Source organism: Melozone crissalis, unplaced genomic scaffold (genome assembly GCF_028551555.1).
Source record: "Melozone crissalis strain CALT ecotype California unplaced genomic scaffold, PUWL_Pcris_2 ptg000026l_1, whole genome shotgun sequence".
Taxonomy (NCBI): domain Eukaryota; kingdom Metazoa; phylum Chordata; class Aves; order Passeriformes; family Passerellidae; genus Melozone; species Melozone crissalis.
In genome coordinates this window covers 7,207,799-7,276,851 of record NW_026535804.1, presented here as the reverse complement: position 1 = coordinate 7,276,851, position 69,053 = coordinate 7,207,799, and the positions used below count along the sequence as shown (strand labels likewise).

The window sequence follows — 69,053 nt, the reverse complement described above, 5'->3', positions numbered from 1 at the left end:
AGTAGAGTCTCCCATTACTTGGGATCAGGCTCCCAACTCACTTTTTTTCAAATAATTTAAGCTATTGAGAGTGTCATATACAGAAAACTCAGCTGCAATAGAATTTTACTTCCTGCTTTTTAGAAAATACCACTGAAAAGTGGTTCCCAACATTATTTGCTAGTTTTTGACATATTTTCCCCGTTCCTCTCAATGCATATGTTCCTAAAGCATCATAGGCGTTGTCATCACCATTACATGACTGAAAAGTTGTGGTATGAACATACCAAGGAAACTACCATGGGTCAAGGAGCAAATCACTGAGAAAGGCAGCAATAGAACCATGCAAGTTCTCTAAGTGCCTTGAGTAGTCCAGATTCTCTCCTTAACACTCTTGACAAATTATTTATAGATGTATTCACGTAGTCAGTAAGATATAAAAATGTTCTAATTATATCATTCAAATCAAGTGACAATTATGCCCTTAGTTTGACAGACAATGCTTGGCCAAAAAAGGTTTGCCAGAAATGTTTTGACCGAAGAAAGGGGGACCATCTGCATCATCTGCAGGCAAGACACTATAAAATCTGCCAGAGACAAGCCTAGCCTGTCTCTGCAGAAGGCTTCCAGGTAAGTGCATGCATTTCATGAGCTTGAAGAAAGAGGATTACATCCTTGCAATATCCTGTTTCATTTCTTCTGTCTCTAACAACCCTTTCCATGAGGAAGTGCCCATGTGAACAAAAATTTTCAGTGTAATTTTGATGCATGCCTGTATTTTCAATCTACAGTATGTTATGGAATTCTGTTCAGCAATAAGAAACAACTGCCATTCCTATTTTACAGGGTTGGCCATATTCCAGGATACAAGCTGTTACCCAAAGGTAATACACTGAATAATTCATTCCTAATCTATATTCTATGACAGAACTTTTAAAGAGCTGCACAAATTCTCTTCATAAATCCTCTTATATTCCAGCTGAATTTGCTTAGGCTAGATAGTTGGAAATAGGGAAGATCTAAAAATTGAAGTAATTTTTTATCTTTAATAGAAAAGGTAATCCTTTCAGCAAGAAAGTACTCTCTTGAAGACTCATGGCTGATAATTAAGGACCTGAACAGAGAGCGATTTTTCTATTACTAGATTCTTTTATGAGAAAAACTCAAACCTTCTCTGAATTCAGGGTGACTTACCAAACTACTCAATACTCAGATGGTCTGTTTACTATTACAAGATCTACATGTTGTAGAAGTCTAAGTCTTATTCTTGAGTTCAGACTATGGTACTTTTAACTTCAAATAAAGTGGATTTAATTGGTGTCTTCCTAAGAGTTTATTTTGGAGACTAACTAGGAATTTATTTGCTAAAGAGCAAGGAGCAAGGAGCTTTCTCATTGGTATTAATTGTATTATTCTTCTTGATGACCAATAACATTTTTGCTCTTCACAAGGCACCTCTGCTGACAAGCTTTCATTAGGGGAGAGCCATGGCCTCTGGAGATGCTGAGATGGCTGTTTTTGGGGAGGCAGCTCCTTACCTCCGAAAATCGGAGAAGGAGAGAATTGCAGCCCAGAACAAACCTTTTGATGCCAAGTCATCAGTCTTCGTGGCTCATCCCAAAGAATCCTTTGTGAAAGGGACAATCCAGAGCAGGGAATCGGGAAAAGTCACTGTCAAGACTGAAGGGGGAGAGGTGAGTCAAAAACAAGAGTGAAGGACAAAATTTGATCCCCACTTTGAGATTTTAGGCGATACATGTGGATCTTTTGTTTTCTTGGCAGACCCTGACTGTGAAGGAAGACCAAGTCTTCTCCATGAACCCTCCCAAGTATGACAAAATCGAGGACATGGCCATGATGACCCACCTGCACGAACCCGCTGTGCTGTACAACCTCAAAGAGCGTTACGCAGCCTGGATGATCTACGTAAGTGGCAGCAGCAGCTTCCTCTGGGCAGCCTCAGGAGCTGCTGGACCAGGCTCAGGGCAAGCCAACGTGCTGTGTCCCTTCCTTGCAGACCTACTCGGGTCTCTTCTGCGTCACTGTCAACCCCTACAAGTGGCTGCCGGTGTACAACCCCGAGGTGGTGTTGGCCTACCGAGGCAAGAAGCGCCAGGAGGCCCCTCCACACATCTTCTCCATCTCTGACAATGCCTATCAGTCCATGCTGACTGGTGAGTGCTTGATTTCCTTTGAGCTGCTCTTGAAATTTTCTATCTGTACAGGGAAATGTAGGGTATTATCTGGAAATATGGTGCCACACTAAAAAAAAATTGTGTGTGTGACATTAATGGAAGATTGGTGCACTTAAGTCTAATGGTCTGTGAGAGCTGAGTGTCAGTGCTCTCATTAGAATCACTAAGGACCTGGACATAACCTAGAGGGTGTAAATTCACTGGAAAGAAATCACCCATTTCGTTGTGTATACCTTATGCCTATAATGGAATCTTACATATATGGATGGACTTGTGTATGTTAATCATTAAATTAGTCTCAGATGGAGAGCACAGGGTGTGGTTAAATGACACATATCCTATAAATTATGTACATAATATAAATTTAAATCTTCAAGCATCAGTGCTGACAAATAAAACAGAGAGATGTACCTTAAAGAGGTATGTAAACCTCACCTGAGGCACTTAATATGCAAATGGATTTCATGACGTAGATGATGGCCACGTGATGTAAATTACATACAGCCTTTAATGATCTCTGGAACTCGTGCACTGGTCTGTAGCTGCATCTCTAAATCCATTGCACTGTAGAGTGAAAAGTAAGCTTCGTTAAAACAATATCAAGGAAAAAATAAAGCTTTTAGCATTTAAATTGAGCGACTTCAAAAAATTTCTTGCCACTTTTCCCTTCTTCCTTTCACCTCTTATTTTCTCTTCCTTATATATGCAATGAAATAAAAGGTGTGCAGGATTTTAGAACTTCTTCTCCCGTTCTTTTCTTAGACTCTGGGAAGTGCATACAGAATAGAAAAAATAAAAAATGAATGTTGTTGATGTATAATCTCAAGAATGCATAATTTCTGTATATATAGGAATTAAAAAAAATTGGGGTGAAAAAGGATGAAAGATGTTGGTCAGATGTTCTGTAATTAATGATGCCTTAAGATTTTGATAAAATTATTCTAGAGACTTTTAGCTTCAGAAGAATTTACATACAAAACAATTGCAACTTCAATATTTTCATAACCTGTACTTGCCTGTTAAAGAAGAAATAAGTAACTTGATGGAAAGACAATGTCAGGAAAGGCATAAGACTACTGAAGTTTCTCTGCAGTGATTCCTTTATATAGAACCAGTTGCTAAGAGCTGCAGTACTGCTGACCACATCAAAAGTACCCACTAGAATTCCCTGGGCACTTATTGCTATTTTCTTTTCCTGGATCCTCTGGAAGCTTCAGTTCTTATTTTTCTCCTAGTTCTTGAATTTCTAATTTGTCTTTTCTTATGTCTGTTTCTTACCTCTGTCTCTTCACAGATCGTGAGAACCAGTCCATCCTGATCACGTAGGTACCCCCCCTGCACGGGTCCCTGCGGGGCTGCCCGGTGCCAGGGCCCCTCCTGCCTGACCACGCACCCGCTGCTTCTCTCTTGGCTTTGGCAGCGGAGAATCCGGGGCCGGGAAGACTGTGAACACCAAGCGTGTCATCCAGTACTTTGCAACAATTGCAGCCAGTGGAGAGAAGAAAAAGGAAGAACATGCGTCAGGCAAAATGCAGGTAAATTAGTTGATACATGGTGGGATCAATGCTTTTCTTTGTTCCTGACATGATTTTTGGAAAGGATAACTAGCACTGATTATCAACCTGCAGGGAACGCTTGAGGATCAAATCATCAGTGCCAACCCACTGCTGGAGGCCTTTGGAAATGCCAAGACTGTGAGGAACGACAACTCCTCACGCTTTGTGAGTTATTAATTGGAACAACTGTCAACACCAATTTGGATATTCTTGCTATCCAGACTGGTAAAATAAAACTCAATTGACTTTCCTGCTCTTTTCAGGGTAAATTCATCAGAATCCATTTTGGTGCCACAGGCAAACTGGCTTCTGCTGATATTGAAACATGTAAGACACCCTTCTGGCCTGATCCCCCTTCCCTCCAGCCTTCCCCACTTCTTGTGCTTGACTCTGTCCTACCTTCCTTGCCAGATCTGCTGGAGAAGTCCAGAGTCACTTTCCAGCTCAAGGCGGAAAGGAGCTACCACATCTTTTATCAGATCATGTCCAACAAAAAGCCAGAGCTAATTGGTAGGAAAGATCACTAACTTTTTTTGAAGGAAGATCACTGAGCAATAGTTCATTGTGTTATCTGGAAACTAAATTAAGCTTGTTTTTCTCCTTCTGTTGCTTTCAGACATGCTTCTCATTACCACCAATCCTTATGATTTCCACTTTGTGAGTCAAGGTGAGATCACAGTCCCCAGCATTGATGATCAGGAGGAGCTGATGGCCACAGATGTAAGTAACTTTACCAAATGATCATCTGGTGCACTTGAGCCCTGCTGTATGTACATTGTGTTTCTGCTGCCAGAGTGCCATAGACATCCTGGGCTTCAGTGCTGATGAGAAAACAGCCATCTACAAACTGACAGGGGCTGTCATGCACTATGGGAACCTGAAGTTCAAGCAGAAACAGCGTGAGGAGCAGGCAGAGCCTGACGGCACAGAAGGTATCAGCAGAGTCAGCAACCTTTCCAAACGAGATAGTCTTTATTACAGAAGGACTTAAACAGATTTCAGGCTTTAAATGTACACTAGTTGCTCCATGACGAATTGCTCCATGAGAAAATGCTCCATTTGAGGCATTTATCTCATTTAATGATACCTGTACTTTTTACTCTGTGACTACTATAGAAGAGATCCAGTGTACATTGAAAGTAAGCCAGGAGATTTGTATGTCAATTGCTGTAACTTTGCTAATCATACTTAAGGTGAAATACACCTTGCAACCTCTGCTGTAGTATGGAGCCTAACAAGACAGAAGGTTCTGCTTTTCTTCACCCTTACCTGCTGGAGAGAACTCTGACATGTGTACTTCATTAATCTCTGTCACAGTAGGAGCGACAGTCCATGTCACCATCTTTCTGAGTGATAAATCCTCTTGCTATATGACTAGAAAGTTTAAAGTTTCATACTGACATCTGCAAGAGGACAAAGGCAATGATGTCTCCTGAAGAATGTTTGCAGAATTTGAAGCTCAGGAAGAGTTATAGACTCTGAGTCCCTGAACACAAAAAGAGAAATAAGTTTTTAGCTATGAGAGATACTGTTGTGCAACCTTGTGGAGAATACTATTAGGACAGTACAGCACTAACTTTTAGGAATTTTTTAATATCTATTCTTCTGTCTTTTCTGGTGATAGTTGCTGACAAGGCTGCCTACCTGATGGGTCTGAACTCAGCAGACCTGCTCAAGGCCCTCTGCTACCCCCGAGTCAAGGTGGGGAATGAATACGTGACCAAGGGCCAAACTGTGCAGCAGGTAAAAAAAATATGGTAATGTGGAGCATGCTGTGATGGTTCCCACTGATTGTCCTCTGCTGTGTATAGTAACCTCCAAAGCTTTCTGTATGCTTTAGGTGAACAACTCAGTGGGTGCCCTGGCAAAGGCTGTCTATGAGAAGATGTTCCTGTGGATGGTTGTTCGTATCAACCAACAGCTGGACACGAAGCAGCCCAGGCAGTACTTCATTGGTGTCCTGGACATCGCTGGCTTTGAGATCTTTGATGTAAGGAGCACAGCTTTCCTAGAATTTTTTGGTAGAACTATAATTAAGAATTTTGAAACATATTTCATCTCCCTACACTTTCTTGTAGGCCTTTTGGAATAATGTTTTTAATCCTGAAAAAACAACAGAATAGAAAACTAATCTTCTCATTGCTCTAAATTAAAAACCTCTCTTTTCTAAATATCCTGGAGAGATAGCAAAGAAAAACTACACAGGAAGGGGACTTGTATGTAAAATATAAGATACAGTGAATCAGGATTGTACAAGAACACACCTTGGTATTGTTGCTAATCCTTGAAATCCTTGTATGCCTTTTTATGTCTGGCAGTACAACAGCTTTGAGCAGCTATGCATCAACTTCACCAATGAGAAACTGCAACAGTTCTTCAACCACCACATGTTCGTGCTGGAGCAGGAGGAGTACAAGAAGGAGGGAATTGAATGGACATTCATTGATTTTGGGATGGACCTGGCTGCCTGCATTGAGCTCATTGAGAAGGTATCCTTCCTGTTCAAGTTTAATAGAAATTGGGTGTTCTATGCTTGCCAAGAGAAACAAATAAGAAGCATGTGAGAACATTTTGACTTCTTCAAATATATACTCTGTGAAAGTGGCAAGCAGGTAGAAGTGGTTTTGGAGATCATTACTCAGATATGAAGGCTTTTGGTTAGAGAATTCATTGCCAAATTACAAAATGAAGTGAAAAAGGTTGTGTTCTCTAAGTACTTACCAGTAAACAAGTTTTATGGAGAGAACAGTATTTCACATTATCATATCTATAATAATTTATCAGCAAAGGCATTTCCATAATTTTGAATGAAACAGCAACACTGAAAAAAGTTGAACTTTAGTGGATTTTCTCTGACTTAAAGTCACTATGGGAACAGCTTCCTTTTCTGACTTCAGCAACTTTCCTACCAAGAGATATCTTTTTTCTAATCTGTTTCTCCCTCTTGTCTGTCATAATCTCTCCCAGCCCATGGGCATTTTCTCCATCCTGGAAGAGGAGTGCATGTTCCCCAAGGCAACTGACACCTCTTTCAAGAACAAGCTCTATGACCAGCACCTGGGCAAGTCCAACAACTTCCAGAAGCCCAAGCCTGCCAAAGGTAAGGCTGAGGCTCACTTCTCCCTGGTGCACTATGCTGGCACAGTGGACTACAACATCTCTGGGTGGCTGGAGAAGAACAAGGACCCTCTGAATGAAACTGTCATTGGGCTGTACCAGAAATCATCTGTGAAGACCCTGGCTTTACTCTTTGCCAACTATGGTGGAGCAGATGCGGGTACGTTTTATGAAAGTTGTATTTTTAATGTGGGAGACCTGTCAAAGAATTAAAGCCATAAACACTAAACATTAAAAGTTGTTTCATGGTAATTTTAAAATGTTGTTTTTCTTTATTCAATTTGCAGAGGCTGGTGGTGGCAAGAAGGGAGGCAAGAAGAAGGGTTCTTCCTTCCAGACTGTCTCAGCTCTTTTCCGGGTATAGTACTGTATCTGTTATCTCTGAAACGTGCAGAAAGGGGGCGAGCTAATATTAAATTTGAAGGAGCTACTATAAAAGGGGTAAATTTCTTTGGGAATTCCACATCAGGTTTTCCACAGTCAATTTTAACTTTGCAAATATGTTCAAAAATAAGCATTCATTCTTCAAAATTGTGGGAGCCTAATTTGTGGTGGTTTTCTTTCTTATTTTTTTTTTATTTGCAGATATCATTCAGATACTCATATTTTTATGTCTTTGGGTCAAACTAGAATGGTAATACTAGTATTCCTGCATTTCTGTTGAGGAGTTGAAAATAATTTCCAAGGAGATAGATATCTCATTGTAAAAAATCCCTATTTCTTAATACTAAAGTAGATAGAGTTCTAAAGGCAGAATGTGAAAAATCTAAGTAATTTATTTTTTGTGAACGTGTGAAATTATATATAAGTTTTCACTGAACCAATAGCAGCGCTGTTGTATTTCACTCTGGTGCTTAGTATCTTCAAATAGAAGAAATTTTTTGGTTTCTGTGGCTTTATTGAAATGCTCAAAACCCAGCTTGAGAAGTTTGTAAAATCATTACCTTGGTGCATCAAACACTCGATACAAGGAAACTCACACTGGTAACTGGTTCCTCTAGGAGAATCTGAACAAGCTGATGACCAATCTGCGGAGCACTCACCCCCATTTTGTGCGCTGCATCATCCCCAATGAGACTAAAACACCTGGTAAGAAGCCCAAGATGAAAGATCCTTGCTCTGATACATCCATTCCCCTCTGCAATGCAATCTGTGCCCTTCATTTGTGCTCTGCATTGCCAGGTGCCATGGAGCACGAGCTGGTGCTGCACCAGCTGCGCTGTAACGGCGTGCTGGAAGGGATCAGGATCTGCAGGAAAGGGTTCCCCAGCAGAGTCCTCTATGCTGACTTCAAACAGAGGTGAGAGCTCTGCTCTTGTCAGCATCATTAAAAGCAATGTTGGTTCATTCATGGGTCCATTTAGGCTGTGCTCTGTTTTCAAAACCAGTTGATGGGGTTTAGAGGCTACTGTGTGTTGCTTGGAAAAAAATAGTCTTATCTTCTTCTGATTCCACAGATACAAGGTGCTTAATGCCAGTGCCATCCCTGAGGGACAGTTCATCGATAGCAAGAAGGCTTCTGAGAAGCTCCTTGGGTCAATCGATGTGGATCACACCCAGTATAAATTTGGACACACCAAGGTACAAACTCCCCCATTCACTGCCTGCCTGGGCTTTGCTCTCTCTACCTGGCAGTGATGTGGTGCAATATTGTCTCTCTCAAGGTGTTCTTCAAAGCTGGGCTGCTGGGCCTCCTGGAGGAGATGAGGGATGAGAAACTGGCACAGCTCATCACCCGCACTCAGGCCAGGTGCAGGGGCTTCCTGATGAGGGTGGAATACCAGAGAATGGTGGAGCGCAGGTACACCTTCCTCTTCTTCAGTTAAAGAGTCATTCTGCTTGGGAGGAAGTGTTGACACTCATCAGACTGAGAATATTCATTGTACATTTTAATTATGCCTCAGGGAATCCATCTTCTGCATCCAGTACAACATTCGTGCATTCATGAATGTCAAACACTGGCCATGGATGAAGTTGTTCTTCAAGATCAAGCCCTTGCTGAAGAGTGCAGAGTCTGAGAAGGAGATGGCCAACATGAAACAGGAGTTTGAGAAAACCAAGGAAGAGCTTGCAAAGTCTGAGGCAAAGCGGAAGGAGCTGGAAGAGAAAATGGTGAAACTTGTGCAGGAGAAAAATGACCTGCAGCTCCAAGTACAGGCTGTGAGTTTATTACCTTTATTTTATCACTCAGAAAATAAGTCTATACATTCAGACTGTTCTTTATGAACAGAAGATCAGACTATAGAAGACCAAAAGTAATACATTTGGGAAATTATATTATACATATATGAAGCTGAGGAAACAAATTCTGGCAGCGGTGTTGTAAGCACTCTGACAGCCAGTGCAAAGATACAGAGAGTTTCAACTGGGAGTCAGTGCTCTTGTCTTCACAGGAAGGAGACAAATGTAGATCCTTGACACGAGATAGAACAATGAATTAATTTTGTGGCAAAATGCAAAACACACTTGAAAGTTGTACTTGTAGATCCAGGTGTAGGAAAAGCCATCCTCTCTTTGCTTGGTAATTAGCAGTTAAAATCCTTCTGTAGCTGGAGTTGAAGGTCAGGTTCAGGTGCTACTCTGTGATATAAGAGTCAGAGCAGAACAAATTCAAAACATTAGAATCCACAAAATTTTGTCTACCCACCAGGAAGCAGATAGCTTGGCTGATGCTGAGGAAAGGTGCGACCAGCTCATCAAAACCAAAATCCAGTTGGAAGCCAAAATTAAGGAGGTGACTGAAAGGGCAGAGGATGAAGAGGAAATCAATGCTGATCTGACAGCCAAGAAGAGGAAGCTGGAGGATGAATGTTCAGAGCTGAAGAAAGATATTGATGACCTTGAGCTAACACTGGCCAAGGTGGAGAAGGAAAAACATGCCACTGAAAACAAGGTATGAGGTAGAACCTATCACTTGCATTCTGGAAAAACTTGTCTTGTTAGAAAGTTTTAAGCGCCATTTTCTGTCTGTGCTTGTTCCCTTCTTCTCAAAGGTGAAAAACCTGACAGAGGAGATGGCAGCCCTGGATGAGACCATTGTGAAGCTGACAAAAGAGAAGAAAGCCCTCCAAGAGGCGCATCAGCAGACCCTGGATGACCTGCAGGCAGAGGAAGACAAAGTCAATACTCTGACCAAAGCCAAAAGCAAGCTGGAACAGCAAGTGGATGATGTAAGCACACAGATATAGAGCAGAAAGAGGACAGGTATGGAGTCCAAACTGGCTGGCAGAGCCCTGATGGTCTTGTTGTGTTTAGCTGGAAGGGTCCTTGGAGCAAGAGAAGAAACTGCGTGTGGACCTGGAGAGAGTTAAGAGGAAACTGGAAGGAGACCTGAAGCTGGCCCAGGACAGCATCATGGATTTGGAGAATGATAAGCAGCAGCTGGATGAGAAACTGAAGAAGTAAGTGTGGCTCTGGGGCCAAACGTGAGTGCTGGGCTGCAGCACTTGTCTTGTTTCTTGGAGCTCTAACATGGTTCACTTGTCCCAAAGGAAAGACTTTGAAATCAGCCAGATCCAGAGCAACATTGAAGATGAACAAGCCCTGGGTGTTCAACTTCAGAAGAAGATCAAGGAGCTGCAGGCAAGTCTCTGTTCCTTGCCCTGCCTTGCTCAGGCTCAGCTCAGGCAGGAGGAAGGCACGGCTGTGAAGGGTCCCTGCTGTTCTGCAGGCCCGCATTGAGGAGCTGGAGGAGGAGATTGAGGCAGAGCGAACCTCTCGCGCTAAAGCAGAGAAGCATCGCGCTGACCTGTCCAGGGAGCTGGAGGAGATCAGCGAGCGCCTGGAAGAAGCAGGAGGGGCCACAGCAGCTCAGGTGGAGATGAACAAGAAGCGTGAGGCAGAGTTCCAGAAGATGCGCCGTGACCTGGAAGAGGCCACGCTGCAGCACGAAGCCACGGCTGCCGCCCTGCGCAAGAAGCACGCGGACAGCACAGCTGAGCTGGGTGAGCAGATCGACAACCTGCAACGCGTGAAGCAGAAGCTGGAGAAGGAGAAGAGTGAGCTGAAGATGGAGATTGATGACTTGGCCAGCAACATGGAGTCTGTCTCCAAAGCCAAGGTATGGAGTTTCTGTCATGTTACTGCCCTATTATACACTTCCTAATACATGATTTTGATTCTCATTATATTCTGCCATCACATCCAATTGCATTGTTTTTCACCTTGAGAACAGTATGCTAGAACTTAGTGGTAGTCCTCTTGTTTTACATAACTTTGATGTATAGGCAAACCTGGAGAAGATGTGCCGCACTCTCGAAGATCAGCTGAGTGAGATTAAGACCAAGGAAGAAGAGCATCAGCGCATGATCAATGACCTCAATGCTCAAAGAGCTCGTCTGCAGACAGAGTCAGGTAATACACCCCTATATTCCCTCAAAATGGAACAACTGTAACCAGTGATAATAAGAAAAAACACTGCTGCTTTACTCAAATTGATCTATTCTCTGTAAGCTGGTATACTGTGCTTAAAAGAAATATTGATTTAATATTGATTCCAAATGGCAATCTGTCTGAAAACTTTTTTAGGTGAATATTCACGTCAGGTAGAAGAAAAAGATGGTTTGATATCTCAGTTATCCAGAAGCAAACAGGCATTCACTCAACAGATTGAGGAACTAAAGAGACATTTAGAGGAAGAAATAAAGGTAAAGTTACTTCCTGTAGGGGGTTGATTTGGATTGGGAATCTGTTTACTCTATATTTCCTACTCTCACATAATATCAGAATGTTAGCTGTATCATTTTAACTCTTGAGTGATAAAGCAAGGTGAGAAATTTTACCTCCTCCCTCTGTGGTACGCAAAGCTGAGGAAGACACCCCCCCACCACCCCCCCCACCCAGTGTGGATACTGAGACAGGGATAAACAATTTTAGGTGTTTAATCAATTTATGATGACATATAAAAATGATTGGGACATATCTAAAAAGAAACTGCACATCTTAATCTACCTTTTCACAGTGGCAGCTGAAACTTTAGAACATATTTAAAAGGATTCAATGATTCGCAGCTGTATAGCTGAAATTTACCCATCATCTCTCCTGAAAAAGCATTCTAGATTCTCAAAACATGGAAGTAATATGCCATTTTTCTTGGTCTCACATTAAATGTTATAATCCAGGAATTTTCAACAACATTCATCAAGTTAATATTTTACTATCTCGTGGGAAATTAATTGTCCCAACCCAATTGTCCCCACAGGCCAAGAACGCCCTTGCCCATGCCCTGCAGTCTGCTCGCCACGACTGTGACTTGCTCCGGGAACAATATGAAGAGGAGCAGGAGGCCAAGGGGGAGCTGCAGCGAGCCCTGTCCAAGGCCAACAGTGAAGTGGCCCAGTGGAGAACCAAATACGAGACAGACGCGATTCAGCGCACGGAGGAGCTCGAGGAGGCCAAGTAGGGGGTGATAGAAAAAGCAGAAAAATAAGACTGAAAATTCAAAAGTGACATTGCAAGGGAAACATCACTATATTATGAGAAATAAGTCACGGATCTGATTTGTGGAAGAGCAATAGAAAATTAGAAACTTAATCCTATAATATATATTTAGTACTATAGTAAAAGCAAAGCCTAAGGACAGTGCATATGTAGCCCTTAGCACTGTGTGACTGCAAACTGCAAACTGATTAGGCATACTATAATAAAAGGCAAGCACGCACTGATACTCGGTGTTAATGTAAGCTGACCTTATGTCTCCCAGGAAGAAGCTGGCCCAGCGCCTGCAGGATGCAGAGGAACAGGTTGAGGCTGTCAATGCCAAATGTGCCTCCCTGGAAAAGACAAAGCAGAGGCTGCAGAATGAAGTGGAGGACCTGATGATTGATGTGGAGAAATCCAATGCTGCCTGTGCTGCTCTGGATAAGAAGCAGAAGAACTTTGACAAGGTCATTTGGCCTCCAGCACCAGCACTCCTGGCCAGAGCAGGGCCCTGTGATGGTCACAGCCCTACTCACCCCCCATTTCTCTTCAGATCCTGGCAGAATGGAAGCAGAAGTATGAGGAAACGCAGGCCGAGCTGGAGGCCTCGCAGAAGGAGTCACGCTCTCTGAGCACGGAGCTGTTCAAGATGAAGAATGCCTATGAGGAGTCCTTGGACCACCTGGAAACAATGAAGCGGGAGAACAAGAACTTGCAGCGTAAGTCCCTGGCCCTCTGCTCCTCCCTGGCCTTTCTCACTATCAGCCATTCCCACCATTGTTCATGGCTCTGTGCCTGCAGGTCTGCAGAGATGCCTGTCACCTTGGTGGGACAGGGCCCTTCCCATTCTGCTCTGTGCCTGACCATGCCGTTGATCTTTGTTCCCACAGAGGAGATTTCCGACCTCACGGAGCAGATTGCGGAGGGAGGAAAGGCCATTCACGAGCTGGAGAAAGTGAAGAAACAGATTGAGCAGGAGAAATCTGAAATCCAGGCTGCTCTGGAGGAAGCTGAGGTATATGACCATAATCACCGGTGTCTGCACTAAAGAAATGAGAAAATAGGGTTGACCAGGCCTTGGTTGTCTTCTCTTCTGGCTGGGGAGTGCAGACAGCTGAGATCCTGGAAATATCCTATCATTCTCTAAAAAATAAACAATAGGTTTATCAATGTTATCAATGCTTGTGTCCACTTGTCCAGGCCTCCCTGGAACATGAGGAGGGGAAGATCCTGCGCCTGCAACTTGAGCTCAACCAGGTGAAGGCTGAGATTGACAGGAAGATAGCAGAGAAAGATGAGGAGATTGACCAGCTGAAGAGAAACCACCTGCGAGTTGTGGAGTCCTTGCAGAGCAGCTTGGATGCTGAGATCAGGAGCAGGAATGAAGCCCTGAGGCTGAAGAAGAAGATGGAGGGAGACCTGAATGAAATGGAGATCCAACTGAGCCATACCAACCGCCAGGCTGCAGAGGCACAGAAGAACCTGAGGAACACCCAGGCTGTGCTCAAGGTCCGTTCAGCAGAGCTACAGGAATAGAAAAATGAGATCCCTGATATTTACGCCACTCAAGCAACTAACACCTACTAATTTCTTTTCTCCTTCTTTCCAGGATACCCAGATCCATCTGGATGATGCACTTAGGACAAAGGATGACCTGAAGGAGCAGGTGGCCATGGTGGAGCGCAGAGCAAACCTGTTGCAGGCTGAAATTGAGGAGCTCCGGGCAGCCCTGGAGCAGACGGAGCGATCGAGGAAAGTGGCTGAGCAGGAGCTTCTGGATGCTGCTGAACGTGTGCAGCTCCTCCACACTCAGGTCAGAGCCGGGAGCAAAGAGTTCTGTTGACACTGACCAAACACAGAGGGCTGAAATTTACCAGAGAGCCAGCAGTACTTGAAAGGTTGTACTACTGATGTCCCCAAACAGAGGAGTGTTTTGCATCTCATCCCATAGCCCATGTCTCATATTTTGTAAACAACCATTGCAACAATAATCCCAGAGTAAGAATTGGAAGCTGGAAGGGAAAAGTCTTTGTTCACGGCAGGTTTCAGAACTTAACTCTTGCCATTTCCTTCCTATTGCGCAGAACACCAGCCTGATCAACACCAAGAAGAAACTGGAAACAGACATTGCCCAGATCCAGGGTGAAATGGAGGATACCATCCAGGAAGCCCGCAATGCTGAGGAGAAGGCCAAGAAGGCCATCACAGATGTGAGTTGGGCACTCCTGGCATTGCTGATGGTGAATGTACTCTGCCCAAAATATCTCCAGCCCCAAAATGGCTTTAACTTTTGTTCTGATCAGGCAGCCATGATGGCAGAAGAGCTGAAGAAGGAGCAGGACACCAGTGCCCACCTGGAGAGGATGAAGAAGAACCTGGACCAGACGGTGAAGGACCTGCAGCACCGTCTTGATGAGGCCGAGCAGCTGGCACTGAAGGGAGGGAAGAAGCAGATCCAGAAGCTGGAGGCCAGGGTGTGTAGCGCTGAGGCTGTGCCTGAGTGAGCGTGTCCCTCCTTGGAGAGACATTGGCAGGGCAGCTGCAGGGCTGGGCTTGTCCTTGCAGGTGCGGGAGCTGGAAGGGGAGGTTGATGCTGAGCAGAAGCGCAGCGCTGAAGCCGTGAAGGGCGTGCGCAAGTACGAGCGCAGGGTGAAGGAACTCACCTACCAGGTAAGGCAGGAGCTCTCCTGCTCTCACTGGGCTTTCTCATAATGAGTCACATTTTGCCCACACCATCTCCAAGGGCAATTGTTAACCTCACATGATGCAGACCAAGAATTGACTCTCTAATCTGTTTACCAACTGCTTTAGTCTGAGGAAGACAGGAAGAATGTGCTGAGGCTGCAGGATCTGGTGGACAAGCTGCAAATGAAAGTGAAATCCTACAAGAGACAATCTGAGGAGGCTGTAAGTACCTCTCTGAGTGCTTGGCAAGAATCACTTTCCCAGAGATAGATACAAGAAAGTTGGAATATGCCACTCATCAGTAATGGAGTTCTCCTAATTCTCTGAAAGGATCATAAATCAGACTTGCCAATGAATCACTAAGAAGACTACTGAGGAGGGCAAATGCACCTAGCATTTTTTGCTAAATTAGAACTACAAAGCAACCTATAAGGAGTCTTATTACTAATATCAGTAACACACTATATTAAGAAATTTTGAAAAAAAATTATTTTTAGAGTTTTTCTAGCAGACAGGGAAGGTATAGGAATTCCCCTCCCAAATAACTTTGTGTTATGCTATCATAATTGTACAAGGAATCTTTGCCTTATTCCAGGCATGCAGCAGTCAGGGAAGACTTGCCCTAAGACAAGTCCTACAGCCCCTGAATTTAAGATTGCCTGAGCATGGCTTATTCATTGTGGAAACAGTCCAGCACAGTGTAGGGCTTCTTGCGCAGGCAAGGCAATTTATGAGAGGAGCCCTCTTGTAATCATTGTCTTTCATAAATTCCTAAGCCCACTTAAGGATCTGCAGATGTAATTAAATATTTGATTCTGCACTAAAAAAATCACATTTCCGGCTGCCCATTTTGCTTCCTTCCCACATTCCAGAGCATAATTATGTTTAAATCCCATGATGCTCCTTCTACAAGGGATCTTCCTCAAAGGCAAGGATGAGTAGCTATGTGAGGATGATGACATGTAACAAGTGGAAGAAATGGGATGGAGATTTGTGCCTTCCCCCAAGGGAAAAGCTGCAGCTCAACAAAGCCAAGGTGCAAGAGGAATTAAGGCCCTGCCCTGGGCTCCTCACCCCTGACTCCCTTTCCCCACACAGGAGGAGCTGTCCAATGTGAACCTGTCCAAGTTCCGCAAGATCCAGCACGAGCTGGAGGAGGCCGAGGAGCGGGCTGACATTGCAGAGTCACAGGTCAACAAGCTCCGAGCCAAGAGCCGCGAGTTCCATAGGAGGATAGAAGAGGAAGAGTGAGCATGTCACCAGGCAGCAAAGTGACCTGAGGGCTGCACAAAATGTGAACCTCTTGGTCACTTTTCTTCTGCCATGAGCCTTAGTACCCACCTCAGTGTCTAGTGAATAAAGACTGTAGTAGAGTCCTCTGCATACACACTATGGCCAGTGGTTTTGTTCTTTGGGTTATGTTCTTCTTTGGGTTTTGTTCTTCTTTGGGTTTTGTTTTCCTTGGACAATTGCACTGCAGAAGACGTTTCCTTACTTTTCCTCTCTGGGACAAGGAAGAAGCTGGTGCCAGTGCTGGATTGAGGATCTGCAAATTTAGAGACTGGCCATTGCTGTGGAGACACCTGAAAAATGCAGCCTGTGCTCTCTCCTGTCTCAAGCAGCTCCTAGTCCAGCTCCTGCCTAATGCTTCTCCCATTGTCCTTTCAGCACAGCTTCTTTCCCATGTGGGAGTCAAGAGAGGGTGATTCTTTTGCTTTTTCTTTTCCTACTCTTGTTTGTGATGCTGGCCCTCATAAACCCTAAACATTAATCTCTGAGAGAGTCATCAGAAGCTCCAGCACACTGCACTGTGAAGGACTGATTGCTCCTTGACAGAGATTATTTCAGTCACAAAGAGCACAGTTACAAGACACTAATAATGTCCCTACATGGTGCCATCTCCCTCACTCTAGATTTCCTCAGCTGCCGCCACCAGCTGCTGCCAGTTTCTCTTGAGCTGGCAAACAGCTGAGCCTGCCTGGGGCTGTGTACGGGAAGGACTGTCAGGATTGTCCCTTAGTGCCCAGCTCTCATGCACCAGGTGGCTCCAACACACCTCTTTAGGACATTGACAAAGAGAACACTCGGCTTCAGAGGATTTTCCCAGAAACCTCAAATGCCATGGGGCTCTGTGTATACATTGAGTCAAACAGGTTAGTGAGAGCTGAGGACTATGAAGTTAATTTGGAAATCCTTTCATCAATATCAGCTCATGAAGTTTCCCCTGCTGAAGCTTTCACAGCCAGTCATGCCATCCCCATTTTGCAGAAGTCACGCACACCAGTGAGGAGTCAATGAGCCCTATTGTCACATGAGACATTTGGAGAGTTTTTTGATGATTTGTCCAAAAGCACTGTCCCAAAGGACACCAATGGGGAATGCCTGGCAAATCACTGAAGAAGCAATTCTCCCATTGTGGGTGTGACTGTGTCTGTTCTGACCTATTTTATCCTTCTTTGGATTTTTTGTAAAATCAGCTGCTTTTTCTTCCAGTTTTCTGCCTGTTTGTCTTGCACACACCCTCTTGTATCTCTCTCACTCTTATGGGTGTGGTTGAGAAAAAGCAGGAGGCCCCACACCCTGAGATCAGGGACAGGCGTCCACCCTCAGGCAGGACCTCCCCTAAGCACAGCTGGGCACTGCTGATGGCACTGAGGGCTGGCCCTGCCTCACCAGCAAACTCACCGCTCCCTCTGTCCTCACCTCCTGCACTCCCAGGCCACACAAAACTGCCCCTCAGCCTCCACAAGAGCCATTGCTGGAGGAGGGGACAAGGCCCAAAGGAGCTTTGGAGGAGGCCCATAACAGGAGGATTGGCCCATCACATGCCTCCTTTCATGCTCAATGTCAAAGCCCAAAATAGCCCCACTCTCCCAAGGCTCCTGTGCGGGGTCGTGCCTGTTTGTGGGGATGATCTGCTTCCACTAATAGCGCCTGAAGACATTCCTGGGCGGGTAGGCTGCCTTGTGTGTGGCACTGCAACGTGCTGCCCTGGAGGAGCTGGACACGTGTGCTGTGTCCCAAGGCAGCAGCTGCTATTCTTACCCCAGAGAGACTCAGTGCAGCACAGCTCCATTGCCAGCTGAAAGGTTAAACACCAGAATGGGGCCCGAGCGTGCTCTCCCTGCTCAGAGCCTGAATCCAGAGTGTTCCCCTTTGGAGCCCATGCAAGAGCCCTGTGCCAGCCCAGTGCCATGGCCATCCCCTGCTGGGATGTGCTGTTCCATGGGCAGCACAGCAGCTGCCCAGGTTCTTCCAGAGTCAGCCAGGACTCCTTGGGGTGGATGGGGCTTTGCCTCTCTCATTTTGCCCAGCAAATGGAAAAGACAGGCTGGGCTGTAGGTCTGAAAGTGCAGCATTTCACAGCTGCCATCCTGGAGTTCCTGGGTGAGGATGAAGGCAGAGGCAGGGCTTGCTGTGAGGTCCAGCAGGGCTGCAGGGGCCATCCATGTCCCTTTGCTCAAGCTGTGCTTTCCCAGCCCTCATGTAGGGCTGTACTCCAGAGTACGGCCTGGAGTGTCCCGGGAGTATCAGGGCTGCAGGAGAAGCCCTGGCCGGGCTGGTGCCTCTGACATGATGGTTATGGAGACTCAGCCCTGCCTGCACCTTGACTCCCCTGGCCCTCTGGAGAGCTCAGGAAAGCTGTGTCCCAGCCAGGGACAGTGACTATGGGCAATCAGAGGACACTGAACCCAGGACATCAGCTGGGATGGTGGCTGTGCCTTGTCCCTCAGGCCTTGGCTGTTGCTCTGCCAGCACAGGTGGCATCAGCTTTCTCCTCAGCTTGGGCCTTGTCACCTGACACGAAGTTCCTTTAGGATCCTTGGCAGGAAGCCAACAGCATTATTCCTGGTGAGAGGAGCAGGGGGTGCCAGTCCCAGGGCCCCATCAGGCTCCTGTCAGTCACAGGGAGCTCCCGGACAGCAGCTGACCAGGCCTCTGCTCCAGCACCCAGTGCCAGGGGATGGCAGCCTGGAGCCATGGAGGGGACCCTGCTCTGGGCCCTGCTTCACTGCAGACCAGCAGGGAGATAACCCTGAAACCTGGGTGCTTCAGACCTCCTGAAACTGCCTGGCCCATCTCATTGAAACCTGGGTGCTTCAAACTTGCTAAAACTGCATGGCCCATCTCGTTGAAACCTGGGTGCTTCAAACTTGCTAAAACTGCGTGGCCCGTCTTGTTGAAACCTGGGTGCTTTAAACCTCCTGAAACTGCCGGGCCCATCTTGTTGAAACCTAGATGCTGAAACTGCCTGGCCTACCTGTTAGGAGTAAATCACTGCAGAGGGGTTAAAATCCAGCCAGGTGGGCCAGTTTCATGTGTTTCCCAAAGAACAGGTTAGATGAGCCAAAGAACAGCTGGAAATGTTTGTGTCATCAATGCTGGAAGAAAAGACCTTGAGCTGACAGAAGTAGGTGCTGCTCAGGGCACAGGGCCTCATCTGCACTGGGCACTCTGCCCAGAAAGGGAACCAGGGAGGTGCTTGGGAGTGTGTGGCTAACAAAAGGACAAGACACAGTGTCAGTGGCCCTTCCACCTCCACTGCACACCCTGTGGAGCAGCTTAAGGAGGACGACTGCAATATTCTCTTAGCAATTGTAATCTGGCTGGACCTTCATAGTGCAGGCACCAGGAGAGGCCTGGGGCTCTGAACACCCTCACTCCTCCTAGGATGAGGTCCAGCTGCCACACATAAGGACTACCTGAACTCTTAGGGTAGAAGAAGTGACAGAAAAACCTCTTGGCAGCCTAAAGTGCAGATGAGACATTGCCATGGCCTACCTCTATGGAACCGCAAAACAGAGAAATAATCCAGATATTCTTCCCTGTAAAGCAGATTTGAACATGGCACTGTGAAGCCAAGCAAAGGCCATCTGACCTTCACTGTTCAATAAAAAAGAATATCAGAGCTACATCATTGCAAAGAAGAAATCCTCATCATCATCTTCTTTGTCTTTCTTTCCTGCCCTGAGGTTTCCTTCTGCCAGGGGGGCATATTCCCCTGGGACATGTCAGCAGGACCAGCTTCCCTGGGGAGAGGGCTGCTGTGAGAGGTAGGGTCAGTTTCTAACACACACTGCAAACCCAGGCTATTTCTCCCTCAGCTGGTAGAGCAGCATTGTAGGAAATGATCAGTGGGGCAGAACAGCAAGTGCTGAGGGCCTGGCATCTAGACTGAAATGGGTTTTCAGGGTAAAGGATGGACGTCCCAAGAGGTCAATGCCAGTCTGAGGTGAGAGCACATTCAGTGGGCCCCCTGATCATACCTGTAATGCAAATCAAACTGTGGGGCAACAGGGATTTTCCTCTTTGACACTAATTATTAATGAGGACATTCTCAAAGACTTCCCATGCAATCACTGCTGATTCCACCATGGCAGAATGTGCAGAAACCAGGTGAGGAAGGGCATGGAAGACACCCACCCCCAAAGATGCTGTTTCTGTCCCAGAGGGGACGGTTCCATCTGGGAGTCTCTGTGCAGTTGAGGCTGCAAGCACAGAGGTGCCCTTCAGTTCCAGTGCTCTCCAGTCATCTCCTTCCTCTTGCTGACAGGGATGAGGTCTTTCCTTCTGCTCTGGCATGTGGCAGGGAGTTGCCCACAGCTGCAGGAGGGAGGGGCTTTGGAAAGCCAAGAACAGATAATTGCCCTATTTAGGTGGGTTGTGCTTCATGTCCTTGGCTTGGAGGATCCCTTGTCCTAGGAGGAATCTGTGGCCAGAATGTGACTTTTCTATCATGATAGAGCTACTGAGATGGACACAGGCTGTCCCAGCATGAATCTGCCAGAGACCTGTGTCTACAGGGAAAAAAAACTCTGGCCCAAAATACCCAGAGCTACCATGGAAGGTAAAAAATACATGAGCATCTTGTGCTGTGATTTCTCTTGCCTTTTAAAGCAGGGGTATTTGGTGCCACACTTGGAAACCACATCATGTATCTGCCACAGGAACTGCCCTTTTGACCACACTGTGGCTATCACGACTCCCTGTCCTGAGTACCTCCCATGGTTGTGACATTGCAGACTTTGTGAAGGTCCTGAGAGATTTTTGGGACAGGGACGTCCAAACACTTTGGCAGGGTGAAATGGCATCAGAATTAAAAGTAAGTCTGAGAAACTGGAGAAGTTGTCTCAGATCTTCAGAAGGAAATGCAATAAAGAGAAATAGAGTACTTTTGTGATGATTAGTCAAAAAGATTTATGGGTTTTGAAATAGGAAGAAAAGGAAGTGGAGGTTATAACCCATTAAAAGTTAACTTTGAGGGGAAAAAAGTAGATTTTGATATTTTTGAAGATTTCTAGGGAACTTTTTGGTTTGTGTTTCATGTTATTGTAGCAGACCTAGAACAATTCTGTGGTAGGAAAGAATTCACTGGGTTGGGTTGGTAAATAAATGAATAAGAAAACCAGCGTTTTTATTTTGGATAATACATTTTGACCAATATAAAATTATTAAAATATCAAGCATAAATTATAAATACCTTGAAAATATAACCTGCTGTACTTGGAAAATTATCATATTCCTCAGGATTCTAAACTCATATCACACTCATTGAATGTTTTATTTTGCAGGGATTTTTCAGGATTCTTACAACTTGCTATAATTTTCAGTCTAAACTAATAATTTCAAACAAGGTTTGCTCTTCCTAAAGCCATCTTTAGATAGATTATTCTAGTCCTACATGTTCTCCTGGGAATTACAGCCCAGCTTTATTGAAGATCCATATTACATTATTAGGACACATGTAGAACACCCATGAGAAACCAAAGTTTTACTATTCTTAATGTGTATCCTCTCAAAACTGAAAGCCAATTTGGAGAACCCTCTTCTTCCAATGTATATAATGAATCTGGTAATTACCAATCCAAAACATCTGCTATCAATACTGCAGACTTTTTCTGCACTTGAAAATGCCTTGTACAATTTGGGTTTAATGTTCTGATGTTCTTGTTTTATGAAGAAAAGTGGTAAACATTTTTTATATAATTGCAACATTTACTTAGAAGAAAAAAAAAGGCTAGTGCAAATCTAAGCAAATTTATTTCCACAGCGTAGCCTCTCTCTGCTTCTCTTGCAAGTGCAGTCAACAGAGAAACAAGCCAATCAATCAAGCGAATTTTATTTCATATTGCTGTTCTCATTTCTTCTCTTTCCATGCCATTGTCCAGCTCCTTTTGCCTTTTCCTTCTCCTTCCATTGCCATCAGAGCCTGTTCACCTCACTCACCTGTTTGGTAACTGAAGATTTTCAGCTACTCTGGCATGTGAAGGAAAGGGCATCCTGAATGTCACCTCCTCATCCAGAACCTGCTGCTCATGTTTCTCTGACATATGCTGTGAAGATGGGAGGAATTTGAGTAACCATAGAAATCTCACGCACACAGAAAGTAGTTTATCATTAAGTCTAAAAATTCTGTGAGTCGACTGTCACTAATCTCTAGCTGGTTGTGCCCTCCCTCTTCACTTTTCTTTGCAAGACTTACTTTTCCTCAGCGGGCAGACACTCAGATGTCACCAAGCAAAATAAAGACATTCCTAGGTTTAAAATATACTGTTGAAACTTCAGAAGTCCCACATGTTTTCCCTGCTGTGAGGTCAGCTAATAACTGCATTAAGCATTGCAGAAATGAATCTCCAAAGGAAGGGGCAGGATCAGAAGAGCTCAAAGCCATCTCAGTCCATTCACAGCTACCCTGAGATCCAGGGATCTAAGCAGTGCAGGCACAAAGCTCAGATCTCTCACATTCTGTTCTTGCAATGGCCAAGCCAGTAGCTGGCCCAAAGTACCTCACCAGGTTAGTTAATCTCTCCTTTGTTAGGCTCATCACTGGTTTTTTTGGCTAGACATAATCCCCAACTCTTTTTCTATCCATCATTTTAGTGCTGCTCATCTGGAATGATAGCTCAAGTCTCTGAAGGACTCATTTTACCCAGGTAAAAAATTACTCAGATTAAATATGCCAAAACCAGAAAAAGTACTCAACATATTTAATTTTATTCAACCCAATACCTATCTTTCAATAGAAATTCAATGTAAAATTCATTCTTACCATCTCCAGGGTCCAGTGTTCGGCCACATCTTAGCAAAAGTATCCCAGTGAGAAGCTTGCACCAGAGAATTAATGTTCTGGCATTTCTCCTTGTCTCATGCCAGCATTCCTGAGAGGTCTTACTTTACCCAGGGATCTTCAGTAAGAGGCTACACATTCCTTTTCAGTCATTAAGGATCTGCAGGCAAAAAGGTCCCTCCTGGCATGTTTTAAAAATATTAACAACATAGCTGAGAATAGCATTTGCAAGCTGCAAATCCCATTGCATTTGCAAGCTGCAATTCCCATTGGAAATGTTCCTTCTAGATTAATGTAAAACTAAGATGAAGCAGTAAAAAGTATTGCACATATTCAATTTTTTAATAAGAAACCTTGGTGTTTAGCTTTGCATTTTGGATCAAGTCAGTATATGAGACAATGTCTTTTCTTGCATGTTGATCATTTCATTCCTACAGCTAAAGGTTTCTCATTAGAAGATAAACTATTCTAGTAACCTTGTCTATTTTCCAAATCTATGTGATATTAACCTTTTTTTGGCAACAATAAGTATGTATATGTGTTCCAGGTGTAGCATTTGGATTAATTTTGTTTTCTTGGTTCAGTCTACTGAAATGAAGCTATTTCTAAAATGAGAAGGGAGAGAATTAATTAAAAGGATTTCATCACAATTCTTGATTTTCATCTCCAAAGTATGAAGCTCCTCTTGAGATTTTTGCTCTTTGAGACTGAAAAAGAAATGTTGAAAAGTGTTAGCACATTCTAAAGTGAATGATGATGTAGTGAGTTTGTCTCCTGAATTCCTATAGGAGTGACAGCAGAGATCAAGCCCTTTCCATTCTAGCAAGACTTTGGCTGCATCAACCTCTCATTTACAATGCACTCACATTACTGCATCTTCTCTCTCCGCTGACTGTCCCTCCTCTCTTTACATCCCCTATCCTGCATTACCCCTTCTCAGCTTCCTCACTGATGAGTGCTCTCGTTCTTCTCACCCTCACCCACCTAACCTCAACATGTCCCTGGAGGCGTGTCCCTTGCAGGGAGCCCCTGTCCAGGCACAGGGTGGGACAGGCTCACTGCTCCTCTGCTCTCCCAGCTGTGTCTGAGCTTAGCTTACATGGGCCATAATCTGCCAGAGAACCACCACATCCATGCAGATCTTGCTCATTCCTGGTCCCTCCCATGGCCCTGAGCACCTCCCAGTTCCCAATGAGGGTATCAGGGACCCCAATTACCTGAGGAGGAGCTGCAATGACCTGTCCCCAGGCACAAGGAGACACAGCTGTTTGTGTAGGGCACATGAGCCTGCTCGCCAGGTCCTCAACCCACAGCAGGAAGTTTCCTACTGAAGCAGAAGCTGAGCATCTCTGAGCTCTGTCCAACCTTCCAGGGCTCACTACCAAGAGTTGTTTGCTTTACCCTGTGAGCTTCATGTTGTTAGGGAAATAAGTAAGACATTGGAGTCATGCTTTTAATCTTCATCTAGTGGTGGTAGTAATTACTTATCAAGACCCAATTTCACTCTGCAATTCATCTTGTTATCCCCCAAAATCTCTACATTTCTTTCCCATGAAATGCCATTCTGTAAGCAGTAGAACCTCACAAGGCCTCGATCAGAGGACATGTCCATCATATAAGTATAATCAGTGTTACATTGGAATCTACTGATGCTTATTGACTTGAATGAATTATCTCCAAAGATACAGTCAGTTGGAAATAAATGTCATAGCAGCCAACCTGCAGGAAAAGTTTCTGGACTCAAAACTCCCCAGTCACAATCTCAGTGAGGCATGATGCTACCTAAGATGTGAAAGTTTCTTTGTGAATCTATAAATGAGTACTTTTTCATCTACTGCTCACTGAATGGATGTCCTACTGGATAAATAAACATCCTGAAAACATGTTTGAAATTTCAGATTGTACTGGGAAACTAGTGAAAAGTAGAAACCAAGGAGACTGCAAGAGATAGTTGATGAGCATATAAAAATTATAAATTGAACATAATTTCACTGCTGCACCATGGTGCAAGGGGAAATGGGACCTCACAGTTTATTTTCTACTACAGTGGTCTCTGCTGGCTGCCACAGGACAATCTGTTTATAATAAGATTCAACCTAGACAGGATGAAAAGGCCTTCCTTACCAAATGTGAGAAGTCAGCAGTGCTCATTTTCAATCAGTTTTTTCAAGCTGCATAACAGAATGGATGAGAATTATATGAAGATCTGATCATTATTTTCTTAGGTTTATTCTTTGTAATAGGTTCTGACACCAGAACAAGGACCATGGGGCTTCTTCCACTGAAGAAACTCATTAATAAAGGTATTGAAACATGTATAAAAGTAATTAAGAAAATACCACTCTTCCAGGCTGTGAAAAGTTTTCCACAATAGAATGTTATAAACTCTAGTCTCCAGTTTACAATGTAAATCTAAAATTGGTGAGATTTTGCCAGGCCATAGGCTGGAAATCTGTGTATGTATATACTTTTACTTGTTGCTAAGTATTATCTCTCTCTATGCCTGCTAACACAGAGTCTGAGATAGAAGAAGTCATATCCTAAGGGCTGGCAGACAGTGAGTCAGCTGCTTGATGTCTTTCTCAAGATGGTTCTATTTTCAGCATGCTTCAGTCTCTTCAGGGGAAATGTCAGCCCTGCAAGACCTTGCCGACCTCACATTGCTGAGCAGGGTATTCTGTGTCCAGGGTCTGTGCTCACTCTCCCTCTCCTCTTTTTGAGTATGCCGTTCTTTGCTCTCAGATGGAGCAGAGTCCAGCCCTGCAGTGACAGTAACAGAACTGGGGGACAGTGGTGGGCAGGATCTATTTAATTTTTCTTTCAATGTTAAGGCATCACTGCTGCTTTCAGTACACCCTTTCCTAAGGACTAGCAGCCCAATAGCTGCCTGGCCATGTGCCTCACTCTTGCCTGTTGCAAGGCTGGGTCCACATCCTGCACAGCACAACAGAAAAAAGGCCCAAAAGTGCTCTGCTGAGTAGACTGGCTTTGTCATTTGCCACTGGAAAAACAAAGATTTTCAGTTCCAAATGTGAGGGGAGAGAATCCCCAGCTGTCACCCTAGGAGAAGCATCAGACATCCTTCACTCTTCTTTCATTGTCTCAAGGAAGAGTTGTTACATACTTCCTCTGTCTGAATTCTATACATAATAAATTTCATCCTTTTGCTCAAAGCAAAGCACTTCCTTATTTTTACAGACACGGGGATGCTGTGATTTTTAGCTGTTTAAATCTTACATGGTACATGTAAAACCATTATAATTTGCAACTAATTTTTCATTTTAGAATGTCTTTTATATCTCATCTTTCAGGGAAACCTGATTTAATACCCTTTAAATGTTTATCATATTAATATTTATCATTGTAACATCTTTCTATCATTGGTATGTATCTCAAGGTTCTGGAGGTCACCTCAAGTGCTTTATACACGAGCTGTATTTCAAGAGTTGATATATTGTCCATGAAGGAATGTGAGTTGCAATAGGTTTCTGCTTTTCTATTTTCAGTAACATCACCTTGGACTTACTTACAACCGGTTGCAGGTTTTTGCCAGATGGCACGGAAAATCCTTAGCAACTACCCTTTTAATAAAGAGATCAGTTTTGAGAAATACTTTTTTTCAGGCAGGAAAAAAGCTTTTAATTCATAATGTGAAAATCAAATAGTATTTCCTTCAGTATATGTGAAACTGATTGTCTGACCCTGGCCTCTCTTACTAATTGGTACTCCTTCAGTTTGCTTTTTGATGGGATACTTTCAAGCATTTTTCTATTTGATATGCAGGGTTTTTTCAAAATTTTTAGAAGAAAAAGTCTCTCTGGTTTCATACATAGTCATGATCTAAGAAAGCTCTTATATTCCAAAGGCCATGGTCAGTACTGCCATTAGGAGAAGTCTAAATATGACAGAGCCAACTCTAGAGAAGAAATCTTAATGAATTTTTAAAGTGAAAATTATTAAAATAAGTAATTTGGTTTATAAATTTAGTTAAAATATTCAAGGAAAGTTTTCTTACTGATAACAATGTTCAGAAAAATACCAATATTGGCTTTTGTAGCTTTCCTGTATTCAGTGTTTGTTGTGACACTAGATTAAAAGGTTTGCAATCAAGAATTTTGGTCAATAATGGCATTTCCCCCCCCACCCCCCCACAAATTCCAATCTTTGTCCAATTATCAATTTTTTCGCTGTCTCTCTTGTGTTTCAGTTGCTGACAAGGCAGTCTACCTGATGGTTCTGTACTCAGCAGAGCTGCTTTGACCCTGTGCTGTCCTTGAGTCAAAGTTAGGACTGAATTAGTGACCAAACCAGTGGATTGTCTTAGGGAATAAGGACAAACTCCTCCAACAAGGAGATGTGGCCGATAGCCCAGATGAAGTGCTTCTCTGCCAGTGCAGCACTGTGGGCAACAGACAGAAGGAGCTGGTAGCCACTGCCCAGACAGGCACTATGGCCTGATTGCTAGCACAGAAACTCGTTGGGGTGGACTGTATGATTGACATGTGCTGTGAGTGACAGCTATGAAATATTTGGAAGGGAGAGATCTGGGAGCTGCCCTGATGAGATGCATCCCCACATCCTGAGGGAACTGGCAGATGAAGTGGTTAAGCCACTACCCATCACACTTGACAAGTTGTGGTCGTCCGATAAGTTCCACTGACAGAAAAATCCCCGTTTTTAAAAAGGGGCAAAAGAAAGACCCAGGGAACTACAGGCTGGTCAGCTTCACCTCTCCACATGGCTAGATCATGGAGCAGATCCTTCTGGAAAATATGCTATGGTACATTGGCTAGATGGTCACACGAAGCCACAGAGGTCAATGGCTTGTTTTTTAGGTGGAGACCAGTAACAAGTTGTGCCCCCCAGCAGGTTGTTTTGAAACCAGTGTTATATTTTAACACTTTTATCAAGAGCATGGACAGTGGGGTTGAGGGCACTGTCAGCAAATTTGCTGATAACACCAAGCCATGTGCTGCAGTAAACACACTGGAGGGAAGATAGATTCTGGTTGGATATAAGAGTGACGTTTTTTAAGAAGATGCCAGTGAGACATAGGCCCCAGAATACAGGAATGCCCCTGGAATCATTGGAAGTGTGCAGGCTCAGGTTGAATGAGGTTTTGAGCAACCTGATCTAGTCAAAATTCCTACCCACAGCAGTGGTGTTGCACTAGATGATTGTTTTAAGGTTTCTTTGAACCCAAACCATTCTCTGATTTGTCCTCTAAGTTCTGTATGTCCATTGAAGTCAGAGATTGTGCAGACACAGGACTTCTGATGCCCCCCTGCACTCAGAGTTTTACACAGATTGTTTCTGAGCTTCTTCTGTTCAGGGCAAAGGGTGTTTCCACCAGCTTCCCCCTGCCCTGCATAGGGAGCCCAGGGCTGAGTTCTGGTTTGGAACTCCAGAAAGTTGCATGATCATCTTTGGAACAAGCTTTTCATGCCCACACCAGTGCTTGATGTTGGATATCTCCTTGGATCATATTTACTGACCTTGCCCTCTGCTCTTCGTTGAGCTTTACCCACTGAGCTCTTTTAACAGTCAAAATGCCCATGACCAGGAGCAGAGCGTATTTCAAGGAGCTTCCGTGACAGTGATATTTGTGATGCGATGGAAATGCTGGACTGAGGATTTGTCAGAGTAACACCACAGTCATGCAATAAAAATCTGCCTTGAGTACATGAAGAAACCATTGCAAGGGGAGCAGTATAGCTCACTGGTCCTACATCCAAATTTTCCAAATGCCTCAACTAACTGAACTTCTGTCCTTATGTCTCTAGACAAATTATTTTTAGTCAATACATTCACAGCATTGGTAAGATACAAAACATTTCTAAATATATCGTATTAAATCAAATGACTATGCCATTAGTTCAGTTTGCCAGACAATGCCTTGCCAAAGAATGTTTGCCAAAAAATGTTTTGACCAAAGAAAGGGGAAGAATGCAGAGCACCTGCCAACCAGACTCTATAAAAGAGTCTTTGCAGTGCTCTGCCCTGTCTACTAGAAAAGTTGCAAGGTAAGTGCACTGGATCTAGCTACTAGGTATTCCCATTATTGCATATTATGTGCATATATTTTTCCTTTTAAACTGGTTTCCAACTAAGTTTTTCCATCTGCATTTAGGGCTATAAAATTTATTCTATCTATACTTTAAAAAATTATTTTATACTAGAATAAAAAGTTCCTTTAACATATTTCATATTCTCAAATATGACACTACAATTCATAAAGGCAAAGTAAAATCTGTACAGTACCAGAAAAACACAAATAAAATAAATTTTTACAAGGTTATTATATATTATTTAAGGATGAAACAATATTTTTCTCTTCTGGGTTTGAACCATTAAAGACAAGGAAGGCAACTTTTGGTAGTTTTAGCAATTCTAGTAAGTGCTCAATTTTAAATCATTAGAAAAGCTGTCCTTGCAAGCAAGGTACAAGTATGATCTATTCATGTTACATTTCTTTTCTTCCACAGGGTTCTCTGCTGATGTGCCTTCAGTAAACTGCAGCCATGACCTCTGCAGATGCTGAGTTAGCTTGTTTTGGGGAGGCAGCTCCTTACCTCCGAAAATCGGAGAAGGAGAGAATTGAGGCTCAGAACAAACCTTTTGATGCCAAGTCATCAGTCTTTGTGGTTCATCCCAAAGAATCCTTTGTAAAAGGCAAAATTGAGAGCAGGGAATCAGGCAAAGTCACTGTCAAGACTGAAGGGGGAGAGGTGAGTGAAAAACAAGGCTCAAGGGCAACATTTGATCCCCACTTTGAGATTTAAGTGACACATGTGGATCTTTCTGGTTTTTTGGCAGACCCTGACCGTGAAAGAAGATCAAATCTTCTCCATGAACCCTCCCAAGTATGACAAAATCGAGGACATGGCCATGATGACCCACCTGCACGAACCCGCTGTGCTGTACAACCTCAAAGAGCGTTACGCAGCCTGGATGATCTACGTAAGTGGCAGCAGCAGCTTCCTCTGGGCAGCCTCAGGAGCTGCTGGGCCAGGCTCAGGGCAAGGCAACGTGCTGTGTCCCTTCCTTGCAGACCTACTCGGGTCTCTTCTGCGTCACTGTCAACCCCTACAAGTGGCTGCCGGTGTACAACCCCGAGGTGGTGTTGGCCTACCGAGGCAAGAAGCGCCAGGAGGCCCCTCCACACATCTTCTCCATCTCTGACAACGCCTATCAGTTCATGCTGACTGGTGAGTTTCATGATTTTCTTTAAAATCACTTGGCTGTAAACACTCACAAAGGAGAAAAAGTCTCCTGATGGCAAAGTAGATAATAGTGTTGTGCGAGTACATTCTCTCTTGTCATTGGAAATGAAGAAGACTTTCCTTTGGGTGAAGAGATCAGGTTAGAGATCATTTAGTCAAAGCTGACTTCCACAAGTTCATCCAACTGGGATGCACCTGCAAGTGCTGGAGGGCATCATATCTTGGCCTCTCATTCACCTTGGAATGGTCATGGCAGTCAGGAGATGTGTGTGAGGACTGGAAGAAAGCAAATGTCACAAGTCTTCAAAGAGGGCAAAAAGGAAGATCCATGGAACTACAGGCCTGTCGGCCTCACTTGAGTTTCAGAATGGCTTATCCTGGAGACTATCTCTAAAAATGCAGAATACAAGAATTTGATCATGAGTAGTCATCATGGCTTCACCAAAGGGAAATTATGCTTAATCAACCTGATTTCTTTCTACAATGGGATAACTGCATTGAGATATGAGGGGAGAGCACTGGCAATTGTCTACCTGGATTTCAGCAAGGGTTCTGATGCTGTTTCCCTGATATCCTCATAGGCAAGCTCAGGGAGGGAGGGCAAAACAAGTGGATGATGAGCTGGATTGAAGACTGGTCTGAATGGCAGCTCTCAAAGGGCTTGTTCTGGGCCTTCAACTGTTCAGCATTTTTTTAAAATAATCTGGAAGTGATGAAAATATTTCTGATTTGACTAAGTTCTTAAGGTCAGCAAAAATGAAGTCTAATAACAAAGAATTTCAGGGGGACTTTATTACACTAAGTTCCTGTTCTGTGAAATTGCAAGAAATTTTTGAGAACAGGAGTGTAAAACAAATGCCACGGGGAAAAAACCTCACTGCCAAGAATTTTTGTAAGTATCTTCTAATACTGGTTTAAAATTTTGTCTGAAGCATCCATCATAAATCTACAAAATAAAAAGCTGAAGCCTGGAGATCACTGAGAAAGAAATAGGGACCAAAACAGAAAGCACTGCTATATACAAGGGGTGTCTTGGTACCTGGTATGTCATATGCATTTTCAGACTTCCTTCTTCACAAAAGAATGTAGTAAAGTGGAACAGATAAAGAGGAAGATGAAAAGGTTTCCCAAAGGTAGGACAGGCTGTGCTGGTAAGTCTAGAAGGAAGATTTTTATTACTTTATAAAATTATGCATGGCAAAGATAAGATGAACAAAAAAGACAGAGTACATGATGAAACAAACTCGACACCAGAAACATATTTTTTCCTTCATCATTGAGTGGTTCAAAAATGGAGCATAAAAATGGGACAGAAAAATAAATGAGCGTGCATTAAGAAAGCAGACAAAATTGTGGGAAACAAACACAGCTCAAGCTATGATTTTTGGAAGTACCAAAATTTCAATATTACAGAGAAGACTACGCTGAAAAGGTTCCTACATGTTTATGATGTTCCTGTAATTTTATTTCATCACCAATCAATTTGGATCCAACATAAAAACTATTTAGAGGGTCTGGTCTTTGAGGGACTGATCAGGAGTGGTTGTTCCTATGTAGTAAAGATTATGAGAAGCACATGCTCCAGTTCAATTCAGCTTACTGATAGACCATTTAATCAGTAACTCTACAAAACTGATCCTTAGTTGAAATCATTTGACATAAACAAAATGAAGAGCATGACATGAAGGGAATATCCAGAAAAAGAATTGCATGTATGCTACACCAGACACCATTGGAGGTTAGAGATGTTAACATCCCAGCTGAGGCTGGGAACATGAAAATATTTGAAATGGGTGAAGGCATATAGGTTTATGAAAGAAATCAGCTGCCAATTGCCAGTGCATTAAAAATAATATCTTCTTTTCTGCCTTGTTCACAGATCGGGAGAACCAGTCCATCCTGATCACGTAGGTACCCCCCCTGCACGGGTCCCTGCGGGGCTGCCCGGTGCCAGGGCCCCTCCTGCCTGACCATGCACCCTCTGCTTCTCTCTTGGCTTTGGCAGCGGAGAATCTGGGGCAGGGAAGACTGTGAACACCAAGCGTGTCATCCAGTACTTTGCAACAATTGCAGCCAGTGGAGAGAAGAAGAAGGAAGAACAAACATCAGGAAAAATGCAGGTGAGTCAGGAGGGAGAGACTGAATGCTTGGCCTGTCATTGCCCTGTCAACCAAACACAGTCACTGAATAATGATGTCCCTGCAGGGAACGCTTGAGGATCAAATCATCAGCGCCAACCCACTGCTGGAGGCCTTTGGAAACGCCAAGACTGTGAGGAACGACAACTCCTCACGCTTTGTGAGTTCTTGCTTTGCATAAAATCTCTCCCCCCGCTCATGGCAGCACACTTGATGCCTGAACAGTTCTTCATGCAAAGGAGACATCAGCAGAACACATCCAGGCTGACCTGCTGCTGCTTCTGCTTCACAGGGCAAATTCATCAGAATCCACTTTGGTGCCACAGGCAAACTGGCTTCTGCTGACATTGAAACTTGTAAGACATTCTCCTGGATTGCTCCCATCCCTTCCCAAATTCCCATTTCTATGTACATTCCCACAAGTGCCTAACTCTTTCTACCATCCTTGCCAGATCTGCTGGAGAAGTCCAGAGTCACTTTCCAGCTCAAGGCGGAAAGGAGCTACCACATCTTTTATCAGATCATGTCCAACAAGAAGCCAGAGCTAATTGGTAGGAAAAAGCATTATGACTTTTTGGTGTTGATCACTTAGGAAAAGCTCCCTCTCTCCCCTGTTGGCAAAAGTAAACTTATGCCTTGCCTCTCCCTATTTGCAGACATGCTCCTCATTACCACCAACCCCTACGATTTCCACTTTGTGAGTCAAGGGGAGGTCACTGTGCCCAGCATTGATGACCAGGAGGAGCTCATGGCTACAGATGTAAGTAACACAACAACAAGGTACCTAGAGAGCATGTCTTGAGGGTTACATCTCTGACCCACTAAGGACACATCTTTGAATTCATTATTTTGACTGCAGAGTGCTATTGACATCCTGGGCTTCACTGCAGATGAGAAAACAGCCATCTACAAGCTGACAGGGGCTGTCATGCACTATGGGAACCTGAAGTTCAAGCAGAAGCAACGAGAGGAGCAGGCAGAGCCTGATGGCACAGAAGGTACCAGCAAATCCAGGGGCTGATTTGTGCCCTTCTCTGCCTCCAGAGGCGATATGTTATTCTCCAGAGGCACACTGCAGTGGCCTGAGTCCCCACAAACCACACAGATAATTTCTTTTTTGCCCCTGCTCCCTCTAACTGCAGAGGTGCTTTTCTAGTCATGGGAAGTCCCATTATTTTATCCAATGGTGGCTCCCAAAAATCATGCTGCCTGAAAGCAGAAACTTCAATTTCAACACAGGATCTCTCTCTCTCTCTCTCTCTCTCAAAGCCCCAAGCACTAAGACACCCTGATGGGCAATTGTGTTTTCTATGAAATAACTCCTACAAGTTGTGCTACCCACAAATCCCCTTCCCACAGAAAGAGAATATGCCTTGCCTTATGTCCTGCTAGTGGCTTTTGGTTGATCTTCTGGGAAATTCCAGATTCAAGCTCTTCCTATCCAAGCCATACTTGTTCTTGCCTTCAAAGACCACCATCAGTAGTGTCCAGAATTTGCATTCCTTCACAGGCCTTCAATATGGAATGAGATAAATCCTCTTCCATTCCTAGGACATGAATAGCAAAGTTGTTCACAACACATGAAGTACAGAGATGGTCCATGAACAAAGGCTTTTCTCTCTCCCCCCACCTCTAGTGGCTGACAAGGCTGCCTACCTAACGGGCCTCAACTCAGCTGAATTTCTCAAGGCCTTGTGCTACCCCCGAGTCAAGGTTGGGAATGAATTCGTGACCAAAGGTCAAAACGTGACACAGGTAACATCTGAGAGTCAAAAATGCACAGCTGGAAGGACTATGTGCACATTTTTCTTTGCCCCTCAGAGGTAATTCCAACCCTGTCTCCTCTGCTGTAGGTGAACAATTCAGTGGGTGCCCTGGCCAAGGCAATGTTTGAGAAGATGTTCCTGTGGATGGTTGTTCGTATCAACCAACAGCTGGACACGAAGCAGCCCAGGCAGTACTTCATTGGTGTGCTGGACATTGCTGGCTTTGAGATCTTTGATGTAAGGAGCAAGGGTTTGACACCACAGTCAAGCAATGGGCAAGGAGGGGTCAGGAGGACACAGGAACACACAGAGGACTAAGGCTCACACAGCTATGAGCCAAAGGGGAGGATGCTCTTGTAAAGGCAGTGGTCTGGCAAGTTCACAGTGTGTTTCCTGTTCTGTGAATGCAGTGATGATGCAAGGACTTCTGTGTCAGAACACAAAACCCCCAGATTATTGTTCTGAGACCTGGGAAATTCTTGGGTGGGAGACTCGGGAGGTTTGTACCATCCAGCAGCTCAGAGAACTGACACCATGGGGCTACTGAGCTTACCAAAGACTTGCAGCTGAGTAGCACAGTGAAAAAGAATTGTCACTTTTGGCTTGATTTGCAAAGTAATAATGAAAGTGTCCTTCAAGGACAGTGAGTGTTAGAGTAGAAACACATAGTGGTATAGTAGGGTTGGGACCGGTATTTCAACTTCAAACAGCCTTAGGAGAATGGCAGCAAAGTTCTGTGTGTTTTGGCACACCTTGAGAACCTGTGCACCTTTCCTTGCTTTGGGCAGTTCAACAGCTTTGAGCAGCTGTGCATCAACTTCACCAATGAGAAACTGCAACAGTTCTTCAACCACCACATGTTCGTGCTGGAGCAGGAGGAGTACAAGAAGGAGGGCATTGAATGGGAGTTCATTGACTTTGGCATGGACCTGGCTGCCTGCATTGAGCTCATTGAGAAGGTACCTTTCCCTTGCATGATATGATGGCTGTTGGAATTCTATGATGTTTCTGAGGCAGAGTCAGATCCGCAGTCCACAGACAAATTTGAGAAATAAATATCATATCACCTGACCAGGCAGAAGAACATCCCATCTACTGCGACACTGAACATTTCCATTAACCTTCCCTTTTCACTTCTTGTGATTTCTCCCAGCCCATGGGCATCTTCTCCATCCTGGAAGAGGAGTGCATGTTCCCCAAGGCAACTGACACCTCTTTCAAGAACAAGCTCTATGACCAGCACCTGGGCAAGTCCAACAATTTCCAGAAGCCCAAGCCTGCCAAAGGCAAGGCTGAGGCCCACTTCTCCCTGGTGCACTATGCTGGCACAGTGGATTACAACATCACTGGGTGGCTGGAGAAGAACAAGGACCCTCTGAATGAAACTGTCATTGGGCTGTACCAGAAATCATCTGTGAAGACCCTGGCTTTACTCTTTGCCAACTATGGTGGAGCAGATGCGGGTGCGTTTTGTGTAAATTGTATTTTTATTATGTCATGGTTTTCTTAGAATTAAATCTAAAACCACAAGGAATATAAAGTGGATTTGTCTTTTGTAGTATTCAGTGTTTATTGCCCATAATAAAAAAATGTTTCTTTTCTTTTCTGTGACTTGCAGAGGCTGGAGGTGGTGGCAAGAAGGGAGGCAAGAAGAAGGGTTCTTCCTTCCAGACTGTCTCAGCTCTCTTCAGAGTAAGAGCAGAATCCCTTTCCTCATTAAAATATCTACTTAAATAACATAGGAGTTCAGTGAAATCGCAGTCAGAAGACAACCTGTATTCACTAAGAGTCAGATTCATATTTATACAATTTTTACACCAACAAAATTATGTATTTCCTATAGTTCAAGACCCAGAAAGACTAATTTTTTTATGCACATCATAAATAGGCATGGGGTTCTTACTAGGTTAAGCCTGAACTCTTCCTTGTAATCTCACAGGAAAATCTGAACAAGCTGATGGCTAACTTGAGAAGCACTCACCCCCATTTTGTGCGCTGTATCATCCCCAATGAAACTAAAACACCTGGTAAGGCAAGCCAAGGGGAGGAAAGCTTGGGCAGCAGAAGCTCTTCTCCTGAGTGTCAAACAGCAGGGTGGTCACTAATGGTGGTATTTGTCAGGTGCCATGGAGCACGAGCTGGTGCTGCACCAGCTGCGCTGTAACGGCGTGCTGGAAGGGATCAGGATCTGCAGGAAAGGGTTCCCCAGCAGAGTCCTCTATGCTGACTTCAAACAGAGGTGAGAGCTCTGAACCTTTCTGCCAACTCAGAGCAAGCTGAAGAGACTAATCATCTTAACAATCTTTACATTTTACATTGTCATGTTTTGTTGTGAATTTATGATTTATTTTATGCTGATTGTGAGGAGTCACTCGGACTCTTAGTTAATGGTATGAATGGTTCTTGCACTCTCTTGCAATGTCTTTCATGTCTTTCACTGTCTTGAAAGAATGCATTCTTGTGATATTATTCATGAACATGATATTATTCAGCTGTTGCTGAGTAGGCAGTGACGTTCAATCGCAGTGATGGTTTCAGAACTGTTGATTTCTTAATGTTCTGCTTTCTCCTACAGATACAGAGTACTTAATGCCAGTGCCATTCCAGAAGGTCAGTTCATGGATAACAAGAAGGCTTCAGAGAAGCTCCTTGGGTCCATTGATGTTGACCACACCCAGTACAGATTTGGGCACACCAAGGTAGAATGAAGTTCTGTATTAAAATATAGTGTGCCCCAGTAATGCACTACCAACACTGATGTACTACAATCTTGCCTTTCTCAAGGTGTTCTTCAAAGCTGGACTGATAGGTGTGCTAGAGGAGATGAGAGATGAGAAACTGGCAGAGATTATGACCATGATACAAGCCAGGTCCAGAGGCTTCCTGATGAGAGTGGAGTACCAGAGAATGGTGGAGCGGAGGTAGATACTTCTCCCTCATTTGTTATGTTCTAATGGTAGCTGGCAAATTGAGACAAAATTCACCAAACACAGGATATTCAATAACCATGTGGATTTGTTTTCAGAGAGTCCATCTTCTGCATCCAGTACAACGTTCGCTCATTCATGAATGTCAAACACTGGCCATGGATGAAGTTGTTCTTCAAGATCAAGCCCTTGCTGAAGAGTGCAGAGTCTGAGAAGGAAATGGCCAACATGAAGGAAGAGTTTGAGAAAACCAAGGAAGAGCTTGCAAAGTCTGAGGCAAAGCGGAAGGAGCTGGAAGAGAAAATGGTGGCCCTGGTGCAGGAGAAAAATGACCTGCAGCTCCAAGTGCAGGCTGTGAGTATCACTGTTCATTTTCCCCTGGAAAAAGAATGATGTACTGTCAGAATGCTTCTTGTCCTGCAAAATGACTCACAGGAATTAATGGGTAGAAGAAAACAGTCTAAATCACACACTCTGAGGCGCTCTAATGTTGAGTAAACAGGCACCAGCAGGGGCATACTGAGACTGCTGGCTGACCCATATGGCACTCACCATTACTGTTGTGTGCGGAAAGAGCCACGTAGCAGCAGACAATGTGTATTGAACAGCGGAGAACTTGGAGCTCGAAGAGAAATAATTTTCAAACCAGTGTTTCTGTCTAACACTGTAAAAGCAAACCTGAGAATAACCTACTTTTTCTCCAAACTCAATAAGGAAAACATAATTTGACCAAAAAACCCAAATCTTTCTGCACTGAAGTATTCTCATAAAACTTCTATTGCTGAAATACTATAAAGTTAACTAGTCAATTAAACAGAAGATATTGCATATTTTTACCATGAGAATACTACTCCAAGCCATGACTCCTGCTGAAACTAGAAACTGAAGTAACCCCTATTCCATTCTGCTTGTGAGTGTTATGAGGCATTCTCATAGCTAGTCACCCTGGGAGACATATTTAGGAGACAAAAAACTTTGGAATAAATATTGAATTCCAAATGACAAGGGTTACCAGTAGACACCACTCAAGATCTCTCTGTTGCTGGAATTGAATGTCATGTTCAGCTGTTACTCAGTAATAAAAGAGGCAGAGCAGAGAAAGTTCAAAACATCAGAACCCACAAATTTCTGTCTCCCCACCAGGAAGCAGATAGCTTGGCTGATGCTGAGGAAAGGTGTGACCAGCTCATCAAAAACAAAATCCAGCTGGAAGCCAAAATTAAGGAGCTGACAGAAAGGGCTGAGGATGAAGAGGAAATCAATGCTGAGCTGACAGCCAAGAAGAGGAAGCTGGAGGATGAATGTTCAGAGCTGAAGAAAGATATTGATGACCTTGAGCTAACACTGGCCAAGGTGGAGAAGGAAAAACATGCCACTGAAAACAAGGTATGAGGTAGAACCTGTCACTCACACTCCAGAAAATGGGTTGTGTGCCATTGCAGGACTTCTGTAGCTACTTCCTTTATTTATAGTTGCTCCCTTTTTCTCAAAGGTGAAAAACCTGACTGAGGAGATGGCAGCTCTGGACGAGACCATTGCCAAGCTGACAAAGGAGAAGAAAGCCCTCCAAGAGGCGCATCAGCAGACCCTGGATGACCTGCAGGTAGAGGAAGACAAAGTCAATACTCTGACCAAATCCAAGACCAAGCTGGAACAGCAAGTGGATGATGTAAGCACACAGACACAGAGCAGGAAGAGGACAGGTATGGAGTCCAAGCTGGCTGGCAGAGCCCTGATGGTCTTGTTGTGTTTAGCTGGAAGGGTCCCTGGAGCAAGAGAAGAAACTGCGCATGGACCTGGAGAGAGCAAAGAGGAAACTGGAAGGAGACCTGAAGCTGGCCCAGGACAGCATCATGGATTTGGAGAATGATAAGCAGCAGCTGGATGAGAAACTGAAGAAGTAAGTGTGGCTCTGGGGCCCATGAGTGCTGGGCTGCAGCACTTGTCTTGTTTCTTGGAGCTCTAACATGGTTCACTTGTCCCAAAGGAAAGACTTTGAAATCAGCCAGATCCAGAGCAAGATAGAGGATGAACAGGCCCTGGGCATGCAATTTCAGAAGAAGATCAAGGAGCTGCAGGCAAGTCTCTGTGCCTTGCCCTGCCTTGCTCAGGCTCAGCTCAGGCAGGAGGAGGGCACGGCTGTGAAGGGTCTCTGCTGTTCTGCAGGCCCGCATTGAGGAGCTGGAGGAGGAGATTGAGGCAGAGCGAACCTCTCGCGCTAAAGCAGAGAAGCATCGCGCTGACCTGTCCAGGGAGCTGGAGGAGATCAGCGAGCGCCTGGAAGAAGCAGGAGGGGCCACAGCAGCTCAGGTGGAGATGAACAAGAAGCGTGAGGCAGAGTTCCAGAAGATGCGCCGTGACCTGGAAGAAGCCACGCTGCAGCACGAAGCCACGGCTGCCGCCCTGCGCAAGAAGCACGCGGACAGCACAGCCGAGCTGGGCGAGCAGATCGACAACCTGCAACGTGTGAAGCAGAAGCTGGAGAAGGAGAAGAGTGAGCTGAAGATGGAGATTGATGACTTGGCCAGCAACATGGAGTCTGTCTCCAAAGCCAAGGTATGGAGTTGCAGGAGAAAATGCTCACAAGAGTGAGGCACAAAAGCTGTGGCACAAAAGTGTGGCACAAAAGCTGCCTCTGCAACACTCATTCCCAGAAACAAAATCTTCACGTTGACAATAAGGCAGAGCGCAGACCATCATCTCTTTTCCTTTCCTGTGTTTCCTCGCTAGGCCAACCTGGAGAAGATGTGCCGCACACTGGAAGATCAGCTGAGTGAGCTTAAAACTAAGGAGGAGCAGAATCAGCGCATGATCAACGACCTCAATACGCAAAGAGCTCGTCTGCAGACAGAGTCAGGTGAGACATCCTCATCCCCAGAGCTCAACAGCAGGACCTCTGTGCCCTGAGAGTACAAGTGGCAGCTGGTATAAGCTCTCCAGGCCATTCCAAGTTACATGGCTTAACAAGCAGAAGTTGTCATAGGAGGAACAATCTACTTCCTTTTTTTTCTTTCCTTTTCCAGGTGAATTTTCCCGCCAGGTGGAGGAGAAAGATGCTCTGATCTCTCAGCTGTCTAGGGGCAAGCAAGGATTTACCCAACAGATTGAGGAACTCAAGAGACATCTAGAGGAAGAAATCAAGGTCTGGAAGTACTCTAGCATCCACAGCCTACAACACCCCCAAAAACATCTGCAGAATACTGACTGGCGCTAGACTGCTTCAGTGTTCTTTCCCCAAACACACATAGGACTGGAGGGAATAGCACTAATGCACAACCTCTCACTCTTCCTCTAGAGAGGGAAGGAAGCACAATATTTTAGGTGCTGGAGGAAGTAATCCACAAGGTTTCCATGAAATTCTGATGATCCTCTCTGAGACAGGATTCAGCCGCATGTTTAAACAATCAGCAGATTACTGTCCCCAGTGGAGCCATCACTAATGCGTCCTGATGCTCCAGAATATGTCAACGAGGGCTTCACCAGCTCCAAGCTATACATTTGCCCAAATAGAGTTTCATTCAGTTTTCATGTTCAAGTTCACAGTAAAGAGGGATTTAAAGATAAGTATTTAAGTTTGCCAAACCCAAATATCCCCACAGGCGAAGAACGCCCTGGCCCATGCCCTGCAGTCCGCTCGCCATGACTGTGACTTGCTCCGGGAACAATATGAGGAGGAGCAGGAGGCCAAGGGGGAGCTGCAGAGAGCCATGTCCAAGGCCAACAGTGAAGTGGCCCAGTGGAGAACCAAATATGAGACAGACGCGATTCAGCGCACGGAGGAGCTCGAGGAGGCCAAGTACGTGGAGAAGCAGAATGGGAAATGACGGGAGAAGACTGAAAATGATCACGGGAAATTTGAATCTCTGAGGGTGGATTAAGACAAGAGTGGTATAAAGGCAAGGATATAGTGTATCTGTAAACAAAAGGAGAAAGAGGGAGGAAGAGAAAAAGAGAGATTGGAACTAGAAAACATAGTCATTAGAAGTGATAAGGCATGTCTAATCCTCCCCAGGTGAAAGGACACAAAAAAGGATACATTCTTAAATATCTGTGAAAAGTGCTTGGCTAAAAACCCTCAAATAAAAAACCTGTGCTTTTATGACATTATAGAACTGACAAGGTTCCAAGTTCTAAAATGCAACTGTGCTTGTTGCCTCCCAGGAAGAAGCTGGCTCAGCGCCTGCAGGATGCAGAGGAGCATGTTGAGGCTGTCAATGCCAAATGTGCCTCCCTGGAAAAGACAAAGCAGAGGCTGCAGAATGAAGTGGAGGACCTGATGATTGATGTGGAGAGATCCAATGCTGCCTGTGCTGCTCTGGATAAGAAGCAGAAGAACTTTGACAAGGTCTTTTGGCCTCCAGCACCAGCACTCCTGGCCAGAGCAGGGCCCTGTGATGGCCACAGCCCTACTCACCCCCCATTTCTCTTCAGATCCTGGCAGAATGGAAGCAGAAGTATGAGGAAACGCAGGCCGAGCTGGAGGCCTCGCAGAAGGAGTCGCGCTCTCTGAGCACGGAGCTGTTCAAGATGAAGAATGCCTATGAGGAGTCCTTGGACCACCTGGAAACAATGAAGCGGGAGAACAAGAACTTGCAGCGTAAGTCCCTGGCCCTCTGCTCCTCCCTGGCCTTTCTCACTATCAGCCACTCCCACCATTGTTCATGGCTCTGTGCCTGCAGGTCTGCAGAGATGCCTGTCACCTTGGTGGGACAGGGCCCTTCCCATTCTGCTCTGTGCCTGACCATGCCATTGATCTTTGTTCCCACAGAGGAGATTTCCGACCTCACGGAGCAGATTGCGGAGGGAGGAAAGGCCATTCATGAGCTGGAGAAAGTCAAGAAGCAGATTGAGACGGAGAAATCTGAACTGCAAGCCTCCCTGGAGGAAGCTGAGGTACAGACAAGGCTAATTAATGATGGCCCCACCAGGAGTATGGGTGTAGACCTTTGGAGAGAGAGCAGGATACAAGCCTTCCTTTCATATGGAACTGCATGAAAGATTATTTTGAAAGTAAAATGTCCTTTGTGCTGAATTGTGCAGGCCTCCCTGGAACATGAGGAGGGGAAGATCCTGCGCCTGCAGCTTGAGCTCAACCAGGTGAAGTCTGAGATTGACAGGAAGATAGCAGAGAAGGACGAGGAGATTGACCAGCTGAAGAGGAACCACCTCAGAATTGTGGAGTCCATGCAGAGCACCTTGGATGCTGAGATCAGGAGCAGGAATGAAGCCCTGAGGCTGAAGAAGAAGATGGAGGGAGACCTGAATGAAATGGAGATCCAACTGAGCCATGCCAACCGCCAGGCTGCAGAGGCACAGAAGAACCTGAGGAACACCCAGGCTGTGCTCAAGGTCCGTTCAGCAGAGCTACAGAAAGATAAATGCGATTCATGACATTTTTACCATTCAAGCACCCACTGATGCCTGGTAATCCCCCTTGTCACTCTTTCCAGGACACCCAGCTGCACCTGGACGATGCTCTCAGGACACAAGATGACCTGAAGGAGCAGGTGGCCATGGTGGAGCGCAGAGCAAACCTGCTGCAGGCTGAAGTTGAGGAGCTCCGGGCAGCCCTGGAGCAGACGGAGCGGTCGAGGAAATTGGCTGAGCAGGAGCTTCTGGATGCCACTGAACGTGCACAGCTCCTCCACAGCCAGGTAAGATGCTGTTGGAAATTTTTCCCATTCACAGGTTATAACAAAGACTGAAACTGTTAGTCATCTTTTAAGTGATTCATGTGTAAACATTTGAAGAAACGTGCTGCAATATGTCCCCTCCATCCAGCCCTCAATATCTGGTTTACTGCTGTGGTGCTAAAGAAGTCTCTTGCACTAAAGTCTTTCCTAAACCATAGCCACATTTTCAGGCCTTGATGTGGAGGCATTTGGTCTGACAGTAGGAATCTTGTCTTTCCTGTTGCACAGAACACCAGCCTGATCAACACCAAGAAGAAGCTGGAAACGGACATTTCCCAGATCCAGAGTGAAATGGAGGATACCATCCAGGAAGCCCGCAATGCTGAGGAGAAGGCCAAGAAGGCCATCACAGATGTGAGTTGGGTGTTCCTGGCATTGCTGATGGTGAATGTACTCTGCCCAAAATATCTCCAGCCCCAAAATGGCTTTAACTTTTGTTCTGATCAGGCGGCCATGATGGCAGAAGAGCTGAAGAAGGAGCAGGACACCAGTGCCCACCTGGAGAGGATGAAGAAGAACCTGGACCAGACGGTGAAGGACCTGCAGCACCGCCTGGAAGAGGCCGAGCAGCTGGCACTGAAGGGAGGGAAGAAGCAGATCCAGAAGCTGGAGGCCAGGGTGTGTAGGGCTGGGGCTGTGCCTGAGGGAGCGTGTCCCTCCTTGGAGAGACATTGGCAGGGCAGCTGCAGGGCTGGGCTTGTCCTTGCAGGTGCGTGAGCTGGAAGGGGAGGTTGATGCTGAGCAGAAGCGCAGCGCTGAAGCCGTGAAGGGCGTGCGCAAGTACGAGCGCAGGGTGAAGGAACTCACCTACCAGGTAAGGCAGGAGCTCTCCTGCTCTCACTGGGCTTTCTCATAATGAGTCACATTTTGCCCACACCATCTCCAAGGGCAATTGTTAACTTTCCATGACGCAAAACCTAGAATTGACTCTCTAATCTGTTTACCAACTGCTTTAGTCTGAGGAAGACAGGAAGAATGTGCTGAGGCTGCAGGATCTGGTGGACAAGCTGCAAATGAAAGTGAAATCCTACAAGAGACAAGCTGAGGAGGCTGTAAGTATTGCTTGGAGAAAGGGCAAAGCCCACATTCCACTGGGGCAAGATACATATTGTATAAGTCTGAATACCAGGAGAGGGATATGAAAGAAACTCCTGAGACACAACTTGTTGGCCATGCTGCTTTCTTATTGTTTGTCAAGGCCTTGGTGAGTTCTGGGCACCCTGCAGTCAGGGACATTCATTAAGGGAAGATCTGCAGCCTGTTTCACACAGGAGTCTCGAGTAAACAAACCAGGGGCCACACCCAGTGACTGACAACTTCCTGAATCTCTGCTACTAATCAGCAGCAGAAGGTTTCCAATAACTCATACAGAGATATAGTGTGAGAATAAATACAGAATTGATAAATTGAAGGGTGAAATTGCTCCTCACATGTGACACAGTCCTGGTGGAGCTTGTCCCATTAGGGTCCTGAGAAGGGATGAGGAGCTCTGTGTGAGGCTGATGTGTGAGCTGTGGCAGGAGGGTGATGGAGATTTGCAGCCCCATAAGGCTGACTTACAGCAGGAATGCAGCCCCTGCCCTGTGCTCCTCACCCCTGACTCCCTCTCCCCACACAGGAGGAGCTGTCCAATGTGAACCTGTCCAAGTTCCGCAAGATCCAGCACGAGCTGGAGGAGGCCGAGGAGCGGGCTGACATTGCAGAGTCACAGGTCAACAAGCTCCGAGCCAAGAGCCGTGACATTCATGGCAAGAAGATAGAAGAAGAAGAGTGAGGATGTCATGAGGCATTAGAGTGACCTGAGGGCTGCACAAAATGTGTACTCTTTGTCACTTCCTTCTTTCTTCAATTTTTGTTTTAACCATTTTAATGTCTAGAGAATAAATCCTGTAGATTCGTTTGTGTGCATACCATGAGCAGTGCTTTCATTTCTTTCTGGCTTTATTGGTTAGACCTTTTTTACCATTTTTGGTACAGTTTTGCACAGTTTTTTCTTACAGTCCACATGTACCTATGTCTCAGTGCAGCTTTTTTGTCATCTTGTTCCTGACTACTTATCCCTTCTTTTTTTCTTAGTGACTCAGGTGTGACTAGAAAAATAACATCATACGAAGAGAAATCAAGGACAATAATTCCTGATTGTGAGTTCTGCAAGTTCTTCCTACTGGTATACCCCAGACAATATCTTATATTATATTTATCCTTAGGGGACCTCAGCACTTTCCAGCTTGTGATTGTCAGGTGTGAGATACTCCTTTTGCTGGCCTCTGAGAGTGATTTATAGAGTGGTAATAACCCAAAAAAGTTTATGGTTTTTTTTCTGAAGCTGACAGAAAGTAGCCTTTAGTCTCCACTATTTTTTTTTCCTTTAATGTAATTAGAGGACCATGAAGAGTATCACATCCCCTTGAATTAAAACTGGAGAAGGTTGTTGACAGTTCTATGAGATTTCCTTTAGTTTTTATAAATTAGATCAGTGTATAAAAAAGCTGAATTACTGCCACACTACTTTCTGAAACACTGCCCTGTCTTGGGGAATTTTTCTTTCATGATAAGAAAGATCAGCTGTTTAATGTGGTGTTTTCCTTACTGTTGTTGTAGAAACTCAATATCCACATCAGGACCTTTTCTCACTAGCCTGTGGCAGGAGAGGTCAGAGAAGACAGCAGGGAAGACTCATTTTGCAGTAGTCCAGCAGTGAAAGATAAACACATTAGTAGCTTTCATTTCATTAGTAGCTGTTTAGATGAATGGTTTTCCAGTATTTCCAGTGTGCAAAAGAAGCAATAAAGAAGTTGGGCAATTAAATGGCAGATTCTGAGCCTGAGCAGAGAACCACATAAACTGACCATGAAGACTTGATTGCAGGGGGAGAAAGTTACCATGTTCAGTCCCAGGCCCTGCCTCCTAGGGCAGAGTACACTGAATTCCCAGGGAGCACTGGACCAAGCATATGTAACACCTCTAGGGACAGAACTGGTATGGGGAACTGAGGACAGGTGGTTTATGTCCTTCCAAAAAGGGCAGTCTGTTAAATTCCAGTCATCCTTACATATGAAAAAACACACAAAACTTTGAGGGGATAGATGAGCATGTGGACAGAGAGATACAGATAATATCATCGACTGGGATTTCCAAAACCTTTCAGCAAGGTTATGAAAGCCAACAGAGGCTTTTATAGAAGTGATGAAGTCATGAGATAAGAAGCAAACCTCTTAGTCAGATGCAGACAGAATGAAAGAGAAGAGTTATGTGTGCTGGGGCCTGTGTTGCTCAATCTACTGATAAGACAGACAACATCAAGCTGGATGTTTCAGTTGATACACCAGTGGGAAAGAATGTCATCCAGTTAAAGAGCTGTCATCTGTAGTGCTGCATTCAGCTCTGGGACCCCCAGTAAAAAACGGACAATGGACCAGGTGGAGCAGTTGCAGAGCCAAAATAAAAGATCCAAGTCCTGAAATGGCTCTGCTATGAAGAAAGGCTTACTTAGTTGTGCCTGCTCAGCATGGAGATGAGAAGGCTCTGAGAACACCATATTGCAAGTTTTCAATATATAAAGGCAGCTCTTTAGAGGGGGAAAGACTTTTTATGTAGGCCTGTGGCCATAGGACAAGGGGAAAAGTTTTAAATTAAAAAGGGTAGATTCTGGTTGGATATAAATTGACAGTTTTTAAGAAGAGCCCAATGAGACACAGGAACAGACAGACCCTAGAATACAGGAATGTCCCATCAATGGAAATGTGCAAGCTCAGATTGAATGGGGCTTTCAGCAACCTGATCCAGTCAAAATTCCTACCCACAGCAGTGGTGTTGCACTAGAGGATTGTTTTAAGGTTTCTTCCAACCCAAGACATTCTCTGATTTGTCCTCTCAGTTCTGTATGTCTGTGGAAGTCAGAGATTGCGCAGACACAGGATTCTGATGCCCCCCTGCACTCACAGTTTTATACAGGCTGTTTCTATTTTAGAGAGCTTGTCCTGTTCAGGGCAGAGGGTGTTTCCACCAGCTTCCCCCTGCCCTGCACAGGGAGCCTAGGGCTGAGCTCTGGTTTGGAACTCCAGAAAGTTTCATGATCATCCTTGAAATAAGCTTTTCATGACAGTGCTTATTGTTGAATATCTTGCATCAGATTTACTGACCTTGCTCTCTGCACTTCATTGAGCTTTACCCACTGAGCTCTTTTAATAATCAAAATGCCCATGACCAGGAGCAGAGCGTGCTCAGAACTGACGCTGTTTAAAGCAGCTCAAGTGACAGTGCCCTTTTTCCTAGAACTTGACCACCCATTCTCCAGAACTACTGGCAAATTCTCCCTTTCTCAGAGTATTGCCTACAGCAATGCTGCTCCAAACCAGGCAGCACTGTGTTGAGAGCTCTTGTTGTTGGAGCTGTATGAATATGTAAGAGTGTAAGATATTTGTGATTTGGGAGTGCTGGACTGAGGATGTGTCAGAGTGCAGAGGATCCCAGACCAATGCTGTGTGTGTGAATGTGGGTAGAGTTGTGTTTGGGCAGAAGGGTTGAGGTTTTCTTTGAGTTGTAGGTAGTGAAGGCCTGACTTGGTTGAGAGCATTGCTTGGTATATACATTGACAATAAGCACATAAATATTAGCAACACAGGCCTGAGCTCTTTAAGACATTTTAGCACTTCATGTTTGTGTGAGATGAAACAAGAAATATTACTGTATAGTTATTGACTGCATGTCTACTGGGCATTAAAAGTATTTCCTGGTCTAGATTACTTTTGCCTCTTAGGCTCTCTTAACCCTTAGAAAATCTTTAATAAATTTTGAGAAAAAGAAAAAAAAGAATAGTTTTCCTATTAATAAATGTGCTTGTTATACATTTCTTCTCTATCAGCTCTGTAACAGAAGCATCAACTTTTTCACAATCTGAAATTACTTGCAAAAAACTGTATAATTTTTTTTCAGGTGTGAGATAATATGAATTTTTTTTTTGTTTGAAACTACGAAGAATTATATCACTTATGACTGACTGTTGCAATAATGAACATTCCTTTAGTATGCACATTTTGAATTTTTTGATTTCTGCAAAATACCAAGTGAGGGTTTATTCAGGTACATTCTCAATTGCTTTTATAGCTAAGGAGTCACATTTCACACTGAAGGCACAAACTACACGTCCAAACTTGAAACCGTATTTGACCTTGCTGTCTGTTGGATTCTTCTCTATCTGATATTCCTGGACCACTACACGTCTGGTTTTCCCCTTTTTATTATAATATATAACGATCACTGAAAGAGTTTTAACAATAATTTTTCTTTTGTAGAGCTGCCTTTTCTAATGATGTAAAGGCAAGCTCTATGTTCATAGGACCACATGTACAAGATACATTACATTATTTCCCTTTTACATCTGCAAAAGTACAGAAATGTCAAAGAATCCCATCTGGATCAAAGATTAAGTTACCTGTAAAGATCATAGAAGAACCAATAAATCATACACCCAAGTTCTTTAAGTGCCTTGACTAGTCCAGATTCCAATATTAATAGCCCTGTCAGACTATTTATAGGAAATGTATCCACAGGGATGGTAAGATGCAAAACATTTCTAAATATATCAGGTCAAATGACAATTATGCCATTAGTTAAGTTTGCCAGACAATATTTTGCCAAAGATGGTTTGCCAAAATATATTTTGACAGAAGGAAAAGGAAACATCCAAAGCATCTGCATACCAGAGTCTATAAAAGTCTCTTGGGAGTGCTGTGCCCAGTCTTGACAGAAAATTTCGAGGTAAGTGTTTGGCTCCTGTGAACTGCTGGGCAAAACATATACCTTTTTATTCTATTTAACTTCCCACAAGACTTGGATATCCACTTCTGTCATGGACTAACTCTACAAGCAGTAACTATTGTAGGTTTGAAGGCAGCATGTTTTCCTTCAAATTATATATTAGATCTGAGTATCTTTGCCACAAAAAATGAGTTTTTATATTTTCAAGTAGCAGTGACCTCTGCCACCAAAATAAATAACAAAATTTAACAACTTTTAAGGAACAGGATGAAATTCAAGAGTTTAAGATTTGTGGAAGGGATAACAGACAATAGTCACATTTTTATCTGTGATAATTCAAGATGAATTATCCATAGCAAGTAATTTTTAGAAAGCCACTACTTGCTATCAGAAAAAAAGAACTATTTCAGAGACTTTTAGTAGCATTAAAAAAACCCACAAAAACAGAGACTCTGTTATGGGAACAGCCAAATTTGCTAGAGTTTACAAAGTTGAAATAATACTGCTAAACTTCACAACATACTGTACACTTAACTGTTGTTCTGTACATGGACTCGTAGCTGGATGTCTAAGGATTAATTTTAGAGATTAATGTAAGTATTCTCAGCCAAGACTGGGAAGTTTAAATCCAACTTTTGACTTGCTTATATCTACTTTAAAATTTCAAAAGATCAAAATGCAAGAGATCTCCTTTCTTTCACATAAAGATGTTCATTCACTGATACAACATATCTTGAAGCCCACAGAGGACCCTGCAGACTGCGGCTCCTGAAGACGTGCAACGATGTCGGGTCCAGACGCCGACATGGCCGCCTTTGGCGAGGCGGCTCCTTACCTCCGAAAAACGGAGAAGGAGAGAATTGAGGCCCAGAACAAACCTTTTGATGCCAAGACCTGTGTCTTTGTGGTACATCCAAAGGAGTCCTATGTGAAGGGGAAGATCGAGAGTAAGGATGCAGGGAAGGTCACTGTCAAGTCTGAAGGTGGAGAGGTAAATAAATGCAAAATGCACAAATAAAATTTAATTCCCACTCTAGGTTCTTAGCTGACATACATACATCTCTCTATTCCGTGGCAGACCCTGACTGTGAAGGAAGACCAAGTCTTCTCCATGAACCCTCCCAAGTATGACAAAATCGAGGACATGGCCATGATGACCCACCTGCACGAACCCGCTGTGCTGTACAACCTCAAAGAGCGTTACGCAGCCTGGATGATCTACGTAAGTGGCAGCAGCAGCTTCCTCTGGGCAGCCTCAGGAGCTGCTGGGCCAGCCTCAGGGCAAGCCAACGCGCTGTGTCCCTTCCTTGCAGACCTACTCGGGTCTCTTCTGCGTCACTGTCAACCCCTACAAGTGGCTGCCGGTGTACAACCCCGAGGTGGTGTTGGCCTACCGAGGCAAGAAGCGCCAGGAGGCCCCTCCACACATCTTCTCCATCTCTGACAACGCCTATCAGTTCATGCTGACTGGTGAGTTTCATGATTTTCTTTAAAATCACTTGGCTGTAAATACTCACAGAGGAGAAAAAAAAGTCTTTTCACTGTACAATAGTTCAGTTTAATGTTGCTGGGAATGTGGATGTTCTGTCATCTCTGTAAACAGATTTTTTACTGAACATCATAATTTAGATAAAGCTTATAGAAATCAATGTTAAATTTCCATGTCCACTGTATTTGGGAGGATATGATTAAACATTGAATATATTGTCAGATTTTCCATTCAAGAAATTTGGATATATTTTAAAGCTCTGCTTTTTCTCAGATGAAAGGATTGTTCTTTGAATGATTTGCTATGCAGGACTGAAAATCACTAGGGTGAATTTCTGTAAATAACGCTGTCTGTAAATGGAAAGTACATTAAACATTGGAGCCAATGTTTTCTATGGTAGCTTTACAAAAACTCTGGAAGCAGTCTCAGAAATTGCAGTGAAACCTGCTCAGAAAAATGATAACTTCCTTCCTCTGTCTCAATGAATTGCTTCTTTTTCAATCATTATTATAAAGGAAAGAAATACCAAAGAAGGGTAGTGACAATGTTTCTAGCACTGTCCAAATATCCAGAATTTTAGGAAAGAGCAGATTGGTCAGAAATATAGAAAACAGTATAATAACATGTATTTTGTTAAAAGAAATCTTCTTCCATCTTTTGTCCCCAGTTACTGTATTTAAATCTGTAGCATTCAGAGTGTTAAGAAAGGTAATTGGAAGAGAATTCAATGAAAACAAACAATATTAAATTGATGTTTGAGTAGTGTGTCTTATCAGGATCAAAGGTGTAATATATTTACCCTTGCTGACACCTTCATAGGACATGCAGAAACTTTGTGAGTGCAAACCCAGACTGCTCCACTAAAAGTTAGTTCCCTAATTGATTAGTCTCTTCCTGGAGATTTTCCAGTTTTTATAGTGCAAAGGTTTTGTCAATAGAGTGACAATGGGAGCATAGGTTAAAAAAGCAGCCAAACAAAATTGTGGAAAGCAAACTCAGCTGAAGATATAGCAAAGAGAAATATTGAATCTATTTAGGTAAGTACCAAAATTTGAATATTCTAGATTATGGCAGACTACTCCAGTAAAGGTTACTACATATTTATAATGTTACTTTGATTTTCTTTAGGCAATAATCAATTGGCCAACAACATAAAAACCATTCAGGAGACTTATTGATTGATCAGGAATGGTTGCTCCTATGTAATAAAGTTTATGAGATGCACATGCTCCAGTTCAATTCAGCTTGCTGATAGACAATTTAATCAGTAACTCTACAAAATTGATATTAGTTGGAATAATTTCTACAAACAAAATGAATAGTATGACACGAAGGGAATAGCCAGAAAAAGAAGTGCAAGTGTGCTATACTTAGCATCACCTAAGGGTCATGACATCAATTTCCCAACTGGATCTAGGAACATTAAATATTACAAAAGGAAGTAGGGGTGAAGGTAGAAAGGTTTATTAATGGAAATAGATGCCCAGTGCTAGTGCACCTACTAAAAGCCACAGGAACAATTTTATCAATGATATTCATGACACATAATAATAATAATAATTTATTTTCTGCCTTGTTCACAGATCGGGAGAACCAGTCCATCCTGATCACGTAGGTACCCCCCCTGCGCGGGTCCCTGCGGGGCTGCCCGGTGCCAGGGCCCCTCCTGCCTGACCACGCACCCTCTGCTTCTCTCTTGGCTTTGGCAGCGGAGAATCCGGGGCCGGGAAGACTGTGAACACCAAGCGTGTCATCCAGTACTTTGCAACAATTGCAGCCAGTGGGGACAAGAAAAAGGAGGAGCAGACCTCAGGCAAAATGCAGGTGAGGTCCCAGGGATAGAAACATGCACCTACCCAATTTCCTCGTGAACTAGATCATGACAGGAAGACATCTGTTCTAGGGGACACTTGAGGATCAAATCATCAGTGCCAACCCACTGCTGGAGGCCTTTGGAAATGCCAAGACTGTGAGGAACGACAACTCCTCACGCTTTGTGAGTTCTTGCTTTGCATAATATGTCCCCGTTCCCCCCCCCCCCCCCCGACCATGGCAATGTCCTTGGTGCCTGAACAGTTCTTTGTGCAAAGGAGACATCAGCAGAACACATCCAGGCTGACCTGCTGCTGCTTCTGCTTCACAGGGCAAATTCATCAGAATCCACTTTGGTGCCACAGGCAAACTGGCTTCTGCTGACATTGAAACTTGTAAGACATTCTCCTGGACTGCTCCCATCCCTTCCCAAATTCCCATTTCTATGTACATTCCCACAAGTGCCTAACTCTTTCTACCATCCTTGCCAGATCTGCTGGAGAAGTCCAGAGTCACTTTCCAGCTCAAGGCGGAAAGGAGCTACCACATCTTTTATCAGATCATGTCCAACAAGAAGCCAGAGCTAATTGGTAGGAAATAGCATTATGGCTTTTTGGGTTGATCACTTAGGAAAAGCTCCCTCTCTCCCCTGTTGGCAAAAGTAAACCTATGCCTTGCCTCTTCCTATTTGCAGACATGCTCCTCATTACCACCAACCCCTACGATTTCCACTATGTGAGTCAAGGGGAGGTCACTGTGCCCAGCATTGATGACCAGGAGGAGCTCATGGCTACAGATGTAAGTAACACAACAAGGTACCTAGAGAGCATGTCTTGAGGGTTACATCTCTGACCCACTAAGGACACATCTTTGAATTCATTATTTTGACTGCAGAGTGCCATTGACATCCTGGGTTTCAGTGCAGATGAGAAAACAGCTATCTACAAGCTGACAGGGGCTGTCATGCACTATGGGAACCTGAAGTTCAAGCAGAAGCAACGAGAGGAGCAGGCAGAGCCTGATGGCACAGAAGGTACCAGCAAATCCAGGGGCTGATTTGTGCCCTTCTCTGCCTCCAGAGGCGATATGTTATTCTCCAGAGGCACACTGCAGTGGCCTGAGTCCCCACAAACCACACAGATAATTTCTTTTTTGCCCCTGCTCCCTCTAACTGCAGAGGTGCTTTTCTAGTCATGGGAAGTCCCATTATTTTATCCAATGGTGGCTCCCAAAAATCATGCTGCCTGAAAGCAGAAACTTCAATTTCAACACAGGATCTCTCTCTCTCTCTCTCTCTCTCAAAGCCCCAAGCACTAAGACACCCTGATGGGCAATTGTGTTTTCTATGAAATAACTCCTACAAGTTGTGCTACCCACAAATCCCCTTCCCACAGAAAGAGAATATGCCTTGCCTTATGTCCTGCTAGTGGCTTTTGGTTGTTCTTCTGGGAAATTCCAGATTCAAGCTCTTCCTATCCAAGCCATACTTGTTCTTGCCTTCAAAGACCACCATCAGTAGTGTCCAGAATTTGCATTCCTTCACAGGCCTTCAATATGGAATGAGATAAATCCTCTTCCATTCCTAGGACAAGAATAGTAAAGTTGTTCACAACACATGAAGTACAGAGATGGTCCATGAACAAAGGCTTTTCTCTCTCCCCCCACCTCTAGTGGCTGACAAGGCTGCCTACCTAACGGGCCTCAACTCAGCTGAATTTCTCAAGGCCTTGTGCTACCCCCGAGTCAAGGTTGGGAATGAATTCGTGACCAAAGGTCAAAACGTGACACAGGTAACATCTGAGAGTCAAAAATGCACAGCTGGAAGGACTATGTGCACATTTTTCTTTGCCCCTCAGAGGTAATTCCAACCCTGTCTCCTCTGCTGTAGGTGAACAATTCAGTGGGTGCCCTGGCCAAGGCAATGTTTGAGAAGATGTTCCTGTGGATGGTTGTTCGTATCAACCAACAGCTGGACACGAAGCAGCCCAGGCAGTACTTCATTGGTGTGCTGGACATTGCTGGCTTTGAGATCTTTGATGTAAGGAGCAAGGGTTTGACACCACAGTCAAGCAATGGGCAAGGAGGGGTCAGGAGGACACAGGAACACACAGAGGACTAAGGCTCACACAGCTATGAGCCAAAGGGGAGGATGCTCTTGTAAAGGCAGTGGTCTGGCAAGTTCACAGTGTGTTTCCTGTTCTGTGAATGCAGTGATGATGCAAGGACTTCTGTGTCAGAACACAAAACCCCCAGATTATTGTTCTGAGACCTGGGAAATTCTTGGGTGGGAGACTCGGGAGGTTTGTACCATCCAGCAGCTCAGAGAACTGACACCATGGGGCTACTGAGCTTACCAAAGACTTGCAGCTGAGTAGCACAGTGAAAAAGAATTGTCACTTTTGGCTTGATTTGCAAAGTAATAATGAAAGTGTCCTTCAAGGACAGTGAGTGTTAGAGTAGAAACACATAGTGGTATAGTAGGGTTGGGACCGGTATTTCAACTTCAAACAGCCTTAGGAGAATGGCAGCAAAGTTCTGTGTGTTTTGGCACACCTTGAGAACCTGTGCACCTTTCCTTGCTTTGGGCAGTTCAACAGCTTTGAGCAGCTGTGCATCAACTTCACCAATGAGAAACTGCAACAGTTCTTCAACCACCACATGTTCGTGCTGGAGCAGGAGGAGTACAAGAAGGAGGGCATTGAATGGGAGTTCATTGACTTTGGCATGGACCTGGCTGCCTGCATTGAGCTCATTGAGAAGGTACCTTTCCCTTGCATGATATGATGGCTGTTGGAATTCTATGATGTTTCTGAGGCAGAGTCAGCTCAGAAGGAACTCACAGCCAGACACATACCATTGGTTAAGGAAAGTACTTTTGTACTGAATTTTATTTTAACCTGGGAAATAGAAATGGGGAAATGCACATGTGTGTCATCAATCTTCCTCATCTAGTCTTCAAGCATGGAAAAGTAGCCTGGACTTCCACCAAAAGACTTGTAAAACAAACTGGATTCAGTCTCCTTCCTTCTCCAAAGGCTCAAATCCAAAGTCTACAGACAAATTTGAGAAACAAATATCATATCACCTGACCTCCCCAATCTACAGAGCCCCTTGTAGCTGCGTTTCCCCATATTTTTCTCTTTATCATTGCTTCCCCAATTCTACAATCGATTCTCATGTGAACTGGATAGACATTTCTACCAGTTCCACGAAGATAGGCTGCAGGGAGGCAAGGGATGGCAGAAATAAACTCCTTGACTGAGAATAACTCGTGGTAAACCCAGGCTTTCATCCAGGATGAGATGCTGCCAATAGTACAACCAGACTTTGATGTTCATAGCACAGGTTTCTTGTCATTGTCATAGAGTCACAGAATGTTTTGGGTTGGAAGGGACCATAAAGAAGATTTTGTTCCAATCCCCTACCATGGTGGCGGACTCCTTCCACTAGACCAGGCAGAAGAACAACCCATCTAAAGCGACATTGAACATTTCCATTATAACCTTCCCTTTTGACTTGTGATTTCTCCCAGCCCATGGGCATCTTCTCCATCCTGGAAGAGGAGTGCATGTTCCCCAAGGCAACTGACACCTCTTTCAAGAACAAGCTCTATGACCAGCACCTGGGCAAGTCCAACAACTTCCAGAAGCCCAAGCCAGGCAAAGGCAAGGCTGAGGCCCACTTCTCCCTGGTGCACTATGCTGGCACAGTGGACTACAACATCTCTGGGTGGCTGGAGAAGAACAAGGACCCTCTGAATGAAACTGTCATTGGGCTGTACCAGAAATCATCTGTGAAGACCCTGGCTTTACTCTTTGCCAGCTATGGTGGAGCTGATGCAGGTCAGTTTTTTTGTCGAAATTGTATTTTTATTGTAGGACAAATTTTTTTTAGAATTAAAGCTGTAAACACTAGAAATGTAAAGTGGATTTGTGTTTTGTAGTATCCAATACATCTTGTCCATATTATAAAACTTTTTTTATTTTCTTTTATTTTCAGATGCTGGTGGTGGTGGCAAGAAGGGAGGCAAGAAGAAGGGTTCTTCTTTCCAGACTGTCTCAGCCCTTTTCAGGGTAATTAGAATATTTAATATCTCCTTAAAGATAGAAAGCATTTTATTCTGAATCTGAAAGGTCTGTTTCCATTTTGGATATAACCCTTGTCATCCTTTAAAACCCTTCCCTTTCCATCCTTGTAACTTACACAATATTCCTTTTATAATGCTATCTTTGAATATTCCACAAAGATATCTAAAGTTCACCTACTTAGATGGGAGTGAGTAACTTACCAGCTAACTTCCTTAAAATCATCTCGATAGCATTCAGATATATTTCCTTGACTTTTTTTATGTCTTTTGGCAGATTTTCAGTACTGACTCATAGTAAAATTTGAAAATAATAGATCAAACATAAAAAGCAAAAATAAATTACTCAATCATTATAGGATTTTAAGACCATGACTGGATTATAATGCGGAAAAAGATCAAAGGTTAAATTATATCAAATTTATGGCTTCTGAGGTCAGTTTTCAGTTGTCTTCTAAGTTTGAGACTGAATATTATTAAAGAGTCATTTTATATGGTCTATCCCCTCCATTTAGAAAAAACTTACTTAGCTGACAAATCAGATGCTAGTCATGCTCGATCAGGAGCATGTCATTTATTTAATATCCCCAACACTATACCACCAGAAGAAGAATTACCAGCTCAAAGGAAAACTGTGAGATGATAGCCCTGTATTTGGATGAGGAGGTCAAGGAAAATTAATGCTAACTATTATTCCATAAAAGAACTTCAAAACCAAAATTTGGGACCCTTCAGCTTCCAATTTTCCTTTTGTGAGTTCTGCAAGTTGTATTGGAGAAGACAGGTCTGCATCCTGAAACATCAGTTTGTTACATCCACTGTTAAGATTCTACTGCTTACCCTTAATAATGTAAACTTCATTTCATGATCTCACAGGAAAATCTGAACAAGCTGATGGCTAACTTGAGAAGCACTCACCCCCATTTTGTGCGCTGTATCATCCCCAATGAAACTAAAACACCTGGTAAGGCAAGCCAAGGGGAGGAAAGCTTGGGCAGCAGAAGCTCTTCTCCTGAGTGTCAAACAGCAGGGTGGTCACTAATGGTGGTATTTGTCAGGTGCCATGGAGCACGAGCTGGTGCTGCACCAGCTGCGCTGTAACGGCGTGCTGGAAGGGATCAGGATCTGCAGGAAAGGGTTCCCCAGCAGAGTCCTCTATGCTGACTTCAAACAGAGGTGAGAGCTCTGAACCTTTCTGCCAACTCAGAGCAAGCTGAAGAGCCTGATCATCTTATAATATACTTTGAACCTTTTATTTTAAATGGGTACTGATCATACATGTAGATGTTTCACCATCAGTTTATGATGATGTGGCAGTGCTGAGATCAGGATGGTTTTGTACTTAGAATTACTATTAAAAGCATTTCCCATATCCTCTCCTTAGAGGGCGAACTATCTCTAGGCATGAGATTGGTTCAATGGTACAGTCTGAAAAGTTATGGTGGTGGTTTCAACAAATGAGATTTCTTAATGTTCTCTTTTCTCCTACAGATACAGAGTACTTAATGCCAGTGCTATTCCAGAGGGACAGTTCATGGACAACAAGAAAGCTTCAGAGAAGCTCCTTGGGTCCATTGATGTAGACCATACCCAGTACAGATTTGGTCACACCAAGGTAAAAACAAGACCTGTGTTAAAAGTTTGTCCAAACCAGTGAGAGTGGGCTCTGTCAGGAAATCAGGCACAGCACAATAACATAACAGATCTGCCAGACTAGGGGCTACTACCAGCAAGTGCCCAGTCTCACTGTACTAAACGCAAGTGAGGATGACCCAGGAATGGTAGTCGGACTCAAGTGGGAGTCCACACCATCAGTGAAGTTTGTTACAATAAGAATGATCTAAGTTGAAGCCATAAAACCTTGTTTTTCAACATTTGTCAGGGTCACATATAGGTAGGTTAAAAAGGCAAGACCCTAGTCATTAATTCATTGACATAGACACAGAAGTGGGATTGGTCTAATATCAAACCAAGAATTAACAGGTCATGGTAGAGCTCACCAGTGTCCATGATCAGGCATAGGAGTGGCTGAGGCTGTGGTTGAATTGGAAACCAGTACTCATGACACATAGCACAGACAAGGACTGAATGCTTAGGGCTGAGATTATGGAAAGTCCTAAGCCCTTGGACAGAGGATATGGGAGAGGGCCCAAGGTGATACTGATCATGGCCATTAAAGCTTTTCAGCAATCTGAATGACTCTGTGCTCTGTTCTATCCTACATCACAATGACATGGTGCAACATTTAATTTCTCAAGGTGTTCTTCAAAGCGGGGTTGCTGGGACTCCTGGAGGAGATGAGAGACGACAAGTTGGCAGAAATCATCACTCGCACACAAGCCAGGTGCAGGGGCTTCCTGATGAGAGTGGAGTATAAGAGAATGGTGGAGAGGAGGTAGATATTTCTCATAATTAGTTGATTTTCATGGAACTTTACTGATGAAGTTTAAATTAATCACACCATATCCATATAATACCTGTGTAAATTTCAATTCAGAGAGTCCATCTTCTGCATCCAGTACAACGTTCGCTCATTCATGAATGTCAAACACTGGCCATGGATGAAGCTGTTCTTCAAGATCAAGCCCCTGCTGAAGAGTGCAGAGTCTGAGAAGGAAATGGCCAACATGAAGGAAGAGTTTGAGAAAACCAAGGAAGAGCTTGCAAAGTCTGAGGCAAAGCGGAAGGAGCTGGAAGAGAAAATGGTGGCCCTGGTGCAGGAGAAAAATGACCTGCAGCTCCAAGTGCAGGCTGTGAGTATCACTGTTCATTTTCCCCTGGAAAAAGAATTGTATACTGACAGAATGCTTCTTGTCCTGCAAAGAGACTCAAAGAAAGACCTACTTTTCTTACATACAATAAAGCCTTGATTATTTTCAGAAACAGGGATACTTCCCATTAAAACTCAAAAAGGACAAGGGAGTTTCTTAACAGCGAATGAAATTATCAGCTAGTTACCACGGAAGATCCTAGACGTGGCCTGGAAAGAAGCCACAGAGGTAGCTGATACACTAGAACTTTATTGACCATGTAGTCTATAGAAAAGTGATACATTTCTTTCTCAAAAATGTGTTATCAAAAATTGAAAAGCCTCTAAGTAACAAATATTTTAAGGCTTTGTTGAGACAACCAAAGAAAAAGCGAGTAGATACAATTTCCATGAGAAAAAAAAACATGTTCCAAGCCCATACTCATGCTGAAATTAGAAATTGAATTAGAATGTTCTGTTCTGCATTAGTGATTATTCTATGAGGCATTGTCATACATAACTGCCCTGGGAGACAAATTTAGGAGGCACAAAAACTTTGGAATAAATATTGATTCCAAATGACAAGGTTTACCAGTAGACATCACTCAAGATCCCTCTGTTGCTGATCTTGAAGATCAGGTTCAGCTGCTACTTTTAAACCTACCTACACTGTGATTAAAAAAGGCAGAGCAGAGAAAGTTCAAAACATCAGAACCCACAAATTTCTGTCTCCCCACCAGGAAGCAGATAGCTTGGCTGATGCTGAGGAAAGGTGTGACCAGCTCATCAAAAACAAAATCCAGCTGGAAGCCAAAATTAAGGAGCTGACAGAAAGGGCTGAGGATGAAGAGGAAATCAATGCTGAGCTGACAGCCAAGAAGAGGAAGCTGGAGGATGAATGTTCAGAGCTGAAGAAAGATATTGATGACCTTGAGCTAACACTGGCCAAGGTGGAGAAGGAAAAACATGCCACTGAAAACAAGGTATGAGGTAGAACCTGTCACTCACACTCCAGAAAATGGGTTGTGTGCCATTGCAGGACTTCTGTAGCTACTTCCTTTATTTATAGTTAGTCCCTTTTTCTCAAAGGTGAAAAACCTGACTGAGGAGATGGCAGCTCTGGACGAGACCATTGCCAAGCTGACAAAGGAGAAGAAAGCCCTCCAAGAGGCGCATCAGCAGACCCTGGATGACCTGCAGGTAGAGGAAGACAAAGTCAATACTCTGACCAAATCCAAGACCAAGCTGGAACAGCAAGTGGATGATGTAAGCACACAGACATAGAGCAGGAAGAGGACAGGTATGGAGTCCAAGCTGGCTGGCAGAGCCCTGATGGTCTTGTTGTGTTTAGCTGGAAGGGTCCTTGGAGCAAGAGAAGAAACTGCGCATGGACCTGGAGAGAGCAAAGAGGAAACTGGAAGGAGACCTGAAGCTGGCCCAGGACAGCATCATGGATTTGGAGAATGATAAGCAGCAGCTGGATGAGAAACTGAAGAAGTAAGTGTGGCTCTGGGGCCCATGAGTGCTGGGCTGCAGCACTTGTCTTGTTTCTTGGAGCTCTAACATGGTTCACTTGTCCCAAAGGAAAGACTTTGAAATCAGCCAGATCCAGAGCAAGATAGAGGATGAACAGGCCCTGGGCATGCAATTTCAGAAGAAGATCAAGGAGCTGCAGGCAAGTCTCTGTGCCTTGCCCTGCCTTGCTCAGGCTCAGCTCAGGCAGGAGGAGGGCACGGCTGTGAAGGGTCCCTGCTGTTCTGCAGGCCCGCATTGAGGAGCTGGAGGAGGAAATTGAGGCCGAGCGAACCTCTCGTGCTAAAGCAGAGAAGCATCGCGCTGACCTGTCCAGGGAGCTGGAGGAGATCAGCGAGCGCCTGGAAGAAGCAGGAGGGGCCACAGCAGCTCAGATTGAGATGAACAAGAAGCGTGAGGCAGAGTTCCAGAAGATGCGCCGTGACCTGGAAGAGGCCACGCTGCAGCACGAAGCCACAGCTTCTGCCCTGCGCAAGAAGCACGCGGACAGCACAGCCGAGCTGGGCGAGCAGATCGACAACCTGCAACGCGTGAAGCAGAAGCTGGAGAAGGAGAAGAGTGAGCTGAAGATGGAGATTGATGACTTGGCCAGCAACATGGAGTCTGTCTCCAAAGCCAAGGTATGGAGTTGCAGGAGAAAATGCTCACAAAAACAAAGTGTGGCAAAAAAGCTGCCTCTGCAACACTCATTCCCAGAAACAAAATCTCCACGTTGACAACAAGGTAGAGTTCAGACCATCATCTCTTTTCCCTTCTTGTGTTTCCTCGCTAGGCCAATCTGGAGAAGATGTGCCGCACACTGGAAGATCAGCTGAGTGAGCTTAAAACTAAAGAAGAGCAGAATCAGCGCATGATCAACGACCTCAATACGCAAAGAGCTCGTCTGCAGACAGAGTCAGGTGAGACATCCTCATCCCCAGAGCTCAACAGCAGGACCTCTGTGCCCTGAGAGTACAGGTGGCAGCTGGTATAAGCTCTCCAGGCCATTCCAAGTTACATGGCTTAACAAGCAGAAGTTGTCATAGGAGGAACAATCTACTTCCTTTTTTTCCTTTCCTTTTCCAGGTGAATTTTCCCGCCAGGTGGAGGAGAAAGATGCTCTGATCTCTCAGCTGTCTAGGGGCAAGCAAGGATTTACCCAACAGATTGAGGAACTCAAGAGACATCTAGAGGAAGAAATCAAGGTCTGGAAGTACCCCAATATCCACAGCCTACATCACCCCCAAAAACATCTGCAGAATACTGACTGGCGCTAGACTGCTTCAGTGTTCTTTCCCCAAACACACATAAGCCTGAAGGGAACAGTACTAATGCATAACACCTCACTCTACCACAAGTGAAGGAAGCAAGCAGCATGCTGCATGTGCTGGAGGAAGTATTCCACATGAGATTCTTCCATGAGATTCTGAAGATCCTCTAAGACAGGATTCAGCCACATGTGTGAACATATATACAAACAGCAGATTACTGTCCCCAGTGGAGCCATCACTAATGCGTCCTGATGCTCCAGAATATGTCAACGAGGGCTTCACCAGCTCCAAGCTATACATTTGCCCAAATAGAGTTTCATTCAGTTTTCATGTTCAAGTTCACAGTCAAGAGGGATTTAAAGATAAGTATTTAAGTTTGCCAAACCCAAATATCCCCACAGGCGAAGAACGCCCTGGCCCACGCCCTGCAGTCCGCTCGCCATGACTGTGACTTGCTCCGGGAACAATATGAGGAGGAGCAGGAGGCCAAGGGGGAGCTGCAGAGAGCCCTGTCCAAAGCAAATGGTGAAGTGGCCCAGTGGAGAACCAAATACGAGACGGACGCGATTCAGCGCACGGAGGAGCTCGAGGAGGCCAAGTATGTGGGGAAGCAGAATGGGAAATGACGGGAAAAGACTGAAAATGATCACGGGAAATTTGAATCTCTGACAGTAGGTTGAGATAAGAATGGGAGTGAAGCAAGGACATACTGTCTTTGTAAAAAAAGGAGGGAGAGAGAGAAAAAGAGAGATTGGAACTAGAAAACATAGACTTTAGAAGTGCTAAAACAGGCCTAATCCTTCCAAGGTGATAGGACAAAGCAAAGTATAGATCCATACATACCTGTGAAAAGTGCACAGTTCAAAACCCTTAAAGTGACCAGCTGACCTCTCATGACAAGTATAGAGCTGACATATTTCCAGGCTCTGATGTGCAACTGTGCTTGTCGCCTGCCAGGAAGAAGCTGGCCCAGCGCCTGCAGGATGCAGAGGAGCATGTTGAGGCTGTCAATGCCAAATGTGCCTCCCTGGAAAAGACAAAGCAGAGGCTGCAGAATGAAGTGGAGGACCTGATGATTGATGTGGAGAGATCCAATGCTGCCTGTGCTGCTCTGGATAAGAAGCAGAAGAACTTTGACAAGGTCTTTTGGCCTCCAGCACCAGCACTCCTGGCCAGAGCAGGGCCCTGTGATGGCCACAGCCCTACTCACCCCCCATTTCTCTTCAGATCCTGGCAGAATGGAAGCAGAAGTATGAGGAAACGCAGGCTGAGCTGGAGGCCTCGCAGAAGGAGTCACGCTCTCTGAGCACGGAGCTGTTCAAGATGAAGAATGCCTATGAGGAGTCCTTGGACCACCTGGAAACAATGAAGCGGGAGAACAAGAACTTGCAGCGTAAGTCCCTGGCCCTCTGCTCCTCCCTGGCCTTTCTCACTATCAGCCACTCCCACCATTGTTCATGGCTCTGTGCCTGCAGGTCTGCAGAGATGCCTGTCACCTTGGTGGGACAGGGCCCTTCCCATTCTGCTCTGTGCCTGACCATGCCATTGATCTTTGTTCCCACAGAGGAGATTTCCGACCTCACGGAGCAGATTGCGGAGGGAGGAAAGGCCATTCATGAGCTGGAGAAAGTCAAGAAGCAGATTGAGACGGAGAAATCTGAACTGCAAGCCTCCCTGGAGGAAGCTGAGGTACAGACAAGGCTAATTAATGATGGCCCCACCACGAGTATGGGTGTAGACCTTTGGAGAGAGAGCAGGATCCAAGCCTTCCTTTCATATGGAACTGCATGAAAGATTATTTTGAAAGTAAAACGTCCTTTGTGCTGAATTGTGCAGGCCTCCCTGGAACATGAGGAGGGGAAGATCCTGCGCCTGCAGCTTGAGCTCAACCAGGTGAAGTCTGAGATTGACAGGAAGATAGCAGAGAAGGACGAGGAGATTGACCAGCTGAAGAGAAACCACCTGCGAGTCGTGGACTCGATGCAGAGCACCCTGGATGCTGAGATCAGGAGCAGGAATGAAGCCCTGAGGCTGAAGAAGAAGATGGAGGGAGACCTGAATGAAATGGAGATCCAACTGAGCCATGCCAACCGCCAGGCTGCAGAGGCACAGAAGAACCTGAGGAACACCCAGGCTGTGCTCAAGGTCCGTTCAGCAGAGCTACAGAAAGATAAACACGATTCATGACATTTTTACCATTCAAGCACCCACTGATGCCTGGTAATCCCCCTTGTCTCTCTTTCCAGGACACCCAGCTGCACCTGGACGATGCTCTCAGGACACAGGATGACCTGAAGGAGCAGGTGGCCATGGTGGAGCGCAGAGCAAACCTGCTGCAGGCTGAAGTTGAGGAGCTCCGGGCAGCCCTGGAGCAGACGGAGCGGTCGAGGAAATTGGCTGAGCAGGAGCTTCTGGATGCCACTGAACGTGCACAGCTCCTCCACAGCCAGGTAAGATGCTGTTGGAAATTTTTCCCATTCACAGGTTATAACAAAGACTGAAACTGTTAGTCATCTTTTAAGTGATTCATGTGTAAACATTTGAAGAAACGTGCTGCAATATGTCCCCTCCATCCAGCCCTCAATATCTGGTTTACTGCTGTGGTGCTAAAGAAGTCTCTTGCACTAAAGTCTTTCCTAAACCATAGCCACATTTTCAGGCCTTGATGTTGAGGCATTTGGTCTGACAGTAGGAATCTTGTCTTTCCTGTTGCACAGAACACCAGCCTGATCAACACCAAGAAGAAGCTGGAAACGGACATTTCCCAGATCCAGAGTGAAATGGAGGATACCATCCAGGAAGCCCGCAATGCTGAGGAGAAGGCCAAGAAGGCCATCACAGATGTGAGTTGGGCGCTGCTGGCATTGCTGATGGTGAATGTACTCTGCCCAAAATATCTCCAGCCCCAAAATGGCTTTAACTTTTGTTCTGATCAGGCGGCCATGATGGCAGAAGAGCTGAAGAAGGAGCAGGACACCAGTGCCCACCTGGAGAGGATGAAGAAGAACCTGGACCAGACGGTGAAGGACCTGCAGCACCGTCTGGAAGAGGCCGAGCAGCTGGCACTGAAGGGAGGGAAGAAACAACTTCAGAAGCTGGAGGCCAGGGTGTGTGGGGCTGGGGCTGTGCCTGAGTGAGCGTGTCCCTTCTTGGAGAGACATTGGCAGGGCAGCTGCAGGGCTGGGCTTGTCCTTGCAGGTGCGTGAGCTGGAAGGGGAGGTTGATGCTGAGCAGAAGCGCAGCGCTGAAGCCGTGAAGGGCGTGCGCAAGTACGAGCACAGGGTGAAGGAACTCACCTACCAGGTAAGGCAGGAGCTCTCCTGCTCTCACTGGGCTTTCTCACAGTGAGTCACATTTTGCACACATCATCCCCATGGGGAATTGTTAACCTCCCATGATGCAAAAACCAAGAATTGACTCTCTAATCTGCTTACCAACTGGTTTAGTCTGAGGAAGACAGGAAGAATGTGCTGAGGCTGCAGGATCTGGTGGACAAGCTGCAAATGAAAGTGAAATCCTACAAGAGACAAGCTGAGGAGGCTGTAAGTATCTCTTGGAGAATGGGCAAAAATTCCATTGGGGCAGGACACACATTGAATGAGTCTGAATACAGGAGGAGGGTAAAGAAACTCCTGAGACACAACTGTTTTGGCCATGCTGTTTTGCTATAGTGTCATGAGGCTTTGTTGAGTTCTGGGCACCCTGCAGTCAGGGACATTCATTAAGGGAAGATCTGCAGCCTGTTTCACACAGGAGTCTTGAGTAAACAAACCAGGGGCCACACCCAGTGACTGACAAGTTCCTGAATCTCTGCTACTAATCAGCAGCAGAAGGCTTCTTGGTCTTCTCAACCCCATAATTCTGACAGACAAGTAGTGTGAGAATAAGTATAGAAGGGATAAATTGAAGGGATGAAATTGATTCTCCTGTGTGACACAGTCCTGGTGAAGCTTGTCCCATTAGGGTCCTGAGAAGGGATGAGGATGAGGAGCTCTGTGTGAGGCTGATGTGTGAGCAGTAGTGGGAGGGGAATGGAGATTTGCAGCCCCACAAGGCTGACTTGCAGCAGGAGTGAAACCTCTGCCCTGTGCTCCTCACCCCTGACTCCCTCTCCCCTCACAGGAGGAGCTGTCCAATGTGAACCTGTCCAAGTTCCGCAAGATCCAGCACGAGCTGGAGGAAGCTGAGGAGCGGGCTGACATTGCAGAGTCACAGGTCAACAAGCTCCGAGTGAAGAGCCGTGACATGCATGGCAAGAAGATAGAAGAGGAAGAGTGAGGATGTCACAAGGCATCAAAGTGACCTGAGGGCTGCACAAAATGTGAACCCTCTGTCACTCTCTTCCAGATTTGATATTTGCAACCAGCTCAATACATAGGCAATAAAGAGTAGATTCAATTGCATTCACATCATGAGTGGTTGTTTGTTTTTGTTTTTTATGGGTGAGGTCTTTATCATCATTAGTCTTTGGACACAGTTTTGCCTTATAAAACCTTTGTTTAGCTTTGTGGTGGTACAGCTTTTTATCATCTAATTTCCAAATAATTATCCCTTCAATAACACTTTAGCCAATGAGCAATGAAAGCTTCTTACTCACATAAGTGATCCTGAAAGACACAGAGTGAAAGAGAAAAGTTGTTTTTGCTGTTGCGTGTGTTGGTCAAGCGGCTGTTGAGTAAGTCAGAGTGGTGTTGAATAGGAAGAACACATTTCCAATGAAATTATGTTAGTTAGTTCAGGAACTAAGGAAGGACAAGGAACTATGCATTAGAAATGTACATTAGATGGCTTCCATGACACTCAGCAAACAGTGCCAATAAATAATACACCAAATTCACTATTGTTAAACCACAAAATTGTACAGATACGGAAACAAAATCCAGTGTCATTTGTGAAGAAATGGACTCTGGGCTGAGAATCCCCTGTCAGGAGGGAGTTCTGCCACATGTTCTCTGTAATTGTGTGAAAATATCAGCTCGTTTCTCAGCAGTGGTAGCAGAAGAGAAAATAAGAAGAAACGAGGTCAAGGAGATCAATTACACCCAGGGACTTAGGAAGATAACTTTTCTAAGATAACCTTGTATAGAAGGAAAAGGGAAAACTGCACTTCTGTAAGAAGATGCGCCATTCATTGGAAATGTGTATCGAATACCTTCCCTATCTCAGAAGATAGCCATACATGCTTGAACCCTGCATGTTCTTGGGGAACTCTGCATGGACCTGAAATTTTGGGATATATTCATGGTGGTACATGAAATGGTACCTGTAAGTCACCTCAGAGAGATCAGCTTCAGGCTGGAGCCTGAGGCAGTGCTGGGGACTGGGCAGGAAGGTGAGCACTCCACCAGCTTTGTGGAAGTTGAGATGAGGGGTAAGCACTGACAGGCATTGCAAGGAAACTGCCTGTCTGCTCCCCCACAGGTGGAGGGAACCTGAACAGACCATGGGTACAATGAGGCAGTGGCCCACTGTCCCACACTTACCTCTGGCCAATGGTGATGTGAAGAAAGCACATACATCTGAGGCAATACCCCAGGGTGAGGGGTGATGTAGGGCAAAAAGACATCAGCTGGGCTGTGGCCATGCCTTCTGCTTCACCATTTAGGCTGTTGATATCAGGACAAGGCTCCTTCAGCTTTATTCTCAGCTTCAGGGCCCATCAGGCTCCTGTCAGTCACAGGGACCTCCTGGGCAGCAGCTGACCAGGCCCCAGTGCCAGGGGATGGCAGCCTGGAGCCATGGAGGGCACCCTGCTCTAGGCCCTGCTCCTCTGCAGGCCAGCAGGGAGATCTCCTTGAAACCTGGGTGCTTCAAACCTGCTGAAACTGCCTGGCCCATCTTGTTGAAACATGGGTGCTTTAAACCTCCAGAGACTGCCTGGCCTGTCTCACTGTAATCTGGGTGCTTCAAACCTCCAGAGACTGCCTGGCCTGTCTCACTGTAATCTGGGTGCTTCAAACCTCCTGAAACTGTTGGGAGATCTCCCTGGCCCATCTTGTTGAGACCTGGGTGCTTCAAACTTCCTGAAACTGCAAGGCTTGTCTCTCTGTAATCTGGGTGCTTCAAACCTCCTGAAAATGCTGGGCCCATCTCGTTGAAACCTGGGTGCTTCAAACCTGCTGAAACGGCCAGGCCCATCACCCTGAAACCTGGGTTCTTCAAACCTTCTGAAACTGCTAGGCCCATCTCATTTAAACCTGGGTGCTTCAAACCTCCTGAAACTGCTGGGGGGCCCATCTTGTTAAAACCTGGGTGCTGAAACTGCCTGGCCTACCTGTTAGGAGTAAATCACTGCAGAGGGGTTAAAATCCAGCCAGGTGGGCCAGTTTCATGTGTTCCCCAAAGAACAGGTGGGATGGGCCAAAGAACAGCTGGAAATGTTTGGATCATCAATGCTGGAAGAAAAGACCTTGAGCTGACAGAAACAGGCACTGCTCAGGGCACAGGGCCTCATCTGCACTGGGCACTCTGCCCAGAAAGGGAACCAGGGAGGTGCTTGGGAGTGTGTGGCTAACAAAAGGACAAGACACAGTGTGAGCGGCCCTGCCACGTCCACTGCAGCAGCCCAAGGAGAGCAACTGCTCCCAGGGTTATATTTAATAGAAAGTAAGTGGTTGATGTTTCCCTCTTTTTGCAATGTTGGGGCTCATAAAAGAAGAGGGCAAGACTTCCTGCTGGTTCAGTGCTCCTATGCTACTTTTCTAGTCTTGTTTTCTTATTATAAAGCTAACATTTTATCTGGCCTTAGCTGGATTGGAAGACATGCAATAACAACTACTGAAGATATTTTGGCAGCATCTCAGGTACCTAGTGAATGACAAGCATGTTTGGAAAGCTCCACGGTCTGCTTGGCTTCTAAGTCACAAATGCTACAATTTCTCACGCATTTTAAACCCAGTAATTAACCAGTCAGTGTTGACAGGTAGGAAGCTTGTTGGAAAGTACATCAGTCAAAGAAGAAACAAGAAAAATCTTTCAAAATAAATAGGATTCTGGAAGGCAAGGTGTCCTATTTCTAAGTCTTGTTGAATAAATTCTGAGTTACTAAGACAAATGCAGTCATGTTTAGAAACTGTTCCCAAAGGTATCAGTGCAGCTGGAGAGGACATCTAAAGAGCATTTGGGTTATAAAAGATAAAAATGTAGTCCAGAAGAGATCTTTTCTATTTAACAGTAATTCTGAGTTACAGAAACAACTCAAGAACAAATGCTTCATTAAATTCTCAAGCTCTTTGTCTTGTTCTAGACATTCTCAAACATTTTATCACGCTCCTCAAAGAGTCAGAAGTGGAAAGCTTGATAATATCATTACTGAATGCATAGTAAACTTTCCATTAGAGGGTTTTAGAGGCACTGGGAAGGACAGTGTGTATTTATTCTCACTAGACTATTACTGTTCATTCTCAGATGACTTGTCTTATTAACATAAGCCAAATGGTTCACTGGCTGCCTGTCTGAGGGAATTTCTGGCATGAGAGATTCTGTCCATGGAGCTAAATCAACAGGGAAATGTAAGGCCAGTTACCTTCCCTCTGATGCACAGAGCTTAAGGTAGGTGCAAATACTCCTGTTTGACTCCTGTGGTGTCCAGCTGCTTCCTGATATCCTCAG

The 69,053-nt window shown here is 44.7% G+C and overlaps 3 protein-coding genes across 7 annotated transcripts; all 3 read left to right on the top strand.

Moving 5' to 3' along the window:
* The first annotated feature begins 1,466 nt into the window (after positions 1-1,466).
* On the top strand, positions 1,467-16,201 carry LOC128938434 (myosin heavy chain, skeletal muscle, adult-like). Of its 2 annotated transcripts, none has more exons than XM_054278648.1 (38): positions 1,467-1,673; positions 1,762-1,905; positions 1,997-2,153; positions 3,469-3,496; positions 3,595-3,709; positions 3,803-3,895; positions 3,994-4,057; positions 4,142-4,240; positions 4,347-4,450; positions 4,524-4,662; positions 5,355-5,473; positions 5,571-5,720; positions 6,049-6,219; positions 6,698-7,007; positions 7,135-7,205; positions 7,849-7,936; positions 8,030-8,147; positions 8,305-8,428; positions 8,512-8,648; positions 8,752-9,007; positions 9,498-9,740; positions 9,841-10,017; positions 10,103-10,248; positions 10,339-10,429; positions 10,518-10,907; positions 11,074-11,200; positions 11,375-11,493; positions 12,048-12,244; positions 12,549-12,732; positions 12,819-12,984; positions 13,156-13,280; positions 13,466-13,774; positions 13,875-14,078; positions 14,350-14,475; positions 14,569-14,739; positions 14,831-14,935; positions 15,077-15,172; positions 16,049-16,201. In XM_054278648.1, exons 1-38 carry the CDS (start codon positions 1,467-1,469, stop codon positions 16,199-16,201), a joined length of 5,823 nt encoding a protein of 1,940 aa, XP_054134623.1. The 2 variants fall into 2 exon arrangements, with proteins under 2 accessions (XP_054134623.1, XP_054134622.1); XM_054278647.1 differs by having other exon boundaries at positions 6,698-7,022.
* A 13,338-nt stretch (positions 16,202-29,539) lies between these two features.
* On the top strand, positions 29,540-44,539 carry LOC128938442 (myosin heavy chain, skeletal muscle, adult). Of its 3 annotated transcripts, none has more exons than XM_054278678.1 (38): positions 29,540-29,746; positions 29,835-29,978; positions 30,070-30,226; positions 32,121-32,148; positions 32,247-32,361; positions 32,447-32,539; positions 32,672-32,735; positions 32,832-32,930; positions 33,036-33,139; positions 33,239-33,377; positions 34,016-34,134; positions 34,233-34,382; positions 34,934-35,104; positions 35,299-35,604; positions 35,766-35,837; positions 36,085-36,172; positions 36,267-36,384; positions 36,721-36,844; positions 36,930-37,066; positions 37,171-37,426; positions 38,216-38,458; positions 38,565-38,741; positions 38,827-38,972; positions 39,060-39,150; positions 39,239-39,628; positions 39,803-39,929; positions 40,096-40,214; positions 40,672-40,868; positions 41,234-41,417; positions 41,504-41,669; positions 41,841-41,965; positions 42,113-42,421; positions 42,523-42,726; positions 42,994-43,119; positions 43,213-43,383; positions 43,475-43,579; positions 43,722-43,817; positions 44,384-44,539. In XM_054278678.1, exons 1-38 carry the CDS (start codon positions 29,540-29,542, stop codon positions 44,537-44,539), a joined length of 5,823 nt encoding a protein of 1,940 aa, XP_054134653.1. The 3 variants fall into 3 exon arrangements, with proteins under 3 accessions (XP_054134653.1, XP_054134651.1, XP_054134652.1); XM_054278676.1 differs by having other exon boundaries at positions 35,299-35,608; positions 35,764-35,837; XM_054278677.1 differs by having other exon boundaries at positions 34,016-34,147; positions 34,246-34,382; positions 35,299-35,608; positions 35,764-35,837.
* A 4,770-nt stretch (positions 44,540-49,309) lies between these two features.
* Positions 49,310-65,720, top strand: LOC128938440 (myosin heavy chain, skeletal muscle, adult-like). 2 transcript variants are annotated; one of them, XM_054278667.1, is made up of 38 exons: positions 49,310-49,516; positions 49,604-49,747; positions 49,839-49,995; positions 51,598-51,625; positions 51,724-51,838; positions 51,918-52,010; positions 52,158-52,221; positions 52,318-52,416; positions 52,521-52,624; positions 52,721-52,859; positions 53,498-53,616; positions 53,715-53,864; positions 54,416-54,586; positions 55,359-55,668; positions 55,826-55,899; positions 56,787-56,874; positions 56,969-57,086; positions 57,402-57,525; positions 58,169-58,305; positions 58,408-58,663; positions 59,400-59,642; positions 59,749-59,925; positions 60,011-60,156; positions 60,244-60,334; positions 60,423-60,812; positions 60,965-61,091; positions 61,258-61,376; positions 61,844-62,040; positions 62,400-62,583; positions 62,670-62,835; positions 63,007-63,131; positions 63,279-63,587; positions 63,689-63,892; positions 64,160-64,285; positions 64,379-64,549; positions 64,641-64,745; positions 64,889-64,984; positions 65,565-65,720. In XM_054278667.1, exons 1-38 carry the CDS (start codon positions 49,310-49,312, stop codon positions 65,718-65,720), a joined length of 5,829 nt encoding a protein of 1,942 aa, XP_054134642.1. The 2 variants fall into 2 exon arrangements, with proteins under 2 accessions (XP_054134642.1, XP_054134643.1); XM_054278668.1 differs by having other exon boundaries at positions 53,498-53,629; positions 53,728-53,864.
* Positions 65,721-69,053: the final 3,333 nt, after the last annotated feature.

Coding starts and splice junctions, on each gene's coding strand:
- LOC128938434 (XM_054278647.1), top strand. CDS start 1,467: ATGGCCTCTGGAGATGCTGAGATGGCTGTTTTTGGGGAGGCAGCTCCT. Junction 7,023..7,134: donor TGCGGGTACGTTTTATGAAA/GTTGTATTTTTA, acceptor TTCAATTTGCAG/AGGCTGGTGGTGGCAAGAAG. Junction 15,173..16,048: donor AGAGACAATCTGAGGAGGCT/GTAAGTACCTCT, acceptor TTCCCCACACAG/GAGGAGCTGTCCAATGTGAA.
- LOC128938442 (XM_054278676.1), top strand. CDS start 29,540: ATGACCTCTGCAGATGCTGAGTTAGCTTGTTTTGGGGAGGCAGCTCCT. Junction 32,931..33,035: donor CAAGAAGCCAGAGCTAATTG/GTAGGAAAAAGC, acceptor CCCTATTTGCAG/ACATGCTCCTCATTACCACC. Junction 35,105..35,298: donor GCATTGAGCTCATTGAGAAG/GTACCTTTCCCT, acceptor GATTTCTCCCAG/CCCATGGGCATCTTCTCCAT.
- LOC128938440 (XM_054278667.1), top strand. CDS start 49,310: ATGTCGGGTCCAGACGCCGACATGGCCGCCTTTGGCGAGGCGGCTCCT. Junction 54,587..55,358: donor GCATTGAGCTCATTGAGAAG/GTACCTTTCCCT, acceptor GATTTCTCCCAG/CCCATGGGCATCTTCTCCAT. Junction 64,286..64,378: donor CCAAGAAGGCCATCACAGAT/GTGAGTTGGGCG, acceptor TGTTCTGATCAG/GCGGCCATGATGGCAGAAGA.